Genomic DNA, 72,089 nt, shown 5'->3' with positions numbered 1-72,089 from the left:
TCACATGTATGAAAAGATAATCTGGTATGTATTAATACTGACATAAAAATTACAAATGACTTGATATAAAAATGTTTAAGACAGAATCAAGTTTCAGTTAATTATCGGAGAAATATACGAAACCTCGGGCATTTTCTGCAACCTGGTATATCGCTCTAACCAGTACACTTTATATTACCTTTTAACAGTAATAAATCTTCATTTCATTGTCAATTACAAATAAATCTGAATGAAGAAACATCACTAGACTTTAAAAAAAAATAAATCTTTTTTTAACCTTTCCAAAAGGGTGATTTTGTTGGTTTTTTTTATAGAGAAAACGACAATTTTTATATTTTTTTTTATCAGAGGTATTTATTCTATATTCTATTTTTTTAATTTTCAGATACTTTTATTTGGGTTTCAGTTTCATTATCATTAGTTATATGATTACATATTGGTCAGAATCGAATAATTGCATAACATATCTAATGACTAATGATATTGTGGTGACACCATTATTATCATACACGAAAAATAATATGAACTGGCATTATCAGTTCGTTTTTAACTTATGAGTTTGACTACCACTTCGGCATTTTCTGCATCTCTTTTAACAGTTCATGTCGTTTGAAAACTCAGTGTATAGTCTTGTTTCAACATTATGTCCTCATCTTTATGGCCAGTAATAATAATTGACAGTTCGAGGGCTGTATAGCCAGTCAACTTAAGGTAGTTAAACACACTCATCATAATCAAATGTGAATCAATTCAAACGAGAAAAGACAAACCAAATATGACAGACAACCAACGACAAAAAACAGAAGTACACGGACTCCTGGCTTGAAACAGGCAAATAAAGAATGTGGTTTGTTTGATCATATTTGTAAGCACGCTACCCATACATCCCATAACCTAGGACAGTGGTGTAAGAGCACCAGATAGGAACAAACGGTAAACACTCACCAAAGATATCAGGTTTTTAATTTGGTAAGCAATATGGTCTACAAAAGAAAAATTCAGGTGCGCCAAATCAAATACGAATTTAAAAAAAAAATGAATAAAACATTTGTCCAAATACGACTAAGGCAATGTATGCCTAGGGTAGAACAATCATATGGTTTAAAATAATTCAACATTTATAAACAGTAAATTGTCAGAAAATGAACATACAATGCCACTGTGCTTAAACAGCTGTGGGTAACTTAACTTAAGTTACCCACAGCCCAAGATGGCGGACTCTATTAAAACTCGTTGATATATAATTGATACAAAATCTACTTTTTGTGACGTTTTTCGTGCACTGTGTAAATATTCATAGGATTCTTGAATAAAGAAAACACTTACCATTACCAAAAAATTGTTAATTTTGAGTTCACTTTAGCGCAAGGCCAACTTTAAAAAATGCATAAGAGGTCCGTAACTTTTTGTTCAAAACTTTATTTTCGGATGTGGGTAACTTTTGTTTTTTAAAATTGTAGGATTGATAATTTCAACAATTAAGGGACAATAAACACTATCAAACCCCTTATTACCTAGTTTTATACATTTACGATATGCGTCAAAATAACCAAGAGAAAAGAGAACATATAAAAAATCAGACCAGATTCTTACGGATTTACCGTTACTGTGACTTGACTTAGTGTTGCTCTCCACCTATTGCAACTTATTCAAAATTCTGACCAAATGGCAATTTGTTTTATAAAACCAAACTGTTCAACTGGTCAGAAATTTGAACAAACTGTTGTAGAAAACCAGTCAAGTCGTGAAAGTGCAAGGTGATAAAATAAAGCATTCTTAAAATCCTATGAGACTTTAATTCCACTTCAATGTTATTATGAAATATCAGTCTAACAGTTTGTATAGAAATTTTATTGTTATTGTGATAGGTAGTAATTTTGAATTGCTATAAAAATGTCCAAACTAAGCTTTCATACAATTTTTCTTTCGAAAAGTCTTCTATATTCATAAGAATCAGACATCATTTGAATTTTAAAATACATCTTATATTCAGTAAAATATATATGAAATTACAATACGTTGTTAATAAGTTTCCATTGGAGATAACCTATTAAAAACATTATTCTTTTGAATATAGAAGACTTTTCGAAAGAAAAAATGATTATCTCCCTTGGAAACTTCCTAAAAACGTATTGTAATTTCACACATATTTTACTGAATATAAAAATTTAGCCTTTGGTTAGCTTATCCAGTGGCATACTATCCGTTGGCTATTTTTCCATTGCTCAAAAGCAAAATTGAAGTATGGTTAGTAACAGCTATTTTATCGGCAATCAAAGCCGGGTTCCAAAGTTATTGTGAAACTTCCTATTCTAGAGGTGGCGTGAATCAGATGTGGATACTAAAAAATTCCAAAGATCTTTTAGAGTACATACAATCTAAGACTCTCTCATCTTGCAATAGTATTAAAACATTTGACTTTTCTACGCTTTACACAAGTATTCCCAATTCCAAACTAAAAGACAAATTGAAAGAGGGATAAATCCTACTTTGTAAAGAATCACTCTGATTCAAACAAAAAATTCTCTGAAACTGACCTTATCAAGATGCTTGATTTCTTGATTGACAACATATTTACAATCCACTCAAAGCATCCTCTACATCCTTCCCGGTCATCGGTAGAGCAATGTTGTTTTTTCTTCCCACACCCTTGCTGACTATGGGCTTCAATCCACGAAGGTGAGCAAACACTACTCCAAAATCCCGACATGCTATGAGATCTTCTCGTCTCTCAGAATCTTCCGACGAACTAGATGTGTTTGTTGTCTCGTCGGCAATGTCTTCTTCTGATGAGACCGATATATTGTCTTCAAATGTATCGGAGAGACGGTCGTCCTCCATCTTTTCGTCTTGTGTCGCGGAATCTCCTTTACCGATATGCAAGACCTCTGTGCGCAATCTGGATGCTTCCGGGGTTCTAGCTTTCAGGTCAACAAGAAGGTACCCGAAAGGTGTCCTCGTTGCCTCTTCGAATTTCCGGATAAAGAAGTCCGCTCGAGAAGGATACATCTGTCGGCCAAGCATTATTCAGCAATGGATATTCAACACGTTGATTGATCGGTCGAAGGAGTTTGAGAGCTTTGTTTGCTCAGTTGCATTACCTGGTAAGCGTTAGAATAGAAAAAATAAATTTTCAAACCAATCTTTTACATTCTGACTTATCTAAAAAAATTAAAGAAAACCGAAGTGGAAATCAGAAACCTAACAATATACAAACCCGGGAAACAAAGAACAAATGATTATAACTTACAAAACAAACAAAAAGACATGCACACAAACAACTCAATCTCCTATTGCATAGGGAGTGAACCAATTAAGGTGCTCCGGAAGAGTAAGCAGTTCCTGCCTTTTTGCAATACACCCATCCTTTTTAAAGAAAAACAACCTTAGGATAGGTATTTTTTAGGTCTAACTTCATAGTCTGAGGACTGTGGTTTAAAATATCAAAAATGATTTTCTGTACTTGTATATATATAAATAAGAAGATGTGGTACATGTAGTATTGAGTGCCAATGAGACAACTCTCCATGCAGGTTGAAGTCACAATGTATTTAAAGTTAACAATTATAGGTCAAAGTACGGCCTTCAACACGGAGCCTTAGCTCACACCAAACAGCAAGCTATAAAGGGCCTCAAAATGACCAGTGTAACACAATTCAAACAGGAAACCAACGGTCTAATCTATTTACAAAACGAGAAACGAGAAACATCTATGAAACATACCAACAAACAACAACCACTGAAGAACAGGTTCCTGACTTATGACAGGTGCATATAATATATGCAGCGGGTTTGACTGTTTTAACAGGCGCCAACCTTCACCCTAACCTGATACAGCAGTATAACATTACAACATGAAAAGACGCACTATAAAATATTAATTGAAAATGGCTTAACTCTATCAACAATACACGAATTACACAAAAACAACTATACCTTCAAGGCTTGTATGACTTTAAAGTATGATTGTACCTAAAGTAAGACAGTTGTTTGTTTATTAAAGTATGATGGTATAACACACTAAAGTGTGATGGTGTAACAGGCTGATGTTTAATTTACCCGTTCTCTTGCAACAGAAAAAATATAGAAGAAGACTCTGCAAATATACTATAAATCTGATTGATTGATTGATTGGTGTTTGCTTTACGCCGCCTTAGCGCAAAAAGGCTATATCGCGGCGAGAGCTAATTCAAATATTTTTACAATTTAAATTATTTTTTTAAATCAGACAAAAGGTCCTTCAATATACTTAAACTCAAGTCTAAAGCGAAATTGCTTATTTACAAATAAAATTCAACACTAAGATAACGTGATAAAAATTAAAATCATTTTAAATTTATACAACATTTTTATATTTTATAATATATTCCAACTTCTTTTAAGAATGAAACAATATTTGTAATCGGAACACTATTAAATAAATCATACATATTATTGACATTGAAATGCTTCCTACGAATATCAGCAAAGTCAATACAATTAATTAAAACATGTTTAATAGTATACTTGCAGTTGCAAGGTATACATTGTGGTTCATCTTCGTTTTTTAGAAGATACTCATGTGTTATTCTAGTAAGACCAATACGGCATCTAGAAATAACACACTGATCTTTTCTGCAAATAAAATTATTAAAAGGTTTACCTAATTAAGGTTTAATTTCATGTAATTTATTATCATCTTTTTTACTCCATTCATTTTTTAATATATTAAAAACATATTCTCTAATATCAGATCTAAAATCGGTATATGGTATATCACAGTTGGATAAAGGGTCATCCAGTGCATTTTTTGCTTCCTGGTCTACAACCGTTTTCATGGATTCCAACATGACTCGGTACCCATAAAAAAATTATTTCTTTATGAAGAATTTTTAAATTCCTCATTACGTATAAACTCTTGAGAATTATCGGGTTTTTAATTTTAGTATGTTGTACAGCTTGTAAGCATGAAAGTGAATCAGAACATATAATAAATTTTGATTTGTCTGAAGAAGCAATAAATTTCAAAGCCAACATTATTGCCTTTGCTTTAGCAGTAAATATGGATGCGGCAGCTGGCAAACGGAGAGTCGCAGCTCTGTCTCCAAAAACAGCAGCAGATGCAACTCGGTTACCATCCTTCGATCCATCTGTATAGACAGTTAAAAAATCTAAAAATAATTTGCCTTAATTTCAGCATAATGTTGTTGAATTAAAAGAGGGTTTGTTTCAGTTTTATTGTATTTACGGAGATCAAATATCATTTTTGGTTTGGGAAGTTCCCATGGAGGGCATTTGCAAGTTTCAACTTGAGCAACAGATTTTAAATCAAAAGTGGTTAAATGTGGTTTTAAACGAATTCCTAATGGAGGAATTTTATTTTCATGTTTTGCAAATATATCTTCATAATGGGATTAAAAACACAGTTGTAGGCAGGATTTTCTGGATATGCTTTTAGCTTGACAGCGTATTGAAGTCCAAGCTTGAAACGTCTGTTGGAGTGAGTGCTCATCAGCCTCTACATACAGACTCTCAACTGGTGAGGTTTTAAAGGCGCCAAGACAGAGACGCAAACTCTGGTGATGCACAGCATCAAGAATCTGTATGTAGGACTTCCTTGCAGAGCCATACACTAATGAGCCATAATCTAGTTTAGATCTAACTAGAGATCTATATAAATTAAGTAAAATGTTGCGATCAGCAACCCAGTCAGTGCTGCTGACAACTTTTAAAATATCTAGATTTTAACATTTTGATATGGGGTAGAAAGGTTAACTTTTTATCAAAAACTAACCCAGGAAATTTGGTTTCATCAACCATTTTAATTGGGTTTCCGTATAAGGTGAGTTCTGGATCAAGATCCAATTTCCTTTTGTTACACAAATGCATCCCTACCATTTTTTATGTAGAAAATGTAAAACCATTTTCCGAGGCCCATTTTTCAATTCTTCAAAGACACAGTTGTTATTGTCGTTCTATGTTATTCATATTTTTGCCTCTGTAACATATTAAAAAATCATCAACGTACAATGAACCTTTTTATCAAAAACTAACACAAGAAATTTGGTTTCATCAACCATTTTAATTGGGTTTCCGTATAAGGTGAGTTCTGGATCAAGATCCAATTTCCTTTTGTTACACAAATGCATCCCTACCGTTTTTTATGTAGAAAATGTAAAACCATTTTCCGAGGCCCATTTTTCAATTCTTCCAAGACACAGTTGTTATTGTCGTTCTATGTTATTCATATTTTTGCCTCTGTAACATATTAAAAAATCATCAACGTACAATGAACCTTCAATATTACTTTTCAAAACTTCAACAAGGCTGTTTATTTTTAGACTAAACAATGTAACAGATAAAATACACCCCTGCGGCACACCTATCTCTTGATCATACAAATCAGACATGGTTGAATTTACTCTAACATTAAATTGTCTGTTAGACAGAAAATTCGAAATAAAATTTGGCATATAGCCTTTCAACCCCATATCAAAAAGATCTTTTAGAATACCATACTTCCATGTAGTGTCATAGGCCTTTTCAAGATCGAAAAAGAAAGACACCACGTGTTCATTTTTCGCAAAACCATTACGGACAAATGATTCGAACCGAACTAGATGATCAAGAGTACTGCGGCCTTGTCGGAATCCACACTGGATATTAGCTAATAGCCCATTTGATTCTAGGAACCAATCAAGGCGATCATTGACCATCCGTTCTAGTGTTTTACAGACACAACTGGTAAGAGCAATTGGTCGATAGTTAATAGGATCCGTGTGATCTTTACTTGGTTTTGGAATAGGCACGACGGTTGCAAGCTTCCAGATTGATGGTAAATCACCAGATTCCCAGATGTTGTTCATGAGCTGCAAAAGAGCTTCCAGCGAGGAATCTGGCAAGTGTTTTAAAAGTTGGTAGTGGATATTATCAGGTCCACAGGCTGTATCATGGGCCTTTTACAGAGATGTTTTAAGTTCTTCCAGAGAAAAGAGTTTATTTTAATTTTCACCATTTTTCGATTTAAAGTTCAACTTAATTTGTTCTTTTGTTTTTTTAACTTTTTTTAAATCTTTCCTGTAGTTGTTAGAAGAAGAAGATTTCGCAAAAGTTTCGCCAAGCTTGTTGGCAATATCTTTTTCAGATGTTAGTAAAATATTGCCATCTTTCAAATGTTTAACCGTGGCTTTAGAATTTTTATCTTGTATCTTTTGTATCATGTACCATATTATAAATCTGTATCTGTGCTGTATATATAAATGGTCGAATGTAAATAAGCCTAAATGTAAATGATGCTTAATCCTTAATTTAATTTTTTGGCAGGTTCATTTTTGTTTGTTTTAACCTCATATTCCATTTACGTTGCTTACATTTTAACTTTCGCAGACCATTGGACTTTATGTAGGCATGGCACTTATAAAGTGTTCACAAATAAAACGCAAGTAAAGCCATCATCAATTTATTCCTATCAATTTTATGAAATTATCAAACATGGGTTTCAGTTTCATGAAATTTGCCTGACTCTCACAAAGACTTACACCAGTTTGCACTGAATCAACATCTTGTAATCTCATTTAAGGTCTCTTCATTTAAATTCTTCTTCTACTCAACGTTTATTTACCAAGCAATATCATTTTTTTTTTTGACCTAGAACTAAGATGTTTGGTAAGTTGAAAGATCACCATGCTATATTTGTAGTGTACAATCATGACCTGGCTGTGACCTTGATATTTGACCTCTATGGTCAAATTGATTTTTTAATGGATTTTCAATACTAATGTATAACCTTTTTGTGTTTGGTTTTTTAAGCTACACATCATTTTATATAGATAATATATTTTCAATTATTAATGTTAATTCTGAACACTATTTGTCTTGTTCATTCATTTGTTATTGTTCTTCTACTCAACGTTTTTACCAAGAATAACATTTTGTTTTTCTTTTCACCTAGAACTTAGATGTTTGGTAAGCTGAAAGATCACCATGATATATTTGTAGTGTACCATCATGACCTTGCTGTGACCTTGAGATTTGACCTCTATGGTCAAATTGATTTTTTAACGGATGTTCATTACTAATGTTTAACTTTTTTGTGTTTGTTGTGTTTTTAAGCTACACATCATTTTATATAGATAATATATTTTCAATTATTAATGTTAATTCTAAAAACTATTTGTTTTGTTCATTCATTTGTTATTGTAATTGCTTTTTTTTTTAGTCTGACAGTTGTCTTCTTGTATAAATTGGCAATTAAAAAACGTTCTAAATTGTTATTTCTTATTTGTTGTGAATTGGAAAATACTGAGATGAAGAATAAATGTTTATGAGATAACAATCCGATAAAACAAAAAAATTGTAAACCTTACTAGAATTCAAAACTGTGAAGTAAATTGAAATAGCCTATGAGAACAAGAGCTAATGAAATTGTTAGAATTGTTAAAATTTGTGATTAGGTCTTCATTTCTAGGTCAGTGATATTTGGTATATATGTTGTTGCGTTAAGATAAGCACAACTCGTTGTGAAATTAAAAAGTTGGCTCCATTCTCCAATTGGTCTATGAACACTGAAACATTTGACAGGTAACATGTTAGAGTTTGTGATTAGGTATGTTGATGGGAAACCACCATTGATAATTCATTGATATTGGTATGCAGTGTGCACATCTCATTTTTAAAGAGATTATTATAATGTGACTTGGTGCGTCTGTCAGTATCTTACCAATAATTAACTAAGAGACTGGTTAAGTTTAATTTTTATGTCTAAATTTCAAGCAAAAAGAGTGAAAACTCATACAGCATACAAGACCAACTTTGTAATAGATTATCCTATATTTATTTCTATTGTCATTTATTTTCAAATTGAAAGATAGTCTACAATTATACGCCTCTTCGACTCTGTAGTATCAGAAGGATTATGTACCTCAAAAAAGTTATTTATTTCTTCCATCTCCCTTACCCCCTCTTCAATGTACTCATTCATGTCATCATTTTGTAAGAGGCATAGCTCATGTAGCACGCAACAGCTCATAGCTACTTTAACTGCTTTATTCAGGTCTAGCATATCAATAAATTTGAGACGGTGGAATCTTCCTTTAGGGCTCCAAATGCATGTTCAATCATCATCCTAGTGCTGCTGTGGACAAAGTTGTAACGTTTTTGATTTCTGTTGAGGTTGCCATAATCCTTAAACGTTGTCATCAACTATGTAGTTAGGCCATAAGCGGAATCACCAAGTAAATGTGTATTACCTGGGAACATCTCTTCAGTGTTGTTTTCAACAATTCCATGAATTGGTGAGTTTTTGAATACTCGAGAGTCGTGAACGGAGCCAGGCCACCCACAAAATACATCTAAGAAATGCATATTGCTATCACATATCCCCTGTAGATTTATTGAATGGTAAGATTTGCGATTAATGTAGTTCTCGTGGAACTCTCTAGGTGCGCGAATAGGAATATATTAGCTGAAAGATAATTTATATAGATTTCTGGAATAACTTTACAGTAATATTTTACAAACTATCATAATTATGATTATTTACTATAACATATATTATGTATATTTTGTTTGGTTTGGTTTTGTTTTTCCATTTCCATTTTTAATTTTTTCATTTTAATAATATTATAGTACTTAAACATGTTCCCATATTCAACTCGGCAAAAGTATCGCTTAATTCCTCTGACAGTCTTATATAAATAACACATAGTAGAGGGTGATAGAGCTGATTGTTATCTCGCGAAAACATTGTCAACCGAGGCGATAACAGTTTGCTCTCTCACCTCTTTTGAGCATGGATTTTACTGTTGGATAGGTCTTGTAAAGGTGCCACGGTAGTATTTCCTGGCCCATAGGGATAATGATAGCCTTTTTAGAACTTTCACCACTATCTAACACTGCCAAAAATTCTACATACACAGTTAACTGAAGAACTTTCATTATGATATTCAGAAATTAATTTGAATATGTATGATGACCGTTTACTTTTTTTGCTATCTTTATAAAACTAAGGCCATTAGTGCTTTTAGGTCTTTTATCATGCAGTGAATACAAAATTAAAAAAAAATCTCAAAAATTCATTTTCACCTGTATGTAAAATTATTTCATATTTTTCTACACCTGATTCATCCCTCAGTTTGGGAAAGTATGTTCAGTAGATACTATATTTTTTGTCCAATCATACTGTTCAGATACATTGACTTAAGTAGGGTACACAAAAAAACAACCTAAATTCCGGAATGTAAATACTACCGTGCCACCTTAACAAAGACATCACAAACTTGAAACCAGCCATGACATAGACTTCTTACTAGGAAACATATTACAATAAAGAATACTACTCTGCACTTATTTCTTACCAAAAAAAAGATAAAAGATTATACCCCTACCCCAGTTGGCAGATTTTTATTTTTTTTTCATCTTACCACTTTTACTTAAGGAGTGAACAAAAACCAAATATATAATGTTTCAAATCAGCGCAGAAGTAAAACATGGTGATTCAGGAGGAATTATTGGATTGCCAACTCTATTTTCTAGTTAATCATACTGAAAGAAACAGTGTAAGTACCAAATCATGAAAAAAAGATAGTAAAGTCCATTCCACATTTTACAGCATGCCTTACATTCCTTTAATCATTTCCAGATTATGTAGGCAACATAACAAGATTCTTTAGATGACAGTTAACTATTATTCTAAAATCTGTTTGACAATACATGTACTAGAATATATCTCTAAGTTGGCTGTTTGTCTCTTTCTCATGTATGCATTAAGTTAAATTATGTCCCCTCACATATTCAATTTACCTTTTTGTGCTTTTCAGGGTAAGAAAATAAAAACAATTCATGACATTTGCATAGAAAATAAATAAACTATCTAATCTATATGACATACACTGATAATCACATTCTTTGTCCAAAAAAATGGTCTTATCAATGTAAAGAAACCCTTAATGCTAACTCTATTTCAGCTAAATATGGGGGCTAATTGAATAAGTAAGGACCCCTTAACCACTTACTAGTCCCAAAAAAGCTCATACCTGGTGTTATGTTACCACAGAACTACAAATTAAACCTGAAGAAAACTAGTATAGCTGCACTTGTGTGGAAAAAAATAAAAAATTATGCACTTTATTTATTTCGATGAAAATTATAGGATGTACAGGCAACTAAAATATGTCGCGTCTCAAATTCCAGTGGTTGCACATGTGTCAGACACTGCAAAAAGTTTAAGCGAGCATTTATAATTAAAAATCTATTGCAAGTTACATTAAAATTATAAAGTTCTACTTTCTAGGTAAATTTTGACATTATTACCCACAGATCAGGTAAAATTTGCTGAATCAGCAATTTTGACTCCCAGGGGTTGAATTTAAGGGCTGTTCTTATTCTAGTTGCCCTTAATCAACTTTTTATTGATAAACTTTCAAATTGAATAGGTAAAAAAAATACCTTAATTAATTTAGTGTACATCATATATATACCAGTTAAGGTGGCACGGTAGTATTTCCTGGCCCATAGGGATAATGATAGCCTTTTTAGAATTTTCACCACTTTCTAACAGTGCCCAAAATTCTACATACACAGTTAACTGAAGTACTTTCATTATAATATTCAGAAATTAATTTGAATATGTATGATGACCGTTTACTTTTTTTGCTATCTTTATAAACCTAAGGCCACTAGTGTTTTTAGGTCTTTTATCATGCAGTGAATACATAATTTTTAAAAAATCTCAAAGTTTCATTTTCACCTGTATGTAAAATTATTTCATATTTTTCTACACCTGATTCATCCCTCAGTTTGGGAAAGTATGTTCAGTAGGTACTATATTTTTTGTCAAATCATACTGTTCAGATACATTGACTTAAGGTAGGGTACACAAACGAGCTACCTAAATTCCGGAATGTAAATACTACCGTGCCACCTAATACATAACGATACATCCTGCAACACCAAACCAACACCCCCTTTCGACCTTGGCTTCTCTGCTGCACGGGAGAATTTGAGGTGACCATATATCTTTATCCCAGTCCTATTGGCATACAGGATGAACATATTTTAGCAATATATACTATTATTCATGATCATGAAAAATTACATTTTTCCAATCTTATAAAAAATTTATTTGACAATGAGGTTTTGTCATACCTATACAAAAAATTTCAACTACTTTGTATTTATAATTGAAATCATTATATGCTTTAAATGTTTGAATTTACAGAGCTGCGATATTTTTTTACACTCTTTGTTTTTATGGGGTGGGGTGCTCATGATAGGCCATACACTGTAACAAAGTTCTTGTTGATGAAAAATCCAGATTTGTGGAATTTTATGGTAAGTATAAGAATTTTCCAATGCAAGTTAAATCAATACATTTGAATGAAACTGCGGGTAAAGATTTTTATGCTAAGTATTGAAATTAGGATCCTGATCAAAACAAAAATAGATGACAGAATCATGAACTCCTCTAAAATGCGTTTGTACACCTTCGATGTTAAGAATTTTAATTTCACTATGTCTTGTAACTTTATATGTTTAGAGAGCTAGGGGGTACCAAGATCCATTATTATAATACAAGGAAAATGGAAAAGAAGCGCAATGGTTCCAATGGTTCTTCTGAAAACCACGCCCACGAAAATGTAACAAATTATATAACAAGAGTGCACACACTGAACTATCTCGCCTGCTTTACTTATGATTGAATTTATGTTGAAAGTCTGTACTATGAAGATTTTACTACAAGTATCACATAAACTTAACATTGTCAATGATCCATGAAAATGAAGTCAAGGTCAGATGAACCATGCCAGACAGACAATGTACACCTTACAACCATTCATACACCAAACATAGTTGACCTATTGCGTATAGTAGCTGATTAACTGACATAACCACAAAAACCTATCATTGACCAATTAACCATGAAAATGAGGTCAAGGTCATATGAAACCTGCCAGAGAGACATGTACACATTACAATTATTCCATACATCAAATAAACTTGACCCGCTTATAGTATGTGAGAAATAGACCAAACCACAAAAACAAAACATTGTCCAATGAACCATGAAAATGAGGTCAATGTCAGATGAAACCTGCTAGTCGGACATGTACACCTTACAATTATTCTATACACCAAATATAGTTGACCTACTGCTTATAGTATCTGAGATACGGACTTGACCACGTAACTTCAACCTTGATCATTGATCCATGGAATGAGGTCGAGGTCAGCTGGACCCTACCTGACGGACATGTAAACCTTGCGAGGAACCCATATACCAAATATTGTTATCCTCCTACTCATAATAAGTGAGCATTTCACTTTTCAAAAAAACTGATTTTTTTTTTCAAGCAGTCGCTGAACCATGAAAATGAGATGAAGGACAATAGACATATGACAGACGGAAATTTCGTAACATAAGGTATTTGCAAACAAGGTGTGAAGCATCCATTTCTTCTAGCTTCTGAAATATAAAGCTTAAAACAAATAGTTTACGCCATCGCCGCCGCCAGATTGTAATCCCTATGTCTCGCATGATGCGACTTTCGTCGCAGGCAAGACAAAAAGCAGTTGGACTTTTTGGAAAGTTAGTTAAAACTCGGATGCACATCTCATCATATTAACAGATTTTGTCAGAATACGTTTGTAAATTATATCAAGTGATATTAGGCAATAACAGATTTATAATTGTCTTTTATCTAACCTTTAAGCATCACCAATCTGTAAACCATCTGTCATGAATATTTTCTAACACTGACTGATTCCAGTATAACAACACAGACCTTGAAAAATTAATTATCACAGAGAACAACATTTGAAACTAAACCAAAGGTAACACATAGCATTTAAAACGAATCGACTGGTGATCTCAGGGGCTTCAGAAGGGTAAACAGGTCCTGCTCCACATTTGGCACCCATCATGTTGAAATTTTGAACTGCAATAAACATGATGAATGCATTATCCAAATCTATCATGATTTTCAAAGGAATATTAGTCAGACCAATTTCAACCAAAGAAAACATTATCTGGACGGTGTTTTTAGCAAATTAACCAATAGAAATTAATAAAATTACATAAAATACAGATTAATACTTTATTATGATTATTTTTTCTGACACTTATTTTATAAACAAAATATATGTATATATTAGAATGGAAACAATATATAATTATGACAATAAAAATGTTATTACTTAAAGATAATTCTAAAATAAAAAATCACAATAATTCTAGATTGAGTATGTTATAACTTTACAAGAAATTTAACTATAGACTTTATTTCGTATTGTTTATATTACACCTAAAACAATAAAAGCTGTGATGTTGAAAATTAGGGGGGTGGGGTGTTGCCCGGGTACCCCTTTATGGAGATACATTTATGGTTAATTCAGACTTTTTTTCACTCCAAACTTTGACCCCCCCCCCCCCTCCCCCCATTTCAAAATCCTGGATTCGCATCTGGCTGTCCTGTTTTAAACGCTTATAATTGGGTTACTGCAAAATGGCTTCCATTTTAAAAGGTTCTCAACCTACAAGACATTCATCATCAAGAGGTTCCTAAGAGCCTGAATCAGTCACTTGTCAAAAATTGAAATAATAGTCATAAACTCCAAGAATCTTTATTTTAGGGCAATAACTCATAAATTGAGTCATCCAATGGATTTGGTCATATTGTTATTCTTGTATATCTTGTATGCTGATCATTTTTGTTCTCTTCAGGTTTTACATAGCTATTATAGTTTTAGAGATAACAGACGAAACCTGGTCAAGGCCGCCATCTTAAAAAAAACAACACAATTATAAATTATCTAGGTCATATTCAATCAAAGCAGGGTGGTAATACACAGCGATCAGTTCATTACTTTCATTACTTTCAGGAGAGATAAAAGAAACTTACAAGATTGCACAATCTTAAATGTCTTTCCGGCTTTTCTGAGTATTTTAGTGCACTTTTGTGCAAGGTCCTTATTAGGAATGTCAATCATGTTTAATATATAGCTGGTCATCAGATGTGAATTTTTGTCAGTACTATTTCACCAATATGTCTCAGTTAATTTAGAATTTTTTTTCTCGAAATTGTTAACATCAATCTTGATGAAAATGTTTTCATATAGATATAAAGCTATCAGTTACAAGGGTTCAGACATGTATCAATAGATAATATACTCAAAACAGAAGTTTTATTCTATGTTATTTATAGTAAATGGTGGCCATATTGGCTTTTTTTGGGGCTGGTTTGGTCAACAAACCTAATTTTGAAGGTTTGACTGAAGGAATAATTAATGCCAAGTTGAGTTAAAACAGACTTCAAGGTTTCAAATCAGACAATCTTTCAAAGCTGAAAAGTAAAGGACAGATAGACGAATAGCACAGACCCAACGTGTTGACATTTCTCACATGGCCTTACATTCCTGCAATAATGTAATGTTAATTCTGTAGTTTGATTAGAATTTGTAACCAAACAAATAAAATATTATATGTCACGGTCACATTTTCCCTGTTAAGACTTGATACAGAAATTGTATTTTCATTGAATGTATGGTGATTTCATAGCAATATAATCAGCTCTTTTAAATATTCCTCCCAATATAAATCTAAGATACAAAAACAGAAACATCTATAACTTACACAAACACAGGGACAACAAATCAAAGTAAACACAAAAGTAAACAATATATGTCCATTAAACCATTAAAAGTAAATTTATCAAAAAAAATATTTGTTTTAGCATTACATCACGATATTCGCGAAATAAAGGTTTTTGAACCTACACAATTTCAAGTTATCAATATAAAATCTGAATATATAAATATATAGCTCTTCGTTCCTAATGAAATAAATAAAAATTGAAACTGAAGCTGCCACAGCCAAGTTAGCATCCCTATGTCTTGCATTCTGCAGCATTTGTATAGAGTGATACAAAATCCATGCAGTTAATCATTGTTCTACTACTGATTAAGATAAAATCCTCCTAGGTTGAGAACAAGTTGTAGTCTATTCTCGTTTATGTGCTCGCATTGGTCAAAGAATGTTGACATGGTATTGTGTCATCAGTGTTCCATTTATTCACATCTCCTAAGAACCCTGGTGCTGTGAAGGTTTGGTACAAATAGGCTTGTTGGATAATATTGAACACAGTAATGACGAGTCTTGAAGCCTAATTTTGACAATTTCTTGCTTATTTTCTGTTTTAAACTGACCTGAAGTAAATACCTAAGTATATTCAGGTTTAGTTTTACTAAAGGAAATTGTAGTATGTTGTTTATAACAGTAGGTATGAAGTGAAAATTCTGTAGATTTAATTATATGAGTAAGACGTTAGAAGTGTAGAAAAGAAAAACAGAAATAAACAAAAAAAAATATAACATGACTCTATATGAAACAAGACCAATACCGGATCTGGGTCTGCGTCGCTGCATGTTATTTATAGAGGTAATATGTATAATGAAACATAACTGAGCATTCCCTTTCATTAAAAGACAAAAAATGTAACGAAGATTTTTTCTATTACAATGAGTATTGTAAAATTTCAAAATAGCGGCAAACAGGAAGTTCCTGCATGGCGGATGTGAATTAATGACGTGTTACAATTGAAATTACTCCAGCTGCATGTGCAGACAAAAAAATAAAATTTCGTCGTTTTTCGTTTTTTACCATGGCATTGTTAGTTTTCGACTTATGAGTTTGAATGTCCCTTTGGTATCTTTCGCCTCTCTTTTACTGTTTGCCGATGGTTTGAAAGTTTACAAGGTCAAATTATTATACGACAAAAACTGATCTGACTGGTAGATAAGAAACAAATATGACTTATGAAATCTATGAAGTACTTGATAACTACTACGATGACTTAGTAATGATAGAATTACTATGTTGATTAAGTCTGGTACAGTTATATTCTGTTCTAGGTGACAAAATCAAGAAGTGTTCATGTTATGTGAAACTAAGCTGTATGCGTCTTACAAAATCAAAGACAAAGTAATGGAATGAATAGCAGTCGATATCAAACATATTGAACAGATACTAAAGAAACGGCTTTGTTATATGCCTTGCATGTGTTTCACATGGCATAACCCTACGAAAAAGAGTTAGGAAGAAAGTTTATCTTCTTTTCTCTTGTGTTCTGTTACAATCATTACTATAAATTTATGACCATTATCTTTTGCAATTATCAAAGGGGACTTTCCATCAAGCCTATATATCTTTGTATCTGCTCCTTCATCTAACAATAAACACACAAGACCCTCGTGTCCTACTTCACATGCATAAAATAACGGTGTTGTTCCATCTTCTTTTGTCATGTTGATGTTAGCATTGTGGTCAAGAAGACAACGGACAACATCTATGCTACCCCTAAAACATGCATAGTGTAATGGAGAACAACCAGCCACCACATCAAAGGCATAATCTAGAGACTTCTTTCTGACATAATCTGTTACATATGATAATGTATGCTTTGTGAGAATATCAAAACAGTTCTGTTTTACCTTATCTAATGTTTTGGTTTGGCAGCCTTTAATTGTATCAGTTATAAACTGTTTACTATGGGCACATACATTACAGTCAGCATTGTTCTTGAACAGTAACTGTATTATTTCTATGTTTTCATTCAATGCACTAAAAACTAAAGCATTACTACCATCATATGTCTGGGCATTAGTGTCTGGTTTATGCTCCATTAACAACTGGACTATGCTGGTGTTGTTATTTGCACATGCTGTGATTAGTGGTGTAAATCCTTTATTACTACATAGATCAACATTAGGATTCTTCTCTAACAACAACCTAACTATATTAGTATGTCCTTTCTGACTTGCTAATAACAGCGGACTACAGCCATCATTGTTACCTAGATCAACGTTAGGATTCTTCTGTAACAGCAACCTCACTATTTTAGTATGGCCTTTTTGACTTGCCATATACAGCGGACTACAGCCGTCCTTGTTACATAGATCAACGTTAGGATTCTTCCCTAATAGCAACCTTGCTATCTCAATATGTCCATTCTGGCTTGCCATGTAAAGAGGACTACAGCCATCATTGTTACATATATCAACGTTAGGATTCATTTCCAACAGCAACCTAACTATATTAGTATGACCATTCTGACTTGACTTATACAGAGGACTATCTCCATCATTGTTACACAGATCAACATTAGGATTCATCTTTAACAGCAAACTTACGATATCAGTATATCCTTTATAACTTGCCTTGTACAAAGGACTAACACCCTCATTGTTACATAGATCAACATTAGGATTATTCGCTAACAGCATCCTAACTAAATCAGTATGTCCATTCTGACTTGCTAACAATAGAGGACTACGACCATCTTTGTCACATAGATCAACATTAGGATTCTTCTCTAAAAGTAACCTTGTTATATCAGTATATCCTTGCTGACTTGCTAATAACAGAGGACTAATGTCATTATTGTCGCATAGATCAACATTAGGATTCTTCTCCAATAATAACTCTACTATATCAGTATTTCCTTTATAACTTGCCCTGTACAGAGGACTTTCACCATCGTTGCTACATAGATCAAAGTTAGGATTCATTGCTAACAGTAACCTTACTATATCAGTATGTCCATTTTGACTTGCTAATAACAGAGGACTTGTGTCATACTTGTCACATAGATCAACATTAGGGTTCTTCTCTAACAGTATCTTTACTATATCAGTATGTCCATTCTGACTTGCTAGTAACAGAGGACTGCAGCCGGCATTGTCGCATAGATCAACATTAAGATTCTTTTCTAACAGTAACCTTACTATATCAGTATGTCCTTGCTGACTTGCGATGTACAAAGGACTAACACCCTCATTGTTACATAGATCAACATTAGGATTATTCTCTAACAGCATCCTAACTGAATTAGTATGTCCATTCTGACTTGCTAATAATAGAGGACTACGGCCATCTTTGTCACATAGATCAACATTAGGATTCTTCTCTAACAGTAACAATGATATATCAGTATGTCCTTGCTGACTTGCTAATAACAGAGCAGAAATGTTATTGTTGTCACATAAATCAACATTAGGATTCTTTTCTAACAGTAACTTCACTATATCAGTATGTCCATTCTGACTTGCCGTATACAGAGGACAACATCCAACATTGTTACACAGATCAACATTAGCATTCATCTTTAACAGCAACCTTACTATATCAGTATGTCCTTTATTGCTTGCCCAGTACAGAGGACTTATACCATCTTTGTCACATAGATCAATGCTAGGATCTTTCTCTCACAGTAACTTAACTATATCAGTATGTCCATTCTGACTTGCCCTGTACATAGGACTACAGCCATCATTGTCACATAGATCAACATTAGAATTTTTCTCTAACAGTAATCTTACTATCTCAATATGTCTATTCTGATTTGCCTGGTACAGAGGACTACATCCATCATTGTTAGATAAATCAACGTTAGGATTTTTCTCCAACAGCAACCTTACAATATCAGTATGTCCTCTATTACTTGCCCAGCATAGAGGACTATAACCATCATTGTCACATAGATCAATGTTAGGTTTCTTCGATAACAGCAACCTAACTATATCAGTATATCCATCCGTACTTGCTAATAACAGGGCACTACAACCTTCCTTGTCACACAGGTCAAGATTAGGGTTCTTCTCTAACAGTAACTTTACTATATCAGAATGTCCTTTAGAACTTGCCTTACTCACAGGACTAATACCTTCTTTGTGACATAGATCAACGTTAGCATTCATTGCCAACAGTAACATTACTATATCAGTATGTCCATTCTGACTTGCCAATAACAGAGGACTTACACCATCGTTGCTACATAGATCAACATTAGGATTTTTCTCTAACAGTAACCTTACCATATCGGTATGTCCTAGCATACTTGCCTCGTAAAGAGGACTATTACCATCCTTGTTACATAGATCAATATTAGGATTCCTCTCCAACAGCAACCTTACTACATCAATATGTCCTAGCAGACTTGCACATAACAGAGGACTACAGCCATCATTGTCACAAAGATCTACATTAGGATTCTTTTCTAACAACAACCTCAATATCTCGGTATGTCCATTTTGACTTGCTAATATCAGAGGACTACAGCCAACATTGTCACATAGATCAACATTAGGATTCCTCTCTAACAGTAGCCTTACTATATCAGCATGTCCATTCGTACTTGCTGCTAACAGAGGACTACAGCCATCATTGTTACAAATATCAATATTAGGATTCCTCTCCAGTCCAGCAACCCCATTATTTCTATACTGATCAACATCCACATCAGTATGTAACTTCCACTGTACCATATCAGTATAACCATAATGACAATTCAATACAAGTGGAGTATTACCTGATCCACGGTTCTCTTTTGGTATCTCTGTATCCTTGGTATTGGCTAATATAACTTGTTTTGATTTATTTAGTTTTTTTAAGTACTGTAATAACTTTTGTCTGAATGATGATACTTTCATATTATTGTTATTGAATACAGCTGTAACGTTTCCTGCTGACCAGTCTTTTATAAACCTTTCTAAATATGATCCTAAATAATCATCTTGTATTTGAATAATGAAGTCTATGTTACTTTTCTTGTCATCTGGTGACTTCTGCCAAACAAAACGTTCATGTATCAAATGAAAATCCCCATGATCTATCAAACATTCAATCATTTTCTGACCAAAGTAATGAGCAAGGAAGTCAAACAGTTTATCATGTACAGTACTATAAATGCCCTCCTGTTTACATATAAAAGTACCATCTACGGTGTCTAGTGCTTTCTTCAGTTTTGTCTTTGATGTACTTCTGTTGATTTCACAAGCATCACATGTGTCTTCAATGATATGTCTTTGTTCATCTGTAACTTCACCTTGGAACCATTTTTCTTTCATATGATTATTGAAGAGAACACATAACACAAGACCGCATATTTTATAGTTCCCTTCATCACCATGCATACTTAAATAGTCTAGTTCATTTTGATAGACATTAAATGGATTTTTGAAAAATTCGTTTATATCTCCATTTCCCCCCCTATCATATAAAGAGCATAAAAGTGGAAAGAACTCACTATTTTGTGATGATTCATCAAGATCGTCCACTCTTGTACCAATATAGGTTTTTGCCATAATATTTTTTTCTACAGATGTAAGACATAAGTTATTTGATATTAAGTTACATACAAAGGATTTAAAAGGTAATAACAAATTAAACTTAGCATCTTTATAGACTTGTAACCTACACGATACAATAATCCTACAATATTTGTCTTCAATAATTGTGTAAATTACAGGTAACAGTTGTTTCCAGCTCTCAATCTGTTGTTGGTTGGCAGTAAAATTTCCACAAATATCATCTACAATAAAGACTGTCCGTTTATTAAGTTGATAATAATCTCTTATATCATATGGTTTTCTCACAGGTATTATTTGGTATCCTTCCTTCTTTAAAACTAGTGCTATGTGTCTTGCAATAAATGATTTTCCAACTCCCGATGGGCCAGTTAAAGTCAAACAACTGTTGTCCTGTAAACATTTCAGAACATAATCACTGGCTCTTGTAGACACAAACATCTTATCTTTCTGTTCCCAGTCCTCTATTTGTTTTGTTATCTGATCTAAAATTAAAAAAATACTATCTACATGACTTAAGCATTATCATTTAAAACAAAAGAGTGGATTGAATCAATGGTGTAAGTTGTTTCACATTTTGTCATGACAGGACCTGTAATGCGCTACTTTACAGTATCGGTTTTATTCATTGTTGAAGACCTGTAAATATTTAAGTGCTTGTTCTCTGGTGGATAGTTGTCAACTTGTCTCATTGGCCATTATACCACATCTGTTTGCTTCATACAAATCTTAATTACAAATACCTCAAAATATATACTGTAAATTCAGAAATTATTGCGAGGTATTTATTAATGCGAATAGTGCGACTGGATTAGTATCTCAATAATTAGAACTCGCATTCTGATATCTAATATACGCATTTGTATGCAGAATTTCCTTAAATCGAAATAATTAATCTCGCATTATTGTCCATTTTTAATAAATCGCAATAATAAATGCACGCAATAATTTCTGAATTTACAGTACATCATATCAATACAATAACAGATTATCTAGGTTTATAGCCATATAACATTTCTATAAAAATATAATTAATTGTAAAAGAGAGGCGAAAGATACCAAAGGGACATTCAAACTCATTAGTCGAAAATAAACTGACAAACGCCATGGCTTAAAAAAAGAAAAAGACAAACAGACAAACAACAGTACACAAAACACAACATAGAAAACTTAAAAGACTGGAGTGTTAACACGAACCCCACCAAAAACTGAGGGTGATCTCAGGTGCTCCCAAAGGGTAAGCAGATTCTGCTCCAAATGTGGCACCCATCGTGTTGCTCATGCAAGTACATATCCATTGATAAATTCAGGAGGTCACATTTGGAGGAAAGGGGACGGGATTGCAGTTTTATTGCAAATAATAAAAAAAAATAACATGAAAATATACGATTTTAGGTTCCTTAAACATGTTAAATGAATTGTTTGACCTAGAGTTGAACCAGGCAAGGTCAAAGGGCATCTTTCATAGTATTTGAAACATTGTCTTGAAGTAGTGAACCCCTATCCTAAACATGAAAAGCCGAAAAAAATATAAGAAATAAACTTATTCGACACTTATGTTAATGGTCCAGTTCACATAAAGGACACGCTGTCATATATTAAAACGCCTTCATAACAAGTATTGTAAGTCATTATGAAAAGAAAAAGTTTTGGTCGTAACAAGGTTGTATTATTGGTCCTTGGAAAAAAAACATAAAATATAAAGTGTGCATTTACAAAATTATGCAAATACTTCTGTGAATGCAAATAGGTAGTTAACTAAGGCTGTGCATGCACAAGGTTAGTTGACTATTGATGTGCATGCACAGGGTTAGTTAATTAAGGGTGTGTGCACAGGTATCCTGTCATGACTGCATGGTGCACATATAGACCCCACCCCTCCCCCATAATGTTTAAATTAAGTTCAACTTTTTCACCAAGGCTTTGATACAACCCAAGGATGGAGAGTGTAGCAATCTATTATGGTTTGTTGGAACTTGGACATAATATATTGACCGTATACTATTCCAAGATTGGAAGAAAGAATATTTCCGGTAATCACTTGATGATGCTGGAATTTGGAAGCTTCTGTCATGCATTATAATCTTTATTATCACAAGGCATATCAAAGAAATTGACAAAATCTCAGATTAATGATAATCAATCGTTGTTTTCCACACCTTGCAAATTTCTGCAAAATGTAAACAGTGCAAATATCAATCATTATCATCGCAGTTAAGTATCGTTTGCTTTGAGCGAAACGTTTAAATGACTTCAAAATGCTTACATGACTTGGAACGGAAGTGCGTCATCAATCATAATTAGGCGCTTAAAATACAAAAGGAAAGTTTGATGTACTGTATCCAGTTGTCACCAAATGCATATTTATTATCAGATAAGTATATTAGAAACATGTTTGAACTTTTTTTGTATCACACAATAGTTTGTTGAGGAATTATAAAATGGCCTTAAAATTTTCAGCAAATCAACATCATAAAGTGGCCTTTAGTCTGACACTGTCAGGATATTTACATATGTTGCTTTAAATTTCTAAACAGGAATATCTGATATAACTGAACTAATTGAAAAGTGTGAAAATTATTTTATTTTGATGTAAAAATAATTCATAAGGCATCAGCCATTCTTCTTTTGTGTGCTAGAAAAAGGGGGAGCATTTTAAAATTCCAAATGGCTTATAATAAACTATCAATGTTAATGTTTCTACTAAAATTTTGTAAAATAAAATAATTACATAACATGTATGTTTCATCAGAATCTGTAATTTTGATTGTCTCACAACAATCGCGAGGGAGGCATTCCAATATCATATTTTATTTCAGTTTCAAATACAACAGCTATAACTGCACGTGCTATCCGTGACAATGTTAAAATAATGCATTGAAAAACAAACTCTTAATTTCAGGTACATGAAAATGTAATTATAAGAATTGAATGCTCAATCTTTTTATGACCCTTTAGAACATACTCACCCCTTCTCGTCCAATGAAAAGTCATTTTTTTCCCTTCTAATTTTCATAGTACATGGCTTTCCATGCACTATAAAATGCTATACATGAATGACTTTTCATTGTAGATTAATTATGAAAGTGAACTCTTAATAACTTCACTAACGAAGTGTACAATCCCCTGAGGCATTTTCCTTGGGAAAATAGCCTACTGATTAAAGATGAAAGAGAAAAGAATTATAAAAAAACATTTTGAACATTGCAGATCTTTATATTAATGGTACATATATATAACAAACAAAAAATAAAATAAAATGGGGGCAAAGATGTACTAGGTAAAATTATCTTTTATACAATTTTTATACCAGACATTCAAGTCGATTCTTTTTTTTTTTCAAGAAAACAATGTCAGACTGCTGATATATGAAGCAAAGGATTTTTTTGAGAGAAAAAACCCACAATGCATGTACATTTATCAATAAAAAGTAAGCATCTGATGTTGAATGGTCGTAATTCAAATATTTATAGAGTAAGTTTTATATTTATCAAAAATATTCAAATTTCAGAAAGCGGATTGATATAACATTGTGTGCTAATTAAAATCAAGAAATTTAAGGTATATACCGGTAAGTATTAAATTTTTACCTGATGCAGAAGAAAAACTCAAATGTTTGAACAACTTATCCTTTTTGTCCTCACAAACTATGTCAGTGCTATTTCATTCCATTCATTGTAATGGTCATTACCTATGTTATATACTCACTTCATTATAAAAAGTGAATTCTTATTTAGTTTTGAGTATTACAATGGGAAAGGATAATTTTGTAAGGTCACTCGAAAGTGTGAATATGTTCTAAATTGGTCAGACAATACTTGGTCATGTTTTATGAAGATTTAAAGCCCTCGGCTACGCCTTGGGCTTTAAATCTTCATAAAACATGACGAAGTATTGTCTAACCTATAATTAGGGGTGTATTTGAAAAGCGTTGATTGTGAGCACATTTTTATGAAAAAGACAAAATGTACGTCGGTCAACACTTTTACACCCTAATAAAATTGTTAAAAGGAATTCAATTCAACATTGACAAAATAAAATAAAATTTATTTATTCTTAAGTCTATTTATTTTTACAAAATATCAGAAACTATTGATTTTGAAAGTTGTTAGCAAAATGATTATTAAAAACATATTGTACTGCATTGAAAAGTATAGCTATTTAGAAAATATACGAATGCACTTCGATAAAATGTAGTCCTGTAAGATCTCAAGGAAGAAAGATGTATACGGACAATAGAACATTCAATGGAATTCTACGGGTGGACCAACATAATTTCCACTGGTATCCCAGAGGAATTCTAGTGAAAATCTCGGCCAAATTTCCCAGTGGAAAACCTGTCTTGTTCCACTGGTGGGTCAACCAAATTTTCAAATGAGTCCACTGGTATTGCAGAAATTTCTATGAAAGTCCAGTGAAAAAAATATAATAAAAGAACAGAGTTCCAATGTCCCCCGCATTGCACATATTTTATCTATCTAAGGTACAAGTGCAATAACTAGAAAACCTTTTTTTTTTTTTGGTTCTTTAAAACAATTTATAATATACTATAAGTTTTTTAAAAATCTGACAAGAATTGTACCCGTGAGAGCACTAACAAGGCCATTTTCCATAAATTTAATATTTCCAAGGGGCATAACTCTTTTAAAAAAAGTCGATCGGCCACCATTATAAAAATTGTCCGAGGTATTGCTGATATTAACCTATAGTATAAGTTTTATAAAAATCTGGCAAGAATTGTCCCCGTGAGAGCGCTAACGAGGCCATTTTCCATAAATTTAATATTTCCAAGGGGCATAACTCTTTTAAAAAAAGTCGATCGGCTACCATTATAAAACTTGTCCGAGATATTGCTGATATTAACCTATAGTATAAGTTTTATAAAAATCTGGCAAAAATTGTTCCCGTGGGAGCGCTAACGAGGCCATTTTCCATAAGTTTAATATTTTCAAGGGGCATATCTCTTTTTAAAAAAATCGATCGGCCACAATTATAGAACTTGTCCGAGATATTGCTGATATTAACCTCTAGTATAAGTTTTATATAAATCTGGCAAGAATTGTACCCGTGAGAGCGCTAACGAGACCATTTTCCATAAATTTTATATTTCCAAGGGCATAACTCTTTTAAAATAAAAATGGATCGGCCACCATTATAGAACTTGTCCGAGATATTGCTGATATTAACCTATAGTATAAGTTTTATAAAAATCTGGCAAGAATTGTACCCGTGAGAGCGCTAACGAGGCCATTTTCCATAAATTTAATATTTCCAAGGGGCATAACTCTTTTAAAATAAGTCGATCGACCACCATTATAGAACTTGTCCGAGATATTGCTGATATTAACCTATAGTATAAGTTTTATAAAAATCTGGTAAGAATTATACCTGTGACAGTGCTTAAACAGGATCGGACGGACAAGTCAATTGAAAGCAATGTTGGATAGTTGTGAATAGAAAAGTGTATTTATATACTGCTACTATTTAAATTTACATTTTAAGGCTTGACTACTTTATTTATTACTTGGGGAGTGTACATCATTTTTTCATAATCCTATTGCAAATCCCAGTTTCTGCAAACCGGATGTCTAATGAAAATTGCACAAATCAATTGCGATATAAATTTAAGCACTCAGTTTGCTTTATAATCTGGATGCATTGATTTTATCTATCATATCTTCATATTTTGTTTCCTGGATGACTTCAATTATTCTTATACCTGTTATTGAAGCTGTCTGTACTCATGGTTGATTTTGTATAGATAAATTTAAAGTCGAATTTCCTTGTGAAGTGAAACCCTGTGGCATGCAACGTGTAAGAAGGTTTCGTATATTTTTCTTGTAACTAAGTCCTTTTTATCTCCAAAAATTTACCTGTAATTGGTTGTTTTAGGGGGTATTTAAATTTATATGCTTAAACATGTATACTTATGTTCTCACTTCTATGGATGGGATATTGATTTTAATAAAAAAAAAATATATATGTATATGACACTGAACATGCATGGTTGTCACGTGTGGCAAAGGGTAATTTTCACATCAATAATGTAATATGATGTTTTTATTCTACTGCCCAAAGATGGAGAATTTTAACTGTTGATGCAAATACTTTTTATCAAATATTTTAATTATAAAGGTTCACTGATGATACGTCCTGTCTTCAACAGGCATTTAAAAAGTTTATGACATGGCTTGGTAATTACAAAAGTGCAAATGCTGAAATGTCTCGCCTACTTTATTAACCATTGATTTTTATGTAAGATTAAGGTTTAAATACAAGTATCACATATACACTTTACATTTTTAAAGATCTATGACAATGAGGTCAAGGTCAGATAAAAAATGTCATACAGACATGTACACCTTAAAATTATTCCATACACCAAATATAGTTGACCTATTGCTATTCATATTTGAAAAACAGACCATAACACAAAAATTAAACATTGACCAATGAACCATGAAAATGAGATCAAGGTTATATGATATCGGCTAGACAGACATGTACACCTTACAATCACTCCAAACAACAAATATAGTTTACCTTTTGCTTACTGCCAAAAACCAAAAATTTAACATTGACCAATGAACCAGGAAAATGTGGTCAAGGTCAGATGAAACCTGCCAGACTGACATGTACCCATTACAATCATTCCATACACCACATAAAATTGACCTACTTATTAATAGTATCTAAGGAACAGACCTAATCATGTAACCTTAACCTTGATCACTGATCCATGAAAGGAGGTTGAGGTCAGGTAAACCCTGTCTGACACACATGTAGACTTTGCAAGGGACTCATATACCAAATATAGTTATCTTATTACTCATAAGTGAGATATTAACATGACAAAAAAACTGGTTTTTTATTCAAGCAGTTGCTGAACAATGAAAATGAGGTCAGGGACAATGGACATATGAAAGACCAAAACTTTGTAACATAAGGTATCTGCATGCATACAGTCAGGGGTAATACTTTTATTTACTGGTGCAGGTAAATTATTTTGGAGGTAGAGTTATATCCCTTAGACATTCAGATATTTTTTACTTATATAAGTAAAAAAAGTCTTATTTTCTTCTTTTCTTGAATTTCTCTTGACTACATTGCTCTCCTGGAGTGATTAATTGTCTGTCATTATTAGTTGTCTTTACTATTTATAAAAGCATAATTTCATGGACAATGAAAATCTCATTTGTCTGTAATCTTCAAAATACTGCTAATTTACAAGCCTCCAGGGAGCAATTTTTGGAGGCCTTGCACAGTTACTTAACATCTGTGCGCAATAGACTTCTTTGTTTAGTTCTTGAAATAAAAGGTTGAACTCTAATTAATTAGCAAACCAGGAAAATATTGTAAAGGCATGTTTTGACCTCCCAAAGCTTGAGAATTTAAGGGGTAGTAAAAAAAATTTACTTGTATAAGTAATTTTTTGTAGAAGATTAAGGGGAAATTATTCAAATATTGAAATTAAGATAAAAATCATACAAATTTACTTAAACAAGTAAATATTACTTACATCTTCAAGTAAATAAAATTGACTTGTACAAGTATTGCCCCTGACTGGCATACAAGGTATGAAGTATCCAAGTCTTCTACATACTGAAATATAAAGCTAAATAGAAAGTTTCCACCACCGCCTCTGGATAATAATCCCTATGTCCCGCATACTGCGACTTTCTTCGCAGGGGAGACAAAAAATCGGATTTCTTAATAAAATGAAGGAGAAGATGTTCCCCAGGTCCCCTCCAACAGTTTACCTCTAATATTCCAAGGTACAGGATCCTTCTGAGCAATCTTTATTTCTTCCATTTCTTTTGTCATGACTGCATGGTTTTCTTGTAGTAATTCATGAGATTTTATGATTTCAGTATGTGACAGCTTTAGACTTTCAAATGAATCTTTCAGCTCCCGTATTTCTTTATCAGAATGCTTGATGTCCATCATTATTTCTTGTTTGGTTTGATCTAAAGGTTTGGTTTTCATATCATCACACTCCTGCTTCATTTGCTGTCCACCTAATCTTTCAATAGCCTGTAAAATATAGGATGATACTTTCACTTTAAACTCAAGTTGCACACAATATACATTATAATTGCAGTGTATGAAGTATTCTCCTTTTTGCATTCAAAACGGAGTTTGCATATATATCTCTAACAATACCTGGATAAAAGAACAATAAATGTCTAACATCTCAAGATAGTTGCAATCCCTATATGTGTACCTATTTTTAACTATGGATGTATTATTATTAATCTCATGGATTTCAAAGGAAGGGAGAAACCATTAATTTAAATACCTGAAAAATACAAATGTTTATAGATAAGGCTATTCCAGATTAAAACACACAAGGGGGGTAGTTAAAATTTCCATTCACAAAATTCTACGATAAATGCAAACATCCATATTAAACTAAATTGAGTGCATCCCCCCTCCCCCTCCATTATATAAATTTTAAAACAGCCTTACTTAGATACAAGAAATTAAACTAGAGGCTCTCAAGAGCCTGTGTCGCTCACCTGTATTTACTGATGCTTTGGAAATCATGTAAAATAAGGTTAAAATCATAATTAATAGTATTAGATATTAGATATTATAATGATATCTAAGATAATAACAAAAAACTGCAAAATTTTTGTAAAATTACTAACTCAGGGGCAGCAACCCAACAACGGGTTGTCGGATTCGTCTGAAAATTTCAGGGCAGATAAATCTAAATCTGATGAACTTTTTTGCCACCAGTCAGATTTGCTCTAAATGCTTTAGTTTCAGAGATATAAACCAAAAACTGCATTTTACCCCAATGTTCTATTTTTAACCAAGTCGGCCATGATGGTTAGAAGGCGGGGTCATCGGACAAATTTTTCAAAGTAGATACCCTAATAATGATTATGGCCAAGTATGGTTATATTTGTCTCAGTAGTTTCAGAGAAGAAGATTTTTGTAAAAGATTACAAAAATTTACAAAAAATTGTTAAAAATTGACTATTAAGGGCAATAACTCCTAAAGGGGTCGACTGACAATTTTGGTCATGACAACTTATTTGTAGATCTTACTTTGCTGAACATTATTGCTGTTTACAGTTTATCTCTAACTATAATAATATTCAAGATAATAACCAAAAACTGCAAAATTTCCTTAAAATTACCAATTCAGGGGCAGCAACCCAACAACCGGTTGTCAGATTTGTCTGAAAATTTCAGAGCATATAGATCTTGACCTGATAATCAGTTTTATCCTATGTCAGATTTACTCTAAATGCTTTGGTTTCAGAGATATAAGCCAAAATCTACATTTTACCCCTATGTTCTATTTTTAGCCATGGCGGCCATCTTGGTTGGTTGGTGGGGTCATCGGACACATTTTTTAAACTAGATACCCTAACAATGATTGTGGCCAAGTTTGGTTAAATTTGGCCAAGTGGTTTCAGAGGAGAAAATTTTTGTAAAAAGCTAACGACGACGGAGACGACACCGACGACGACAACGACGGACGACGGACGCCAAGTGATGAGAAAAGCTCACTTGGCCCTTCGGGCCAGGTGAGCTAAAAACAGCAAAATTACCTTAAAATTACCAATTCAGGGGCAGCAACCCAACAACGGGTTGTCCGATTCATCTGAAAATTTCAGGGCAGATAGATCTTGACCTGATAAACAATTTTACTTCATGTCAGATTTGCTTTAAATGCTTTGGTTTTTGAGTTAAAAGCCAAAAACTGAATTTTACCCCTATGTTCTATTTTTAGCCGTGGCGGCCATCTTGGTTGGTTGACCAGGTCACGCCACACATTTTTAAAACAAGATAACCAAATGATGATTGTGGCCAAGTTTGGTTTAATTTGGCCACGTAGTTTCAGAGGAGAAGATTTTTGTAAAAGATTACTAAGATTTACGAAAAATTGTTAAAAATTGACTATAAAGGGCAATAACTCCTAAAGGGGTCAACTGACCATTTCAGTCATGTTGACTTATTTGTTAATCTTACTTTGCTGAACATTATTGCTGTTTACAGTTTATCTCTATCTATAATAATATTCAAGATAATAACCAAAAACAGCAAAATTTCCTTAAAATTACCAATTCACGGGCAGCAACCCAACAACAGGTTGTTCGATTCATCTGAAAATTTCAGGGCAGATAGATCTTGACCTAATAAACAATTTTACTTCATGTCAGATTTGCTCTAAATGCTTTGGTTTTTGAGTTATAAGCCAAAAACTGCATTTTACCCCTATGTTTTATTTTTAGCTGTGGCCGCCATCTTGGTTGGTTGGCCGGGTCACGCCACACATTTTTTAAACTAGATACCCCAATGATGATTGTGGCCAAGTTTGGTTTAGTTTGGCCCAGCTGTTTCAGAGGAGAAGATTTTTGTAAAAGATAACTAAGATTTACGAAAAATGGTTAAAAATTGACTATAAAGGGCAATTACTCCTAAAGGGGTCAACTGACCATTTCGGTTATATTGACTTATTTGTAAATCTTACTTTGCTGAACATTATTGCTGTTTACAGTTTATCTCTATCTATAATAATATTCAAGATAATAACCAAAAACAGCAAAATTTCCTTAAAATTACCAATTCAGGGGCAGCAACCCAATAACGGGTTGTCCGATTCATCTGAAAATTTCAGGGCAGATAGATCTTGACCTGATGAACAATTTTACCCTATGTCAGATTTGCTCTTAATGCTTTGGTTTTTGAGTTATAAGCTAAAAACTGCATTTTACCCCTATGTTCTATTTTTAGCCGTGGCAGCCATCTTGGTTGGTTGACCGGGTCACGCCACACATTTTTAAAACTAGATACCCCAATGATGATTGTGGCCAAGTTTGGTTAAATTTGGCCCAGTAGTTTCAGAGGAGAAGATTTTTGTAAAAGTTTACGGACGACGGACGACGGACGCAGGACGACGGACGCAAAGTGATGAGAAAAGCTCACTTGACCTTTCAGGTCAGGTGAGCTAAAAAGGTAAGGAAAAAATGTAGCAAAATCTTACGCAATCATGAGAATTGTTACCTTAAAACATTGTATTTTATATTAACAACATATGCATCTAAAAGGAAATAACTCTATTAAGGAATCTGCTGACAATTTTGATGGATTGACAGTCAAAATTGACATTCTAAGCATTTGCATCCGTTTCCTAAATTTTAGTGATATTGCAGAACAATTTGCATTTACATTTATGTCCTATTTTTAGTTATGGTGGCCATGTTGATCGAAAGATGGTAATATAATTTGTAAATAAAAAACTTGGACACATTAACATGATTAAGGATCATTCAAATTCAATTCAATTTAGTTTCAATTAGTAAAAGATATTTGAAACAAAAATGCAAATTTTAAAGATAAAATACTCCTTGAAGGACAACAACTATAAACAGTAAATTTTTTTGGTCAGGTTTATTGTTTTGTAAATAAATCAGGACTTTTGGTCATAGTGTCTGAATTGTTTTACATTTCGTCATGACATGGCCTTTTATATCTTGATCCTGTTGCAATGAGGTATGGGTTTTACTGGTTGTTGAATGCCATACACAGACCTGAAGTAGCTAACATCCAAGCCATTTGGACTCTTGCAGATAGTTTCCTCATTGACAAGCATCAATGGTATCTTTGATGTGTTTTTGTACTTATATTGAGTGGTCAGTGGTATCTTTGATGCGTTTTTTTACTTTTAATAGTGAATGGTCAGTATTATCTATGATGCGTTCTAGTACTTATAGTATGGAGTGGTCAATGATATCTTTGATGTGTTTTTCTACTTTTAATAGTGAGTGGTCAATGTTATCTATGATGCGTTCTAGTACTAATAATATGGAGTGGTCAATGTTATCTATGAAGCAATCTAGTACTAATAATAGTGAGTGGTCAATGTTATCTATGATGCTTCTAGTACTAATAATATGGAGTGGTCAATGGTATCTTTGGTGTGTTTTTGTATACTTATAGGTTGCACTTTGTAAATACAGCGGTTTGACCTTTGAAATCAAAGTAGTGCATATGAACTTTCCATTTTAGGATATAATTTTTTATGAAACTTCATAGTAAAAGTGGCACAGTCTTAGCCATAAAAGGAGTTCCTATGGGAAATTGCATTGTTTATATTTACAGAAGTGCAATCTATATTGGGTGAAAAAAGAGATCATGTAGAATTTCACCAAATCTTGAAATAACAAAAATTAAAGAATTGTTTCCAATAACTTCCTGTAATGGTTAATCGATCGGCTATATCTGGGACATAATATATCCATTTTGACTAATCATCTCCCTAGACTAAGCATGTGAAATATCAGAATTTTATATTTATTTTACGAACTTACTATTCATGTCCTTGACTTGTGTAAATAAAATAAAATATTAGAAATTTGTTTCATTGTCCTTGTTTAATGACTTATCTTTTTTTCCTTCCAAATGCAGTTGTCCACTATTGGCGTATTATAGGACTTTTCAATAAAAAAAACCTAGAGTTTTAAAAGGGAGGGAGAGTAATAAGAAATGTCAACAAAAACAAGGTTCGTCTACAACACATGGTTTTAAAAATATCATAAGTAATCAGCATACTATGTTAACATTGCCTTTTTACTTGATTTTTTCAATTCCTGACAGACCGACGAACGGCGTTCTTGAGAGTGAAATAAGAAATTATAACTTTGTAAATGTTTACCTCTTGAAATAAATTTTAATATATTGAATATAGATACAGGAAACAAATTTGAACTTAAATATTTTATTTACATATATGATGTATTAAACATCGTTGTATTAAAGAAATGTATGAATTGGCCGATCTTCTTGAAAATATGCTATTTTGACAGTTATGAATTCAGTCTCACTGAGAAAAAAAAAATTTAGTATTTCAACAAATTCAAGTAATAGTTGCAATCGTTTTAAGACTGAATATTGGGACTGTCTCAAGTATTGTTTTATAATTTGTTTAAAAGAAAAAGTGTTTTGCGCTTTACGCATTTCATATGGTAGTCCGTTCCATAAGACTGATCCAGAATAAGCAAAAATTTTTTAAACAGTTCAGTTTTTGGCTTAGGAACTATCAAATTACCTTGAGTAACACCCCTTAAAGCATAAGGATTATTAACAGATATAAGTTGAAACTTTTGAAGTAGATACTGTGGTGTTTCTTTCCGCATACATTTATATAGCAGTAAATATTTGTGGTATTTGATTCTGTTTTCTACTGTCATCCATCCAAGTTCTTTAAATAAGGGGGCTGATGGGGATAAAGGGTCTGCATCAAGAATTAATCTTGCTGCTCTTTTTTGAAGTTTTAATATTCTTACTATCCCTTCATTTTTACATTCTCCCCAAACAATACAGCAGTAATCAATGAGTGACAGAATATACCCATTATAGTATGCTTTCCTGGCATTAATATCTAAAAATTTCTTTAATTTAGAAAGAAGGTATATTCTTGATGAAATGCTAGCACAAATTTGATCAATTTGATTTGTCCAGCTAAGTGTGCTGTCAATTTTAACAGCTAATAATTTTTCACATGATGAATTTTGTAGTGTTTCTGAATTTATTAGTAAATTTGGTTGAAAAGATTGAGTTGATAACTTCTGACTTGTTCCAGTAACCAAACATTTTGTTTTTTTTGTATTGATGAACATATTATTCATTTTGCACCATTCTTCAACTCTTCATAAATCTTCTGGTACATCATCATGTAAATTTTCTATGTTTTTCCCGGATTTATGAAGAGTAGTATCATCAGCATACAAGTCTGTTTTACAATTTTTAATGCAAAGGGGAAGGTCATTTATAAATAAGACAATTAATAGAGAACCTAGTATAGATCCTTGGGGGACACCAAATTTCCAATCTATTTTTATCAGAATTAACATTGCAAATGTTTACTTGCTGTGTTCTATTACTTAGGTATGACCTGAAATAACCTACTGCAGACTCACTGAATCCGTAAATAGCAAGCTTTAAGCAAAGAATGTCATGATCTACAAGATCAAATGCTTTTTTGAAGTCCAACAGTAATTGCTAGGTTTAAATTACCATCATTCATTTCTTTCAGCCATTTGTCAATGATATCAATAAGTGCAGTTTGACAAGAATGATGTGGCCTGAAACCTGATTGTGTAGGATGTTAAAGTTTAAATTTAGACAAGTACTTGTACATGTTATTTGAGACATGCCTTTCTAATACTTTTGATAGAGATGGAAGAACAGATATGGGTCTGTAATTTGTTGCTATGGAATGGAAAGTTCACATGCACTACTTTCTTTTGCATAGGTCAAAACATAGGGCTGTGCGGCATATTTTAAACATTTATGTGCCTCAAACTTCTAAGAGTTTAAACTTATACTAAAATTCTGTATTACCCCTCTCTTTACCTGGAGTCTTCCTGACAATTCAATTTGACTGCTACCCAACTGTCTTTATACTGGTAAAATTCCAAAGTTGTGTCTCTATGAGATGAAACATGGAGATCACATGTGGGAACCAGTTAAGTAAACAAAACAAAATATCTATGAATATTAAGTATTTCCCCAAAAGAGGCATTGTTTGTGAATCAGCTATATTTACAAAGTGCGACATATAAGAAGTTTATTTATGGTTTCAGTAATACATGTATTGGGGTTTTTTTGATGATCTTTTATTGCTGAAAGTTTATAGGCAGAAATGCTAATTGATGATAACTCCCATTGGTGGATGCTCAAACTATTTTAAATACAGAAGGAATAAAATGCTCCGCTGGGCGCAGCTTGATACAACCGCAGACGTCGAACCCTGAACAGTTGGGGCAAGTATGGACACAACATTCAAGCTTGATACAGCTCTGAATTTGGATTGTGATTAAATATTTGACACAGCATAGGTTTCTGACACAGAATAAATGTGGTCTAAGAATTTAAATTTTTTTAATTTACCTATTATGGTCCAATATCCAAAATTTAAATACATACACCGTTAGATTCAGCATATCAAAGAACCCCAAGAATTCAATTTTTGTTAAAATCAAACTTAGTTTAATTTTGGACCCTTTGGACCTTAATGTCGACCAATTTGGAAACGGGACCAAAAATTAAGAATCTAAATACACGGTTAGATTCAGCATATCAAAGAACCCCAATATTTCAATTTTTGATGAAATCAAACCATATCATTATTATTTGCTTTTATATATAAATCAGAAATAACCAACTTAAAATGGAAAATTTTAAAGAAAAAAAAAAAAGGAAAAAAAGGAAATAAAATAAAAAAAGGGAAAAAAAATCCCCCCCCCCCCAATTTTTTGAACCCCCTTATGATTCATCACCCCCAAACTCAATCCCAGCCTTCCCTTTGTGGTATGGTACCTTGCAGTACAATTTCAGAGAGATCCATACACTTGAACACAAGTTATTGTCTGGAAACTGTAAAAATGCTTGTTTTTTGGCCCCGAATTCCTAAACGTTTAGAACAATTACCCCCAAACTCAAACCCAACTTTCACTTTGTAATATGGAATCCATACACTTACACACAAGTTATTGTCCTGAAACTAGAAAAATGCTTGTTTTTTGCCCCTAATTCCTAAAATTTTGAGGCAATTACCCCCAAAATCAATCCCAGCCTTCCCTTTGTGGTATGGTACCTTGCAGTACAATTTCAGAGAGATCCATACACTTGAACACAAGTTATTGTCTGGAAACTAGAAAAATGCTTATTTTTGGCCCCTTATTCCTAAGCGTTTTGGGCAATTACCCCCAAACTCAATTCCAGCTTTCTCTTTGTGATATGGAACCTTGTAGTACAATTTCAGAAAGATCCAAACACTTACACACAAGTTATTGTCATGAAACTAGAAAAATGCTTGTTTTTTGCCCCTTTTTTGGCCACTAATCCCTAAAATTTTGAGGCAATTACACCCAAAATCAATCCCAGCATTCCCTTTGTGATATGGAACCTTGTGGTACAATGTCAGAGAGATCCATACACTAACACACAAGTTATTGTCTGGAAGTTACAAAAATGCTTATTTTTGGCCCCTTTTTGACCCCTAATTCCTTAACTGTTGGTACCATAACCCCCAAAATCAATCCCAACCTTTCTTTTGTGGTATTGAACCTTATGGTAAAATTTCATAGAGATCCATTCTCTTAAATCAAAGTTATTGTGCGAAAACCAATGTGTCTTCGGACGACGACAACGACGCCAACGTCATACCAATATACGACTGCAAAATTTGTTTGCAGTCGTATAAAAATTCTATCAGTTTAAAAAACTTTTCAAGGAATTGTTTATAAGTTGTACATTTGGTGGTAAAATTTCTTGGACACAAATCTAAGGTAATTTTAGTTCAAATTTCAATTTCAAATATTTATTGTCATATAAACTTTAAACAATAAGAGTTTGTGACAGATACAAAATAAGTAGACAATATAACTGAAATTCACATATATATATATACACAATCATTTAATAACAGTAAATAGTCCAGTGTCTGCTGTCCTCAGTTCTAAAGACTTTTTGATGTAGGACCCCAATTTATTTACTTGTGATGGTGTTGATGGATTGAGAATAAAAATCACCTTTTCTTCATCAGACAAATTTTTAACAGAAAAATTTAATTCCAAATTATAAAAAAAAATGGTTCTCAGTTCCCTATTTAATTCACAATCTAATAAAAAATGTTTTTCATCTTCTACCGAATATGTTACATTTAACATGTTTAAGGCATAATCTCTGCTCTCTAGGAATATTAGAATGTCTTCCTTTTTCTATAAATTAAGTTATGGTCACTAATTCTTAGTTTTGTTATTAATTTTCTTTATGTAAAGTTTGGTGTTCTTAGTCTTCAAAAAATAGATTTGGTTTAACATGTTTAAGGTTCTTATATAAGTAAAGTTTACTTTTTTCATCAATTTTTGGCATCTTATTATGAATTAAATTTTCAAAGTAGTTTTTATTAGAGCTTGTTTTTATATAACCTTTAAATAAATTATTTATTTTGAGGTCTGAACTAGTATCTTGTTGTATTTGTGTTATATCTAAATTAAGTTCACATAAAATATTTTTTACATAGGTAAACCAGGAGTATACTCGTTCTGTGTCTAAATTTTTACTAAACATGTAAGCTTCTTTCAAAAGAGGATTTAACTTACAACACTCAAGTCTCTTTAAATATAATAAAGTTTGTGTTTAAATATCAAATTCTATAGAAAGTCTCCCCAATTCAGCTCTAGTTTCAAGATTAGATGCATTCTTTCTAGTTCCCAGTAAAAATTTACAAAACTCCAAATGTAATTTTTCAATTGGACTTTTTTCATCAAAACTTAAAATGTCTACTTCTTTTCCAGAATTTAAAGCTGTATTTTCTGCTCTAAAAAGAGATATATGTGTGTCTAAATATGTTACTTCAGAGTTGTATATCAAGTATAAATTTACATTCAAATAGTTTAAAATTTTTCAAAATTTAATATTATGGCAGATATATATGCTGATATTACAAAATGTGTCTGGCAGTGACCTTATCATAATTATGTATGGCTGTTCATGTTTGATGGCAGTAAAAATATTAAATAGTTCTTATAGAGTATCAAAGTACCATTTCCCAAAAGATTAGTAGCAATCCTTAACATAATTTCTTTTTTAATTTTCCCCTTGATTAATTTGGCAATATGTTCTATTCTTAGAGATGATGTCAGTTGTGTTATATCATGGTTGTTGACCAGAATTTCTGAAGAAACTATGTTTTCAACTATGTCAATAGCACTAGATGCTTAGCAGGGTTATCACATTAAACTTTTAGATTCTTTTGGCTGAAATTTGTGGACTTTGAAAAAAGTCTTTGATGGATAACATGTTCACTTGCTGTTTATGTCTTTATCTACAATGAATATAGATCATAGACATATATGTAGTATGTATAATTTGCAAAAGGGTGGAAGAAATTCACTGTTTAAGAATCTAAAGGACTATTGGTTATTTTATTGTTCTTTCCCCAAAATGAAAATAACTTCAAGTAATAGGTTGAACAACGTTTTGGTGTACACACAATTCATCAGATTCCAAAATGGTGATTTAGCCATTTTGTTTTTTTTTTACAACATATTCTATCAAACATTAAAGACAAAATTTCTTAACAAACCAATAACTGCTTTTTTATTAATGTGTTTATATGCAATTTTGTTCTTTATGCCTTTGACCAAGTTTCCCAAAGATCAATGAAAGAAAAATTGATATATACATACACTAGTTATATCATTCCATGCCATTGTAAAGAATGTAATGCCTATTTTGCCATCATTCACATGAGCCAGGTAATTCCTGTAGTGTTTAAGTCTTGCTAAATCTGCAGCTGGTGTGGTTTCCATGCCACCTGGTAAACAATCAAATCCAAAAAGTGGAGGAGTCATTGGAGTCAACTTCCTCAGTAATGTTGTCATCAGAGTCACATCAAAATTTTTAGAATCTGGATAAAAAATAAGATAATAAAAGTACCGGTAATAAGAGTAGAAACATAAGAAAAACTTGTTTATACAAATCATAAAATTACATTACTTTATTATAGATTTTTCTATAGGAATTGTACTGTTATTTATTGATTTAATTCTTGAACATGATACACAGTCAGGTGTATTACCCAATTTAATTAAAATTAAATCTCTGCACTCCATGCACTCACTCATATGATAGGTCGCTGCGCAAAAAAAAAATGTGGTAAAAATCATCTTTCAGGGGCAATAACTCCTATAAGGTATCAATTTACAATTTCGGTAATTGTACTTTTTTGTAGGTCTTACTTTGCTGAATATTTTTGCCATTCAAATCTGTCAATCTGTCAGATTACTGATTACTGATTACTTTCAATGTAATTGATTAAATTACAATTACTTTGTCAATTGTAGGATTAAATTAAATTAATGATTACACCATTTCTCAAAGTAACTAAATAAATTAATGATTACATTGGCAAGTAATCATGATTACATCTGATTGCAATGAATTTCAAAATAACCCATTTGAATGATGTTAATTAAATAAAGGATATAACTGTCATAACTGTAGCACTTTTTGAGAAAGGATTTTATGTGATATGTTATCAAATAATAACCTCAAACTTCATCAATTTAATAAACCACAAAGATTCACAACATATACACATGAACAATTTGTCACTGGTTATGGTCCAGAACACAGGTAAAAACTGCTGATATGAAATCACTATGCATATGGCCAGTCTTGAGCAGATTTTTGTGCAGGACTTTTGGAATGAGGGAAAATAAATTTCTATACCAGTGAGTTTTACTAATAATACACAAGTCATTTCTACCTTTCACCATGTAATGATGTCCTAACAAATTACATGTATATCCATATTTTCCATCTTTTATAATATATACATTTATTAATTATGAATAATTAAAAAAAAGTCTATTTAAGACATGATATATTGACCATAAACACAATCTGAATTTTTTTTCACTTTAATCAGAATGTAACCAAAAAGTAATCAGAATTACCATGATTACAAGGTATTTTAAAAAGTAATTGATTAAATTTAAATTACATGTAATCAGATTTTTGGCTGATTAATGATTACATGATTACTTGAAAAATTGTAATAGATTACAGCTGATTAATGATTACATGATTACTTGAAAAATTGTAATCCATTACAGCTGATTAATGATTACAATTACATTTACCCCAAGCCTGCTATCTATCATAGTTTCTGCAAAAAAAATAAAAACATGAAAAGTATTGTCTTTCAAAGGTACGTACTAACTGCTATCTCCTATAAGGGTTGTATTGACAACTTCAGTCTAGTTGATTAAATTGTAGGTTTTACTTTGCTGAACAATTTTGCCATTCAAATCTGTCTATCTATCGTAGTTTCTGAAAAAACAGAGTTCCAATGTCCCCTGCATTGCACATATTTTATCTATCCAAGGTATAAGGGCAATAACTAAAAAAAAATCTTTTTTTCTTTCTTTTTTAAAACAATTTATAAATATCTTAGAGAAATGAAGGCTATTTCAGAGCAAATGCAATGCAATTTCCATTATAATTAAATTTTCCTAATATTTAATCGGCACTCAGATTTTTCTAACTTGTCAAAGACATTGATGATATAAACCTATAATATAAATTTTATTAAAATCTGGAAATAATTGTACACATTAGAGCACTCATATTAAAGGCAATTTTCCATTTAATTAATGTTTCCAAGGGGCATAACTCTTTTAAAAACTATTGATCAGCACTGATTTTCGAACTCGTCAAAGACATTGCAGCATTTGCTGATATAAAACTATGATATAAGTTTCATAAAATTCTGGCAAGAATTGTACACATGAAAGCGCTAATATTGCAATTTTCAATATAATCAATATTTCCAACGGGAATAACTCTTTTAAATATGATTGATCGGCACTGATTTTCAAACTTGTCTAAGACATTGCTTATATAAACCTATGAGTATGATATAAGTTTCATAAAAATCTGACAAGAATTGTACACATGAGAGGGCTAACAATGCAATTTTCCATATAATTATTGTTTCTTAGGGGCATCACTCTTTTAAAAATATTTAATCGGCACTGATTTTCGAACTCGTCCAAGACATTGCTAATATAAAACTATGATATAAGTTTCATAAAAATCTGGCAAGAATTGAACACATGAGAGCGCTAACGATGCAATTTTCCATATAATTAATGTTTCCAAGGGGCATAACTCTTTTAAAAAAAATTTATCGGCACTGATTTTCGAACTTGTCCAAGACATTGCTAATATAAAACTATGATATAAGTTTCATAAAAATCTGGCAAGAATTGTACATAAGAGAGCGCTAACGTAGCAATTTTCCATATAATTAATGTTTCCAAGGGGCATAACTCTTTTAAAAATAATTGATCAGCACTGATTTTCGAACTCATCCAAGACATTGCTGATATAAACCTATGATATAAGTTTTATAAAAATCAAGCAAGAACAGTACATGTGAGAGCGCTAACAAGACCAGACGGACGGACGCCCGGTATTTCTTATTTTCAAGATAATAACAACAAGAGTGCACACGCTGAAATGTCTCACCTTCTTTACTAATCATTGATATTATGTTGATAGTCTTAAATATAAAGCTTTATTACAACTGTCACATAAACTTAAAATTAACCAAGTAAAATAAACATTGACCAATGAACCATGAAAATGAGGTCAAGGTCAGATGAACCATGCTAGGCAGTCATTTACAGCTAACAATTCTTCCATACAACAAATATAGTTGCCCTATTGCTTATTGTTTAAGAAAAACAGACCAAAACACAAAAAACTTAACACTGAGCAATGAACCTTGAAAATGAGGTCAAGGTCAAATAAAACCTGCGTGAATGACATATAGATCATGAAATATTTCCATACACCAAATATAGTTGAACTATTGCATATAGTATTAGAAAAAAAGACCAAAACTCAAAAACTTAACTTTGACCACTGAACCATGAAAATGAGGTCAAGGCCAGATGACACCTGCCAGCTAGACATGTACACCTTACAATCATTCCATACACCAAATATAGTAGACCTATTGCATACAGTATAAGAAAAACAGACCAAAACACAAAAACTTAACTATAACCACTGAACCATGAAAATGAGGTCAAGGTCAGATGACACCTACCAGTTGGACATGTACACCTTACAGTCCTTCCATACACCGAATATACAAGACCTATTGCTTTATATAGTATCCGAGATATGGACTTGACCACCAAAACTTAACCTTGTTCACTGATCTATGAAATGAGGTCGAGGTCAAGTGAAAACTGTCTGACGGGCATGAGGACCTTGCAAGGTACGCACATACCAAATATAGTTATCCTATTACTTATAATAAGAGAGAATTTAACATTACAAAAAATCTTGACTTTTTTGTAGTCACTGAACCATGAAAATGAGGTCAAGGACATTGGACATGTGACTGACGGAAACTTCGTAGCATGAGGCATCCATATACAAAGTATGAAGCATCCAGATCTTCTACCTTCTAAATTATAAGGCTTTTAAGAAGTTAGCTAACGCCGCCACCGCCGGATCACTATCCCTATGTCGAGCTTTCTGCGACAAAAGTCGCAGGCTCGACAAAAAACTGAGACATTTCATAAAAAATTATTGTTTCAGGGTCAATAACTCCTAAAAGGGTCGTCTGAGAACTGAAACAAAAAAATTGTACTTGATCCTTACTGAGTTTTGTGGTAATGAATATTGTGTATAGGTTTCATAATGTTTGGCTGGGGAAAACTTCAGTTACAGAATGGAAACTAAAAAATTTTGCAATCTTTCTATTTATAAAGGGGCATAACTCAATAATGGTTAAAGTGACACTACCCAAATTCAACTTGATCTGTGTTTTATCAGTGGAAGTCATAATTAAACATTGCATTGTATAAAGCAATGATTGTAGTTGATTCAACTATAATCATGGTCAAAGGAAGATAACTCCAATTTTAAAAATATATTATATAAACTTGATATTAAGAAGAAAATAAAAATTTTGCATTTTTCCTTTTATAAAGGGGCATAACTCTAGATCGGTTAAAGTGACACCACCAAAATTCAAACTTGATCTGTGTTTTGTGGTAATAAGCATTGTGTATAAGTTTCATAACATTTGGTTGAGGCAAACTTAAGTTAGAGAACGGAAACTACAAATTTTGCAATATTTCCTTTTATAAAGGGGCATAACTCTAGATCGGTTTAAGTGACACCACCAAAATTCAAACTTGATCTGTGTTTTGTGGTAATAAGCATTGTGTATAAGTTTCATAACATTTGGTTGAGGCAAACTGAAGTTAGAGAACGGAAACCAATTTCGGGACGGACGTACGTACGTACGTACGTACAGACGGACAAGGGTAAAACTTAATGCCCCCTCCGCTACGGCGGGGGCATAAAAAGCAAAATGAGGATGTTAAATTTGATGTATGCCTTTTTGTGCTTCTTTGTTACATTTGTTTGTTTTTATAGTGATTAAGATGATAACACAATGTTGACTGCTGTACCCCTATTTTTGACATTTTTACCTATTGTGTCTGTTTGTCTTGTTCACTCATCATTGTCAATATAATGGAATTTGATGCGACTGTCATACAAGTGAGAGGTTTAGCTAGCAGGTTCAATCCACCATTTTTTACATAAGAAAATGCCTGTACCAAGTCAGGAATATGACAGTTGTTATCCATTCGTTTGATGTGTTTGAGCTTTTGATTTTGCCATTTGATTAGGGACTTTCCTTTTTGAATTTTCCTCGGAGTTTAGTATTTTTGTGATTTTACTGTTTACCAAATATTATTACTGTAAATTCAGAAATTATTGCGAGGTTTTTATTATTGCGACAAATGCGACAGAGTTGTAAACGCAATAATTTAAACTCGCATTTTGAAATATTTTATATGAACTACACAGGATTTTTCTCAAAATCGTAAAAATTAAAATCGCATTTAAGTCTAAAATGACAAAATCGCAATAATAAATGCACGCAATAATTTCTGAATTTACAGTATCCTATTACTCATAATAAGTGAGAAATTCACATGACAAAAAAAACTTCCTTTTTTTTCAAGCAGTTGCTGAACCATCACTACAAAAGTCAAAAAGTCTGAAAAGACCAGTTTTTGTCTGAATTTGCATGAATTTTTACTCGACATTCTTAATTTGTCTGAATAATTTTTAAAAATTCTTGACATAGTATGAATTTGTCTAATAAGGTTCTTGATTTTTCTTGACAAGTGCCTTGACAGTATGAACATTGTCTTAAAATTTCTCGACACTTCCTGTATCATCTGATAAGAGTCTGGATTAGTCTCGACCAATTCTTGACTGTCTTAAATTTGTCTCGATCTGTCTTGACATATTCTTGACATTCTTAATAATGTCTGAATATGTCTCGACATATTCTTGACATTCTAAATAATGTCTCGACACATTCTTGACAGTCTTAAATATGTCTTGACACTATCTCAACAGTATAAATTTCGCCTGAAATGTGAACAGACTTATTCTGCACTGTTTATGACATTCAATTGCTGTTATATACTCCTTTTTATTATGGCTAAACTAAACTTTGAAGAATCAAGGATTAATTTGGTATAGTAAGATACCCTTTTGGTGCAACTAAGTTGGAATACCCTGAATAATCCCCCATGTAGTTTAATTTTGATTTATTTTTATTAAACATTTAAGTAATTGTTTTCACTTGGAATATAAGTCGAAGGTATTGACAAACAGCATTTAGATTTTTGCCATTCGCAAAACTGCCCGTCAAATTTGCTTTACTAAAATAGGTGTCTTGTATCTCTTTTGGACCCCACAATTCATCTTTTGGGTTTGTGTGGCTAAAAAAAAGGGGGGGGGGGGGGCTTTCGTTTAGGTCAAAGAATTTGTTCCCATCTTGATTCAAAAACCTTATTCATTTTTTAGAACAACCCAAAAACATTTTTTATTCAAATTTGAGTGTTGAATTATATAATTTTTTATCAAAAATAAATATTTGTGATAACTCCTTCCTGAAAAGAAAAAAATGTTTAGATCTATATTATGCATGTCTGTTTGAGAACCATTTCATAAGACCGATGATTTCTATAGAAATCATTGATGGGACCCATTATAAATACATTTTTTTTATTATTCCTGGAGTAGATAATAATTTTCTTTTAATCTTTGGGAATTATTCAATTTGTTTTTTTGTTAAAATAATTAACTTCATAATTTTGATGAAGAAAATCCATTTCAATTCAATTTTTTTTCATCAAAATGTTGATTTTCATTTTCATCTATCAACAAACTTTTTAAATTGTAGTGGCATGGTCGGTCAACTGATAAGTTGTATGGCTGATTACAGGTAAAGCAATAACTTCTATTTGACAGTTGCGTGTACTCTGGGGTGTGGAATACCTTAATTTTATGGGGAACATCCTGTCCATGTGTAATACTTAATATATTCCAACAGATGACATTACACAAATTTTTCTTCTGTTAAATGAATGATTTGTATATCATCATAATTTGCTATTTATATAAACCACATTTTGGTATAATAATTATTTACCATATCAACATTGAATATTATGAATGTAGAATGAAATATGTCTACAGTATGATTGGTTTGAATCATTTAATTTATAAGATTTAGGAATCAAAATTTGTAATTATTTAAAAACCCACATTGAAATTCTTAATTGTTTAATATCAACACACCCACATTTGAATTATTTTATACTTTAGATTTCATAGCCATATTTGCATTTGTAAAAATATTTATATACCCAAATTTTCAATTATTTTACATGCCCAACTTTTATTTTTGTTGTAAAGAAGTGTAACTTGAAACAACAGTATATCATATAAAAAGAAATAAAGATTAAAGTTATATCATGAATATTGGTCATGATTTGTAAAACTCAGAACTGTCAAGTAAATTTAAGACAAAATTCAAAATGTTCAGAATATGTCAAGCCATACTGAGAAAAATTAAGAATGTCGAGAATATGTCGAGAAATTTCAAGACAGTATTCAAATGTCAAGAATTTGTCAAGAAATTTTAAGACCATATTCAGAATGTCGAGTAAATTTCATACAAATTTAATATAAATGAGAATTTGTCAAGAAAAATTAAGACACAAGTCATACTTTTGGAGAATGTCGAGTAAAAGTTCATGCAAATTAAGACAAAAACTGGTCTTTTCAGACTTTTAGACTTTTGTAATGCATGAAACTGAGGTCAAGGACAATAATGGAAATGTGACAGATGGAAACTTCGTAACATAAGGTATCTGTATACAAAGTATGAAGCATCCAGGTCTTCTACCTTCTGAAATATAAAGCTTTAAACAAGGAATTATATATTTGATTCTGGAAAATTGATAAGAAATGTATGATGAAAACTAACTCAACTACAATATAAATAGGGTTGGCCATGCACACATGGCTAAGGGGGTTAGTTAGTTCATACTGAAATATTAGTGAAAGTAAAATTAACCTTTAAGTAGCCATGCGCGCATGGCTATCCCTATTTAGTTGGATTAGTTTTCATCATATATTTCTCATCAATTTTCCAGAATTCAAAATTATTCCAGATTTAAATAATTCCTTGTTTTTATACAAATAGTTTACATCGCCGCCGCCGCTGGAACTGCAACTTTCGTCACAGGTGAGACAAAAATAAGGAGATGTGGTAGGATTGCCAATGAGACAACTATCAACCAAATTCAAATGAAGTGAATGTAAGTAACTATAGGCAACAGTACGGCCTTCAACAATGAGAAAAACCCATGCTGTATAGTTGTCTATAAAAGGCCTAGACATGAAAATTATGAAACATTCGAATTGAGAAAACTTAACAGTCTAATTTATAACAATACAATTTGCAAAAACCAAATATGACAGACATGAACTATAACGACAACCACTGAACTACAACATTTACAAGCTCCTGACTTGTGAAGGCACATAAAGATGTGGCGGGGTTAAACATGTTTGCTGGCGCCAAACCCTCCCCCTAACCTTGGACAGTGGTGTAATGTTCACTTTCTGCACAAGGATATTGTACAACAGAAAAAAAGTATGACAATGAAAAGTATATATATATGCAGCAGGGTTATGTGTATATTTACAGCGAATCCTTATATACATGATATTATAAAATTTTATTTCGGTATTTACCAGGAAATCTTTGAAACAGGAGGTTCCACTGCGATTGGTTGATTTTACCTTCTTTTTTCAACTCAAACAGTTTGTCATGTTCTTTCTTCAGAGAGGTATTTAAATGTGCTGGAGCAAACTCACAATCAAAAAGGGTTCTTACAGCACGTGGAGAAATTCCTGTCAGTAACAAACTCATTCGAACATAGTTTTCTTCATCTACAGAAAAAGATGCCATTGTAAAGTCTTCTTTATTCCTTGTACAAAATTAGGCAGAATATTATCACTGAAATGGTCGAAACCTATACATCATATTCATGGCTTTTAAGATGACATAGATCATGATCCCTGTCCTGTCTCTCTTATTGAGATTACCATTATCAAATCTAGTATATATTTCCTGAAAAAAATTAATCGTAAGTTAGCAAGCTCACATACATATATAAATTACGACTTTGCCTGTATCATATACATGATATATATGTACATGTAACCACCATTTCTCATAGATTTGATTTCAAGGAGTTTAATGGTGAAATAAATTTCTTCTTGATGTCTCACTGGTAACAATCTGCATTCATTTGCTACAAAAAATTGCAAAAACGGGTGTGAAGATGTAACATATTTCCCAAAAATTTGGCCAAAAGTAGAATTTCAATCCCTAAGAGTGATAACTTTTCTAGAACCAGTTACATGTATCCATCAATAGATCAAGTAAAAATCAAAACTCTCTCTTCTCATTTTTTTGTAAAATTGCATCAAAAAAGTTTGATTAGAAAACAAGTGTTTGTTAACACTACAAAAGAGAGGCAAAAGATACCAAAGGGACATTCAAACTCATAAGTCGAAAATAAACTGACAACGCCATGGCAAAAAAAAACAACCCAAAAGATCAAAATACAAACAAAACAGTACACAAAACACAACATAGAAAACTAAAGATTGCATGAGCAACATGAACCCCACCGAAAACCGTGGATGATCTCAGGTGCTCCGAAAGGGTAAGCAGATCCTGCTCCACATGTGGCAACCGTCGTGTTGCTCATGTAATTACAAACCCTGTGATAAGTCTAATTTGGTAGGTCAAGTTCGGGGGGAAGAGGAAGAGATTGTGGTAACGACAATTGGAACATTTCCGTCGTCATCTGTGAAATAGATATTCCATAACAGTCAACCAACTCGTGATGGTGCCTGTTAAATTTACGAAAAGATGATTTCAACTTCACCACTTGGAAATCTTTGTTTAATAGCATCCTTGTTACAAGATCTTCTGGACCTATGGCCAGTATTGATAGGTAAATACTGTCTTTTAAACAGAAAATAGTCAATAAAGCATAAAAAAAGACAATATTGATGTTCATATAAATCCACATTGAAGGATATATTATTCTTCAGCTATTCAAAAAAGAATTTTATTTCACAATACCTTTCGTATTTGAAAAATCCACCTTGTCAGAAATGCAAAACCACCAAACTAGTTATTGCTACCTCAGACGTATAAGGCATGACTGTGTGACCCAATTGCAGATAGAAACTCAGTTTGGCACAGACTTATAAAAATTAAATGGTAGCTCCCTTATAGTGTTAAATTTTGAAAAAAAATAATTTGATTGATAGCATCGAAAAACTTTTAAAAAATGTTTGCGCTTTGCGCGAAAAAAATTTCTGACTCAGACAAAAAACCATAACCCTCCCCTTGAAGTTAAATGGTTGCTCCCTTATCTGTTGGCTGTCAGTTGAAATATACAATAGGTTGTATCCATTTTTACCCATCAAAATACTTTTAAAAAGCTTTGTAGATGCATTTTAAATCAATTACTGATGATTGGAAAATTCTCACAAAATTGAGATTCAGTAATCATAAATTAAGAATTGAAACTGGCCTTCATGAACCCAAGTTCAACTCTTCAGGTAAATTGGAATATATCCCAAGATGCCAAAGACTTTGTAAATATTACAATTTGAACGTGATTGAGGATGAGCTCCATTTTGTATTGGAATGTCCTTTATAGAACATATGCCCCCGAAGCATTTATGAACCTCAGATACTCTATACAACGGGTTAATTCTCGCCATCTCATGTACTTAAGCTACATCCTACTACTATTGTCATCAGACACAGAACTTAACCCAGGTCCACCTAAATACCCATGCCAAATCTGTAGTAAAGCTGTCACCTGGAAACAGCGAGCAGTATACGTAGCATGTGACAACTGTAACTTGTGGTACCATGCCAAATGTATGGATATGAACACTATTGTTTATAAAGCTCTAGAGTCATCAAACTCATCTTGGACATGCTGTAACAATATTAATAATGCATATTAGGTTTCATCTTATAGATTATGTAATAAAATTATACTGTTCGCGATGAAAATTTCACTGTTCGGGGGTGTTGAAATTAGTGGGGGTTATTAAAATAATGATACTTAAAGAAGTGATTTTTTGGAAGGAAATTGAGGTATGATACTTAAACAAGTGATTTTTATGTAATTATCCTAGATTTAGTACAAGGTCATCACCTGACATGACCCGGTCATCCTATCAACACAGATGTTGGTTCTGATAATTTTAGAAACATAATTAGTCCCTGGATCATTAGTATTCTATATTTAAAGCTACAATAAAATTAAATCACTTAATCTAGTGATTAGTTTGTACTACTTAAATAGGTGATTATTAAAGAAAGACGACTCTTACTTCCAACCTTTATAGACATAATGTTACTTGAATCAGTGATTTAGAAAATCGCTCATTTAAGTAAGTCCCCTGACTGCTAGTAAGCATGGATGATAGTTGTTTAATTGGCAATCATACCATATCTCCTTATTTGTATAATGATCTGTATTCAACGACCTCAGGTACAAAAAAATAAATGTGAATAGTGTCCACATGTGGACACAGATGATGCCCCCGCTTGCATATCATATAGTTATTCAGGGACATAACTGAAGAACGGTAAAAGTGACGCTACCCAAATTTGAACTTGATCTGAGTTTTGTGGTAATAAGCATTGTGTGTAAGTCTCATAACATTTGGTTGAGGCTAACTTAAGTAGAGAACAGAAACTAAAAAAACTAAAGTCAGAAAACGGAAACAAAAAATTTGTACTTGATCTTAGTCTTGTGGTAATGAATATTGTGTATAGGTTTCATAATGTTTGGTTGGGGCAAACTTAAGTTACAGAATGGAAACTAAAAATTTTGCAATCTTTCAATTTATAAAGGGGCATAACTCAATAATGGTTAAAGTGACACTACCCAAATTCAACTTGATCTGTGTTTTATCAGTGGAAGTCAAAATTAAACATTGCATTGTATTAAGCATTGATTGTAGTTGATTCAACTATAATCATGGACAAAGGAAGATAACTCCAATTTTAATAAAATGCTCCGCAGGGCGCAGCTTGATACGACCGCAGAGGTCGAACCCTGAACAGTTGGGGCAAGTATGGACACAACATTCAAGCTTGATACAGCTTTGCATTTGGATTGTGATTAAATATTTGACACAGCATAGGTTTCTGACACAGAATGAATGTGGTCTAAGAACTTAAAAATTTTAAATTGGACATTCACCTATTATTGTCCAATATCCAAAATCTAAATACATGGTTAGATTCAGCATATCAAAGAACCCCAAGAATTCAATTTTTGATGAAATCAAACAAAGTTTAATTTTGGACCCTTTTGACCTCAATGTGGACAAAGTTGATAACGGGGCCCAAAAATCCAAAATCTAAATACATGGTTAGATTCAGCATATCAAAGAACCCCATATATTCAATTTTTGTTGAAAATCAAATAAAGTTTAATTTTGGACCCCGATTTGGACCAACTTGAAAACTGGGCCCATAATCAAAAATCTAAATACATGTTTAGATTCAGCATATCAAAGAACCCTAAGAATTCAATTTTTGTTAAAATCAAACTAAGTTTAATTTTGGACCCTTTGGACCTTAATGTAGACCAATTTGAAAACGGAACCAAAAATTAAGAATCTAAATACACTGTTAGATTCGGCATATCAAAGAACCCCAATAATTCAATTTTTGATGAAATCAAACAAAGTTTAATTTTGGACCCTTTGGACCTCAATGTGGACCAATTTAAAAACGGGGCCCAAAATCCAAAAACTAAATACACGGTTAGATACAGCATATTAAAGAACCCTAAGAATTCAAGAATAAAACCCCATTGAAATTGGTCAAGAAATAAGCAATTTATACGAAGACTCTTCTTTTGCACAATACTGTGCAATTAAATATTTCTTGCTATTGCGCAATACTGTACAATTGACAATTTCTTGCTATTGCGCAATATTGTGCTATTGGATATTTCTTGCTATTGCGCAATACTGTGCAATTGAAGATTTCTTGCTATTGCGCAATACTGTGCAATTGAAGATTTCTTGCTATTGTGCAATACTGTGCAATTGAAAATTTCTTGCTATTGCACAATACTTATTATATAATAATTTACACATCCTGTTTGGTGTGTATCTCCTACCATATCATTATTATTTGCTTTTAAATATAAATCAGAAATAACCAACTTGAAATGGAAAATTTTAAAAGAAAAAAAATAAAATGCTTCGCTGGGCGCAGCTTGATACGACCGCAGAGGTCGAACCCTGAACAGTTGGGGAAAGTATGGACACATCATTCAAGCTTGATACAGCTCTGAATTTGGATTGTGATTAAATATTTGACACAGCATATAGGTTTCTGACACAGAAAGAATGTGGTCTAAGAACTTCAATTTTTTTAATTTACCTATTATGGTCCAATGTCAAAAATCAAAATACATGGTTAGATTCAGCATATCAAAGAACCCCATATATTCAATTTTTGTTGAAATCAAACAAAGTTTAATTTTGGACCCCAACTTGGACAAACTTGAAAACTGGTCCCATAATCAAAAATCTAAACACATGTTTAGATTCAGCATATCAAAGTACCCCAAGAATTTAATTTTTGTTAAAATCAAACTAAGTTTAATTTTGGACCATTTTGACCTTAATGTAGACCAATTTAAAAAACGGGACCCAAAATTAAAAATCTAAAAACCCAGTTAGATTTGGCATATCAAAGAACCCCAATAATTCAATTTTTGATGAAATCAAACAAAGTTTAATTTTGGACCCTTTTGACCTCAATATGAACCAATCTGATAGCGGGCCCACAAATAAAAAATCTAAATACATGGTAAGATTCAGCATATCAAAGAACCCCATATATTCAATTTTTGTTGAAATCAAACAAATTTTAATTTTGGACCCCAATTAGGACCAACTTGAAAACTGGGCCAAACATCTATATCTAAATACATGTTTAAATTCAGCATATCAAAGAACCCCATATATTCAATTTTTGTTGAAATCAAACAAAGTTTAATTTTGGACCCCAACTTGGACAAACTTGAAAACTGGGCCCATAATCAAAAATCTAAACACATGTTTAGATTCAGCATATCAAAGAACCCCAAAAATTCAATATTTGTTAAAATCAAACTAAGTTTAATTTTGGACCCTTTGGACCTTAATGTAGACCAATTTAAAAAACGGGACCCAAAATTAAAAATCTAAATACACGGTTAGATTTGGCATATCAAAGAACCCCAATAATTAAATTTTTGATGAAATCAAACAAAGTTTAATTTTGGACCCTTTTGACCTCAATATGAACCAATTTGATAGCGGGCCCACAAATAAAAAATCTAAATACATGGTAAGATTCAGCATATCAAAGAACCCCATATATTCAATTTTTGTTGAAATCAAACAAAGTTTAATTTTGGACCCCAATTTGGACCAACTTGAAAACTGGGCCAAAAATCTATATCTAAATACATGTTTAGATTCAGCATATCAAAGAACCCCATATATTCAATTTTTGTTGAAATCAAACAGTTTAATTTTGGACCCCCACTTAGGCCAACTTGAAAACTGGGCCCATAATCAAAAATCTAAACACATGTTTAGATTCAGCATATCAAAGAACCCCAAAAATTCAATATTTGTTAAAATCAAACTAAGTTTAATTTTGGACCCTTTGGACCATAATGTAGACCAATTTAAAAAACGGGACCCAAAATTAAAAATCTAAATACACGGTTAGATTTGGCATATCAAAGAACCCCAATAATTAAATTTTTGATGAAATCAAACAAAGTTTAATTTTGGACCCTTTTGACCTCAATATGAACCAATTTGATAGCGGGCCCACAAATAAAAAATCTAAATACATGGTAAGATTCAGCATATCAAAGAACCCCATATATTCAATTTTTGTTGAAATCAAACAAAGTTTAATTTTGGACCCCAATTTGGACCAACTTGAAAACTGGGCCAAAAATCAAAAATCTAAATACATGTTTAGATTCAGCATATCAAAGAACCCCATATATTCAATTTTTGTTGAAATCAAACAAAGTTTAATTTTGGACCCCAACTTGGACCAACTTGAAAACTGGGCCCATAATAAAAAATCTAAACACATGTTTAGATTCAGCATATCAAAGAACCCCAAAAATTCAATTTTTGTTAAAATCAAACTAAGTTTAATTTTGGACCCTTTGGACCTTAAAGTAAACCAATTTAAAAAACGGGACCCAAAATTAAAAATCTAAATACACGGTTAGATTTGGCATATCAAAGAACCCCAATAATTCAATTTTTGATGAAATCAAACAAAGTTTAATTTTGGACCCTTTTGACCTCAATATGAACCAATTTGATAGCGGGTCCACAAATAAAAAATCTAAATACATGGTTAGATTCAGCATATCAAAGAACCCCATATATTCAATTTTTGTTGAAATCAAACAAAGTTTAATTTTGGACCCCAATTTGGACCAACTTGAAAACTGGGCCAAAAATCAAAAATCTAAATACATGTTTAGATTCAGCATATCAAAGAACCCCATATATTCATTTTTTGTTAAAATCAAACAAAGTTTAATTTTGGACCCTTTGGACCTTAATGTAGACCAATTTGAAAACTGGACCCAAAATTAAAAATCTAAATACACGGTTAGATTCGGCATAACAAATAAATAAATGTGGTCAAAGATTTTACAAATCTAATGCGCCATACTGGTTTTCCTTTATAAATATGCATTTCTTTAAACATAATTTAAAAGCAGTGTAAGGGAAGTAACCAAAACATTGTATTTGGATTACCTCCCTTACACTGTTTTAAATTATCTTAATTGTTCATTAACCATTACTTTATACATAATTTAAAAGCAGTGTAAGGGAGATAATTTCAATGATGTATTTGATTTATCTCCCTTACACTGCTTTAAATTATGTTTTGTACTAAAGTATTTGTCCATTAACCAGGACAACCTTGTTTTTCCCCCTTTTTTGCCCCTAATTCTTAAACGGTTTGAGCCATAACCCCCCAAAGAAAATCCTAACCATCCCTTTGTGGTATGGAAACTTGTAGTATAATTTCAGAGAGATCCATACACCGTTCCACAGTTATTGTCTGGAAACTAGAAAATGCTTATTTTTGGCCCCTAATTCATTAACTGTTTGTACCATAACCCCCAAAATCAATCCCCACCTTCCTTTTGTGGTATTGAACCTTATGGTAAAATTTCACAGAGATCCATTTACTTAAAGTAAAGTTAGAGTGCGAAAACTAATGCGTATTCGGACGACGACGCCGACGACGCCAACGTCATACCAATATACGACCACAAAATTTTTTTGCGGTCGTATAAAAAGGAAAAAAAGAAAAAAAAAGAAAAAAAAAAAAATCCCCCCCCACAAATTTTTTGAACCCCCTTATGATTCATCACCCCAAAACTCAATCCCAGCCTTCCCTTTGTGGTATGGTACCTTGCAGTACAATTTCAGAGAGATCCATACACTTGAACACAAGTTATTGTCTGGAAACTAGAAAAATGCTTATTTTTTGCCCCTTTTTGGCCCCCAATTCCTAAACGTTTCGGGCAATTACCCCCAAACTCAATTCCAGCTTTCCCTTTGTGATATGGAACCTTGTAGGACAATTTCAGAAATATCCAAACACTTACACACAAGTTATTGTCATGAAACTAGAAAAATGCTTGTTTTTTGCCCCTTAATTCCTAAAATTTTGAGGCAATTACCCCCAAAATCAATTACAGCCTTCCCTGTGTGATATGGAACCTTGTGGTACAATGTCAGAGAGATCCATACACTTACACACAAGTTATTGTCTGGAAGTTACAAAAATGCTTATTTTTGGCCCCTAATTCCTTAACTGTTGGTACCAAAACCCCAAAAATCAATCCCAACCTTCCTTTCATGGTATTGAACCTTATGGTAAAATTTCATGGAGATCCATTCACTTAAACTAAAGTTAGAGTGCGAAAACCAATGTGTCTTCGGACGACGACGATGACGCCAACGTCATACCAATATACGACCAAAAAATTTTTAATTTTTGCGGTCGTATAAAAATTACTAGTTTAATTAGAAGAAAATAAAAATTTTGCAATTTTTCCATTTCTAAAGGGGCATAACTCTACAATGGTTAAAGTGACGCCACCAAAATTCAAACTTGATCTATGTTTTGTGGTAATAAGCATTGTGTATAAGTTTCATAACATTTGGTTGAGGCAAACTAAAGTTAGAGAACGGAAACGAAAAATTCAGCAATTTTTCCATTTATAAAGGGATAACTCAAGAATGGTTTAAGTGAGGCCACCAAAATTCAAACCTGATCTGTGTTTTGTGGTAATAAGCATTGTGTATAATTTTCATAACATTTGGTTGAGGCAAACTTAAGTTAGAGAACAGAAACAATAAATTCAGCAATTTTCCATTTGTAAAGGGCATAACTCTAGAACGGTAAAAGTGATGCCACCAAAATTCAAACTTGATCTGTGTTTTGTGGTAATTAGCATTGTGTATAAGTTTCATAACATTTGGTTGAAGCAAACTAAAGTTACAGAACAGAAACCAATTTTGGGACGTACGTATGTACAGACGGACAAGGGTAAAACTTAATGCCCCCTCCACTACGGCGGGGGCATAAAAATATATGTAACCAACCTATGAAGGGAAACCTTTGACTTCTTTCTTTTATATAAACTTTTGATTTGGTAGCATAGAACTATGTAGAATACTCCTGTTGAACTTATCGTGCATAGATGACGTTGTCTATCTATCATTTTATATATGTATGATGGTATTTACCTGCTATCCTTGGATTCAACAGCTTTAAGAATATGGTGAACACTTGTTTATATGCCATGTATATGTAACACAGCTCATGGTAAAGTATGCCAACAAGAATGCTGGTATTAAATCTCAGTACATTTAATGATTTTGATGTTTAAGGGCAATTTGTATGACTGTTACTTTGATATAATTAACTTGCACATAGTATATGTGTGTATCTGTGAAATTACATATTGGATATACCAAGCATATATTTTGGCAATAGTTATTGTGGAATAATTATAAAATACACTTTATATGGATAATATGTTATATTAATTTTATTTGTAAACTATGGTAACATACAGTCAATCTCTATTTTAATCTTAAATGCAATGTAAATTTAACAATGGGGTACACATTGTCTTCCTTTACTTCAGAAAATAAATTTGAACCATGGTGATAATCACCGTATACATTGCATATATATGTTTTTCTGTACCTCACCATGGTACGCATTTTTCATGCTTTGAAGACATAAAAGAACTTTTCCTTATAAATATAAATGGACTTTTCTTTATTATTGATTATACTAGCATATTCAATGACTTCTATCCTATGAAGTAGTTCATAATGATTGCTTAGTCACTGTATTGTGTGTATTGCAAGAACATCAAGTCGCATTTTTGCGCCTGTCCCAAGTCAGGAGCCTCTGGCCTTTGTTAGTATTGTACATGTATGTTTTTGAATTTTAGTTCATTTATATGTTTTGGAGTTTAGTATGACGTCCATTTTCACTGAACTAGTACACATTTTAATTAGGGGCCAGCTGAGGACCACCTCTAGGTGCGGGATTTTCTCGCTGCCTTGACGACTCATTGGTGGCCTTTGGCTGTTGTCTGCTCTTTGGTCGGGTTGTTGTCTCTTTGACATATTCCCCATTTCCATTCTCAATTTTATCAAGTAACATAGTATTAAATGTACATTGCAACATGTCAACTCTTTCATGACAATACTTTTTCTAGAAACTATAACTCCAAGCAAAATTATTTTCAAGTAGAAAGTAATTTATGAACGAAAAAGGAGTTCTTAATTAAGAAAAAAATGACATCTCAAAGACTTGTTGTTTGGTCACTGTCATAATAATTGTCTCATTAGCATTTTAACCACCTCTCCATATCTGTAAGACAATAGAAGAAAATGATTCAACCCAAAAACAAAACTTAATTGTAAGATCTCTGAAATTCCCTACACGGTACGAGTTTTTCTCATTGTTGGAGATTGTACGGTTACATTAACACCTGTAACTGCTTAAACCCATTTCTTATGCTCTTTGGTTTGATAAACTCACTGAATATCATACCACATCTCCTTATTTTTATATGCATTACAATTTACATGTACATGTAATTGTTATATTAAATATATATCAGAACAAAATGCATTGCGTCACTTTTCCTGCTTTCATTTATGCATCCTTTGGCACAATTGAAGTTCTAATTTTCTATGTTTTGCCAAGTCCAATAATTCGCTCTATATGCACGCTTTTATTGGAGACTTTTCTATTCCGTAAAAGAGTTTTCAAACTAATTCTGTTTCACTTTTTGAAAAAAGTTGGAATATTGATGGCAACATCCATTTTAGCAAACAAATCTTCCACATTAAAACCTTTATCTGCCATCACACTGTCACCTGGATCACATAATTGAACTATTCTACATCATTCAACTATTTGACGGTCACTGGTACAACCAACATATGCATTAGAGACATATTGTTGACTAAACCACCAGGTGTCGAACATACAAAGAAGTGTTTTCAGTGTTTCTGTTTTTATATGATGAAAAGGATGCTCTAGGAGCTAATAGCCTATAGGTTTTTTCAAGGGACATTCTGTGCTGTCAATAATAATCCTAGTTGTACGAAACTTTAATTTGAAGTCAAATGGCAAAAAATACCCGACTAAACCACTAGATGGCCAAGTGTTAGCCTCTCGCCACTATTTAGACATAAAAACAATCCATGGATACACAATATTCCTACATATGTAACACTAGGTTCAGATATTGAAAACAATCTAGACAGTTCAAAGTTGGTTGTATAATGCCTCAATTTCATCAAAGTCGTAAAAAAACTGATTTTCAACCGACACGCTATCAATTTGAAAATATATGTATCTCAAACAATGTGCTGCTGGACCAACCGTGGTTAAAACAAATAAAAATTTAGTATATGACTCTAAACCGGTATAAAAATGCATGGCTGTGTCATCATTTGCGAAAATCCTCTGCTGAAAACATAGGCATTGATGGTGTTTCCATAATTCCATCCGTGAAGCTCAACATTAGCTCGGCAGTTGGTGGTGGACAGTCATAAATCCATTCTGCAGTATGAATGACTTCTTCAGAAAAACCAACTTCACAATCAAAACTTTCCTCTAGATTTCTACTACAATATTCATCGAGTTTAGTTATTTTGTTTTCACGGGAAACTGCCCTGATTTTTCTTTTTGCAGACAATTCAGTCTCTTGCTTAGTCTAGGAAAATAGGCTGGGAATGGCAGTAGACATAAGTCTCTGTATGGTGGGTTTGCGCCCTGAAAAAAGTTATAAAACATTATTTTTTTGAAAATAAAATGAACTTCCATTAGCAATGTATACTTTGTACTACCTGGCAAAATATTAACTAGATTTATTCATTACAATGTGGATAAAACTATGTTTGCCTGATTCAATGTATGTTATGTAAATCCAAAGGACAAACAATGAGAGACTTATGCAACAAAATTACCTAAATAACTAAAATATAGATGAGAGCATGTCATGTTTTGTTCCTGTTAACATTGTCATTGATATTTTTCAAGAAAACCTACGAGGCATAGCTTATGCATTCCTGTCATTACTACGTTAGCATAATTACTGCTAAAATAATTCTCAGTATGATATACCTCTTGTAAGAAATCATAATATTTGTAGCATTCACCAAAAAATCTTAAACAGATCACATTGAAACGTTATCTAAAAAAATATGACGTCTTGAATTAACCACCCTCTTAAAACGATAATTGAAGTTGTAAACAGACTTTGGTTTATTCGCATGGCGATTATATATATAACTGGGGTGCCTATAAAGTGCGAAAAGAAATAGAAACGAAAAGAAACGAAAAGAAACAAAACGAAAAGAAACGAAACGAAACAAAACGAAATGAAATCAACATAAAACGAAACGAAACAAAACGAAAAGAAACAAAACGAAAAGAAACGAAACGAAAAGAAACAAAACGAAATCAACATAAAACGAAACGAAACGAAATAGGAACCAACGAAAAGAAAAGAAATGAAACGAAATAAAATTTAAATCAGTCAAATTGAATAGTAAGCCGATTATATTTATAAATAGTATTGTCTAGTTCAAGAAATTGTCACGTGATCAACACCCTTCTGTGGGAATATGGAACTTCAAAGGAACTTCAAAGTGATTTGGAAAGCAAGGTCATAAATCAAACTGACATGATCAGTTTTTTGATTGATTTATGTTCGAAGCAAAGAGGCTGGGTCTGGATTAGTATATTAAGTTTTGAAGTGCCGGTAACAATCAAAGTAAATCAGTATAATTTCAATCAACGAAGTATTTTTAAAATCAATAGCAAATAATTTCAAAAGTTTTAAGATATATATATATAAAGACAATAAGGCACATACACTAGTAATACAATATTGTATTTGTCTAAGTATTTTATGATCTTTTTTAAGTTTTGTTTTTAAATAGATTAAATAAAATGCTCCGCAGGGCGCAGCTTGATACGACCGCAGAGGTCGAACCCTGAACAGTTGGGGCAAGTATGGACACAACATTCAAGCTTGATTCAGCTTTGCATTTGGATTGTGATTAAATATTTGACACAGCATAGGTTTCTGACACAGAATGAATGTGGTCTAAGAACTTAAAAATTTTAAATTGGACATTCACCTATTATTGTCCAATATCCAAAATCTAAATACATGGTTAGATTCAGCATATCAAAGAACCCCAAGAATTCAATTTTTGATGAAATCAAACAAAGTTTAATTTTGGACCCTTTTGACCTCAATGTGGACAAGGTTTGTTAACGGGGCCCAAAAATCAAAAATCTAAATACATGGTTAGATTCAGCATATCAAAGAACCCCATACATTGTATATTCAATTTTTGTTGAAATCAAACAAAGTTTAATTTTGGACCCCGATTTGGACCAACTTGAAAACTGGGCCCATAATCAAAAATCTAAATACATGTTTAGATTCAGCATATCAAAGAACCCTCAGAATTCAATTTTTGTTAAAATCAAACTAAGTTTAATTTTGGACCCTTTGGACCTTAATGTAGACCAATTTGAAAACGGAACCAAAAATTAAGAATCTAAATACACGGTTAGATTCGGCATATCAAAGAACCCCAATAATTCAATTTTTGATGAAATCAAACAAAGTTTAATTTTTTTGACCCTTTGGACCTCAATGTGGACCAATCTAAAAACGGGGCCCAAAATCCAAAAACTAAATACAAGGTTAGATTCAGCATATTAAAGAACCCCAAGAATTCAAGAATAAAACCCCATTGAAATTGGTCAAGAAATAAGCAATTTATACGAAGTATCTTCTTTTGCACAATACTGTGCAATTAAATATTTCTTGCTATTGCGCAATACTGTACAATTGACAATTTCTTGCTATTGCGCAATATTGTGCTATTGGATATTTCTTGCTATTGCGCAATACTGTGCAATTGAAGATTTCTTGCTATTGTGCAATACTGTGCAATTGAAGATTTCTTGCTATTGTGCAATACTGTGCAATTGAAAATTTCTTGCTATTGCACAATACTTATTATATAATAATTTACACATCCTGTTTGGTGTGTATCTCCTACCATATCATTATTATTTGCTTTTTAATATAAATCAGAAATAACCAACTTAAAATGGAAAATTTTAAAAGAAAAAAAAAAGGAAAAAAATAAAAAAAAGGAAAAAAAAAAAATCCCCCCCCCCCCAAATTTTTTGAACCCCCTTATGATTCATCACCCCCAAACTCAATCCCAGCCTTCCCTTTGTGGTATGGTACCTTGCAGTACAATTTCAGAGAGATCCATACACTTGAACACAAGTTATTGTCTGGAAACTAGAAAAATCTGTTTTTTGGCCCCTTTTTGGCCCCAAATTCCTAAACGTTTAGGGCAATTACCCCAAAACTCAAACCCAGCTTTCCCTTTGTGATATGGAACCTTGTAGTACAATTTCAGAAAGATCCATACACTTACACACAAGTTATTGTCCTGAAACTAGAAAAATGCTTGTTTTTTGCCCCTAATTCCTAAAATATTGAGGCAATTACCCCCATCATCAATCCCAGCCTTCCCTTTGTGGTATGGTACCTTGCAGTACAATTTCAGAGAGATCCATACACTTGAACACAAGTTATTGTCTGGAAACTAGAAAAATGTGTTTTTTGGCCCCTTTTTGGCCCCCAATTCCTAAACGTTTCAGCAATTACCCCCAAACTCAATCCCAGCTTTCCCTTTGTGATATGGAACCTTGTAGTACAATTTCAGAGAGATCCATGCACTTACACACAAGTTATTTTCATGAAACTAGAAAAATGCTTGTTTTTTGCCCCTTTTTTGGCCCCTAATTCCTAAAATTTTGAGGCAATTACCCCCAAAATCAATCCCAGCATTCCTATTGTGATATGGAACCTTGTGGTACAATGTCAGAGAGATCCATACACTTACACACAAGTTATGTCTGGAAGTTACAAAAATGCTTATTTTTGGCCCCTAATTCCTTTACTGTTGGTACCATAACCCCCAAAATCAATCCCAACCTTCCTTTTGTGGTATTGAACCTTGTGGTAAAATTTCATAGAGATACATTCACTTAAACTAAAGTTTGAGTGCGAAAACCAATGTGTCTTCGGACGACGCAGGACAACACCGGACGACGACGATGCCAACGTCATACCAATATACGACCACAAAAATTTTTTGCCGTCGTATAAAAAAATTAATTAAGGTGATCCGTAATTTGATGTCGTTTCGTTATTTGATTTCGTTTCGTTTCGTTTTGTTTCTTTTCTTTTCGTTTCTATTTCTTTTCGCACTTTATAGGCACCCATATAACTGTATGTATTTCAAAAAGAAAATAAAGTTTTACCATGAATATTTTCCTGCACGTAGTCGTTTTCAGTAAAATGCGCCTTGTAAACAACAGGCTAAACAGCTGATTGAGATTCGTGTTCTCGTCCAATCTGTGTATGGACCATGGCGTTGATCCAACTTTTCCTTCTTTTTAAATCATTTAGTATGCATGTCCTCCTCTTAAATGACATCCAGGTACACAACAACAAGTACTAGGCATCGTTAATTAAAAATTTGCACAATGCAGAAACCGGAAGTTAGGAAACAGGATCGGCTTCCACGGCGCCACCTACTCAGGAACGATAATTTGCTACTTTTTATATAACGATAACGTCATACGGCTTCACATGCATAAACAGAAATGTGCTTTAAATTTTATAATATGAAATATAATTCATGTTCAGTCGACCTTTAATTGTTATATCAACGACTGAAATGATTTAAAAACATCTAGATTGAAGATAACACTCGAAATTGACCCGACCTCTTTCCACACGGAATTCAAATAATTCTAGTTTGTCAATCGGTTGACTGCTAATAATGCAAAATACAATTATATCGAAAGTTTTTAAAATTAACAAAACACAATGATCGTTTCTTTATTTCCCAATGTAAATGATATGAAACAAAAAACATTTTATATCACAAAAAAAAGAGGAGAGAATTCAATATTTCCCGATCTACTTGTGGTCCCATAAATATGTCTGAAATCGCGGAAGGAAAGATTAACACGACAACCAGAAAGGCATTAAAGCACTGCCTTTAAAAATGTACCATCTAAATCTACACCTACAAGGATATCACAACCATGGATAACCAAGGAACTCCGCTCGATGTCTCGACGAAAAACAAAAGCTCCACAATAGGGCCAAGAAATCGGGTAAAACAAAGGATTGGAAAAAGTACAAGAACATCAAAAAACTACACCAGAGAAAATGTAGAGAGACATATAACCAATACATTAACAATATGATATGCAATGATGATTCCAGCCCAAAATTGTTCTGGAATTATATTAAGAACAAGAAGAATGACTGCTGTGGGGTGGCTCCACTAAAACGGAATGGACTCTGCTTTAGTGACAGTGAAATCAAAGCTAACATCTTGAACTCACAATTTTCTTCGGTCTTCACAACAGAGGACATGTCCAACCTACCAAACTTAGGACAAAGCTCAACCCAAGACATCAAATCCATCTATGTCAATCCTACCGGGGTCGTCAAACTCCTACAAAAGCTAAACCCACATAAAGCTACTGGCCCAGACAGTATTTCAGCACGCTTCTTGAAAGAGACCGCAAAAGAAATAGCGCCTGCCCTAACTCTGATATTCCAGGCCTCGATTAACCAGGGCAAAATTCCAACTGACTGGAAAACAGCTACAGTCGCTCCAGTATTCAAAAAAGGAGACAGAAGCCAAGCTTCCAACTATAGGCCTATCTCCTTAACTTCCATCTGTTGCAAAATTAACGAGCACATTATCCATGGTAGCATTCTTACTCACTTAGAACACTATAACATTCTGGCTGAAGAACAACATGGCTTCCGTAAACGAAGATCCTGTGAGACACAGCTTGCATTAACTATCCACGACCATGCTAAAGACCTCGATGCTGGCGAACAAATAGATGGGATACTTCTTGACTTTTCCAAAGCATTTGACAAGGTTCCTCACCAACGTCTTCTCCTAAAACTCAACCACTATGGTGTCGGAGGAAGTATCCTCAAATGGATTGAAGACTTCCTGTCGGATAGAACCCAGAAAGTTGTTCTAGAAGGTAAATCAGTAGACCCTGTCACATCCGGTGTTCCGCAAGGTACTGTCCTAGGGCCTCTTCTTTTTCTCGCCTACATCAATGACATGCCTAGTTGCGCAAAATCACAGACTAGACTCTTCGCAGACAACTGCCTCATGTACCGTAGGAGTAGATCTACTGACAACACATCACTCCTACAAAAAGACCTCGACTGCCTCATCGATTGGGAGCAAAAATGGCAGATGCTGTTTAACCCAGACAAATGCGAAGTAATCTCTGTCACAAAGAACCGGAACGCAATCCATCATGACTACCTTATCCATGGTCATACCCTTCTTCATGTCGACTCAGCAAAATATTTAGGCCTTAACATATCAAAAAAATTATCTTGGAACACCCACACAGATGCTGTCACTAAGAAGGCAAACAACACCCTGGCTTTCCTAAGAAGAAACATAGGACATTGCCCACCAAAAGCCAAAGAACGAGCATTTAACACTTTCGTCAGACCAACTGTAGAGTACGCCACAAGTGCATGGGACCCCCACACAAAACGGAACATCAACCAACTTGAAATGGTACAACGCAGAGGGGCCAGATTTGTTTCCAATGACTACCAACAAACAAGCAGTGTTAGTACCATGCTCAACAACCTTGGATGGGAAACCCTACAATCTCGAAGAGCCAAAGTTACCGTTACTGTTACCCAAGAAAAGATCATTATAGAGTTATCCAGGAGATGAGCAATACGGAAAAAGACGGAGGAAATGATTGGAAGAAATTTGGGCAAATATGGGTTATTTTGCTTACACTCAGTAGCGGCCTCGTCGCATCAGCATGGATTTATTTTCCTAACAACCGGGTTGTACAGAAGTCTCAGGAATACGTTATGACTGGACTAATAGTTATAATAGGACTATTAATTTGTACAATTGTTCTGAAATTAATATGGAATTTCGTTCTTAATGGTCAGGAAACAGACAACGCTCCAAATACATGGTCCGAGAAGAGACGAAGACCTGATGACATTCGTAGAAAGTATATTTATAGGACTCCGGCTCACACCATAATGGATGAAAGCGATACGCCCTATGATTCAGATGAAATGCCCTCTTACTCCTGTCCTAGTCCTAAAAGCCCTATTTTTAACTGGCAAAGGCACACGGAAATGGAGTTATCCGGGCAAGAATCGGAAAACATAGGCACATCGACAAAACAAATTCAATCGCCAGATTTTCATAATTGGGCAAATGAATTAACTACAGATATGCCGAAAACCAGGTGTTTTCGTGTGAGAAATGTTCGACCAGCAAACGAATACCCTGTCCGTAGAATGTTTTCCGGAGTTAGCGATGAGGTTTGGAATGAATTTATCCAATACTTTGAGAATATATCCGAGCTAAATGTTTGGAATAACGAAAAGGCATATAGGGTACTCCTTAGTACTTTAAGAGGACAAGCCGAGACCTTTGCATACGGGATGCCATTAATTATTCAAAGAGATTTTGAACGCCTGAAACAGAAGATGGAAGAGAGATTTGGACATACGGCGATGAAAGAAAGGTATGTGACAGAGGCAAAACTGAGAAAGAGAAAACCAGAAGAATCTTTGAGAGATTTCGGTCAAGCCATAGAGGATTTGTACCGTAGAGCGTATCCGGGCAATCCTGATATTGTAGAGGACAACTCTATTAAAGATTTCTTTGACAAGTGCGGACAATCAGAAGAATTTCGCCTTGCTGTCAAGCGAACCAGACCTAATACCCTGCAAGAGGCAGGAAGAATGCTTAAGAGTTGGAGAAAAGGACCTTGCTGGCAAGCATTTTAAACCGATTCAGCGGCCGATATTTGAAGTTGAAGACGGGGTTGAAGATGTAACTGTAGAGGCAGAAGGAACACAAAGAGAAAATGTCAACAGAAATAATGTTCCTGATAATTACCCACGGAATAACGGTATAGGATCCCAAGGGTGATTCTATAACCGTGATAGATGGCGTGGAAGATCCCTGATGTTTAAAAATCGTCCACCAGAATTTCCGGAACCGAGAAGGGGACCGTAGAGATTCTCGAGAGACAGATTTACGTAGAGGATATCGACACCAGAGGCCAGGTGTTGGTCACCCGGCAGAGACGGCCTAAAGAAAAAAAAAACCCACAATGAAACGACAGAAGCAGATAGTGAATAAACCAAGTGACTTTATGAACAATTGTTTATTTATTGTATAAACTATGTTGTTTTATACAGAAGTTTTTCTGTGACTATTTATAGTAGAAATTTAAACTTTATTTGGTGCTCAAGACCCTAAACACATTGTTATTGTGTTTCGAAGCCCTTTAAACAATGATTAAATACATTTTTTAAAGAACAGTAAATTCTATTGTTTTAAAAGTTTTAAATCTTAAATTTTTTTGTAGACTTAAAATATATCATTGTCAGCACTAGTTAACACATATATTTTTTTTGGTATTTTTGTTATATTTCTTATTTTGATAAGTGCTTATATTTTTCACATTGACTTCAATTTAGTTCGCAAAACTTATTTTAAAGTTGTTATGTAAATTTGGAACCTGTGACCCTACTATTTGCTTGGTGTCAATCGGAACAAATTTTATTTGTCTTTTATAAGTTACTCTTGGATCCCAAGTTTTTTTTTGGTGTTCCAGGACTAGTCAGGATATCACTATGAGATGAGTAATTTTTATAGTTTTATTAATTTTTTTTTAAGGTGAATAAACTGAACAGTGGAAGTTCAGGGCTAAGAGGGGGGCTGTGTAACATTTTCATTTATTGCATGCATCAGTGCATGGGTTTGATTATCATGGTATAATCAGATTACTTATTCTCATTAACCGTTATAAAGTAATTCCTTACAACCTATGTTTATCGCCTTCAATCAGATTGTACTTATTAAATGTCAAATCAATCATGTTAATCAGCTGGTGCCCCGTTGCTTTGTTTATACAGGTGCCTCGGTTGACCTCAGCTTCGGTTGACCTTAGCTCCGGGCTCCCGTAATATGGCTCCTGTAGAATATTTCTTTGTTCAGAGTCATTTAACCATATTGTAATCAGGTTACTAGAGTAGTATAAAAGAGAGAAATAGGTAGTGAGAGGGGAGACGATATAGGGAGACGATTTTGTGTATGAGAGGCGTGTACTTATGATTTACGATTATACCACCGTATTGTTGAGCCTGCAGTTTAGATGTTGTAAACTTGTATTACTGTAACATGTACTTTGGATTTTGAATAATACAGTATTGAACTTTTAATCGACTTTGTGTTTATGTTAACTTGCAAGACTTCGTTCAGACTACACCAGGATCAATTTATTTATTTATGTGACCAGGATTCCCTTAATCACGCTACCAGAGATTTTTAGGGTAACCCTGTTAAAGAGTATACTTGGCATTTGACGTCCGTGTACGAGTGAAACTTAAACACCTAACAACACAGCTCAAACACAAGAATACACACTTGAGTTCATGTTGCATCACGGCAAACTAACCAACTAGACTTTTTCGTTACAATAACTTGTTTAACCAGTGGAACATATTTCACAGACTAGGCACTTATTTCACCAGGTGGGGAACAAATCTCACAAACCCAGAACTTATTTCACCAGGTAAGGAACAAATCTCACAAACCCGGAACTTATTTCACTAGGTAAGGAACAAATTTCACCAATCCAGAACTTACTTTACCCGGTAAAGTGTGGAACTTTTTTTTATAGAGATGGAACAAATTATATAGAAATTGTCTGTGAAAAAAGTTCTCCCAGAACATATTTCCTGTGAAATTAGTTCCACTGGAACTTTTTTCACAGGAACAAATTTTGGCTCACATTTCCACTCGAGGACATAACACCAGATACCTCCAACCACACTGTTGAACCCTAGTATACCAACATTCCTTCTTCCTGAGTGCCATCAGAACTTGGAACTACCTGCCACAGCCACTAGTCAGTTTGCCAACCCTCGATGGGTTTAAACAGGCACTGGCTACCTCCACCGTCTCCTAAATTGTAATTATTGGTTTTTAACAGTAAATACTCTTTTTTAAACTGTATTTAGAGGAGGGCTGTACTGCTACGGTACGTATGCGTCAGTGTGAATATACTCAAAATGAGTCCTACACTTAACCAGAAGAAGATATGCATGTATCAAGAAAAGTTTTATTAAATATCCAAATTTGAGAATTCATAGAGAATTTATTCATTTGGATTATGTCAAATGACGAAAAAAGCTTTATAACAATTGTATGCAAATACCTGAACATAATTTTTGAAACTAGAAAACTAAAATTTGGAAAATAAATTTACCAAATTGACACACCTATAACTGCAGGTTTTTAGTGACATTATATAGATTATCTTTCTTTCACCCAGCTGGCTCTCTCACAAATTGTTTATCAATGTTTGATGAATGTTTTGTCTAAAATGAATGTATATATATGTTTGGTTTTTTTTTTACTTCCTGTTTGTAATTGATATGCCCTTAAGGGCCTAGTCCAAATAATTATGACCGTCTTGAAAGGCTATTATTTTTTTTGCTTTGACGCCTTACAGTGGCGTCAAAGCAAAAAAAATAATACTATTAATAGCCTTTCAAGACGTCATAATTATTTGGATTATTAAGGGCCCTTTAAATAGGAAATAAACTTGTATAACCTGCGGTTTACAGTTTAGGAACACCAAGAAATTTCTTGATCTCAATAATGTGGTGTTCGTCTCGGGAAAGATTATTTCCCCTGAAAGGACCCGACCTGGACTTATGATATATGACGAGGGAAGGCTCTATTACTGTAATTACCTCTTATATCGGGCGTTGATACTGTCTCTTCGTGTCTTCAATCTTTGTCGTGATGACAGGGTAATCCCTCTTGTAAATTATCCTCTCTTGTAAAATTTTAATCACTAATGTAGTTTCTCCTTTGTACTTAGATATTGTAGGTGGCGCTTTTTTAAAAAATATTAAAGAAAAAATGTACTCAAAAAAAGAAAAAAATTGGTTAATCAGATAATTGAAATGACATGAAAAATTAAAAAAAATTGTATTAAATTATCCACTAAAACGGTTTGTTTCCTCTATGTACTCCGCTAATATTTGAGTGATATTTTCTGAATTTGGCAAATTGATTGTTAATAAATTGTCTATATCGGTTGGAATATGTCCTGTTATGAAGTATATTTGATGAAATAATTTGTATCTAGCATCTGAATACAGATCACATTCAAAAAGGTAGTGTTGTATATTTTCTTTTTGTTTGCAGTGATCACAGGTTTCAGAGTTAATGTGCTGGTTTAATATAAATTGGTATGCATTTAATTTGGAATAACCTGTTCGTAAACTGTTAATTATGTTGTACATTTTTTTTGACGGGAAGTCTTTTTTTACTTTATTTTATACTTCAGGATGAAATCTGAAATAATGACGTCCAGCATTGCTGTTTTCCCATCTGCGCTGCCATTTTTTTGTAACGGAATTTCTAGCTGCCTTTTTTACATCTTGTTTTGTAAATACTATGTCATCAACTGCTATTGTCTCTTCACTTCGAAGGTCAGTCGCAAGAGGGCGCTGCAGGCGTGCGCAGACTCCGTCCTCAGCTGCATCCATCAAGAGGCCCACTGGTGTCAGTTGTCTGCTCCTAGCTTAGAGAACCCGGGGCTTAGGATAAAGATACAACACTCCCCTCCTTCCTAACAAAGGAGCAACTGTAAGTTCCGACAAAGGCCTAACAACTGAAGACGCCCCTATTTCATAAAAGGTCAAAATCCTTCATTATTAACATAACCTACGAATGGGTTATCTAACCCAGCAAATATCATAAAACTTGCTGTTTAAAATCCACCCCCCTTTTCCCTGGGTATGGGGTTTCTAATTAAACTTTAACCTTTCCCTAAAAACATGGCATATCAAAATCACTGTAGACAACTCGGCCTTGGACAACTAAAGAAAAAAAAATTAGTTTCACTCATCTTTCCTTTCCCTTAACCACTATAACTCTGAGCTACAATTCCGCACCGGCCATAGGTGCAAGCAAACCCTCAAGACCTAGTCCTGGAAACATCTCACCATGAGACGATAGCTCACTGTTCTTGCTAAGAACTGAGTCCAATACATAATGGATATAAATGGTGTTGTCCAACCCAGAATCGTCCTAATTATTGATTGCATATACAATTTTTCAAAAACACATAAAACAAAAGATACTTCCAATAATCAAAATATACATATATATCTATAATCGCCAGTTCATTAATCTCCCCTCGAATTTCCAATTAATCATAATTATATCAAAGCACCTGTTCCAGCATGGAACAAAAAAGGGAAAACCATGACCACAAAAAACGAAGTATACACCAATACCGTTCTTCAATATGGCGATAATATAAAAAATGTCCAACACTATTCTACTGTACTACAATTTGTACACTGGCCTCAGTGGCTTTCAAATCCTGTGGAGTACAGCTTCCAGACAGGAAGCGGAGGCTAAAGCCAACAAAAAAAAACAAAATCCTTTTACGGAGTCCTAAATACACTGATGCTGTTCACTCCTTCACAGAGACCACGAGTTCTGTCATGGCAGGCAGCAACTCCATCTTCACAGATCGTGTTAATTCCGCCCCTAGGTAGGTAAGCACTACCTCCTGCTCCTCCAGGTCAAAGAGATCCCTGGCCTGTGCCACCGCGTTTTCCATCGTGGTCACTGTGACCATCTTCTTGGTGTTCTGGTAAACCAGAACCACCAAGGATTCCCGGAAGGTAGGTGCTGCCACTGTCACTGGCTCCTCCACTGTTGGGGTTACCCTTCCTGCCGACTTCCTCTCATCCTCTTTGGGGGTAGGTTGTTCCTCTGGCACAGTAAGTGGTACCACTGGAGTGCTGGGTGGAACTGTGGACCACTGGAACATTGGCCTGAACGGTTGGCTGGACCACTGGAACACTGGCCTGAACAATTGGCTGGGCCACTGGAACACTAGGTATGGACTGAGCCACGACGGGCTCTGCCACACTAGGTGAACTGCGGAACCTCCAGTTCATCTGGCATATCACGTCATAAGACGGGCCGTTGTTCCCTCTATACTCCTCCACTGCCACGCAATCTCTGCAGGCAGGGCTCAGGTGACGCAGCACCGACAGGATCACTCTCCAATACAGGATAACGACAGGGCTATTCACTGGATGTAATGAATGTATGCTAACCTGTGGCCATTTCAT

The 72,089-nt window shown here is 33.3% G+C and overlaps 1 protein-coding gene across 1 annotated transcript; it reads right to left on the bottom strand.

Moving 5' to 3' along the window:
• Nucleotides 1-17,064: 17,064 nt before the first annotated feature.
• LOC127733371 (serine/threonine-protein phosphatase 6 regulatory ankyrin repeat subunit C-like) lies at nt 17,065-48,180 on the bottom strand. Its single transcript, XM_052242742.1, has 6 exons — nt 47,806-48,180; nt 39,333-39,553; nt 28,878-29,151; nt 21,537-21,602; nt 19,275-21,125; nt 17,065-19,229 (listed from the first exon to the last, which is right to left on the bottom strand). The coding sequence occupies exons 1-6, from the start codon at nt 48,020-48,022 to the stop codon at nt 17,065-17,067; spliced, it is 4,794 nt and encodes a 1,597-aa protein (XP_052098702.1). The 5' UTR covers nt 48,023-48,180.
• Nucleotides 48,181-72,089: the final 23,909 nt, after the last annotated feature.

Source organism: Mytilus californianus, unplaced genomic scaffold (genome assembly GCF_021869535.1).
Source record: "Mytilus californianus isolate M0D057914Y unplaced genomic scaffold, xbMytCali1.0.p SCAF_3, whole genome shotgun sequence".
Taxonomy (NCBI): domain Eukaryota; kingdom Metazoa; phylum Mollusca; class Bivalvia; order Mytilida; family Mytilidae; genus Mytilus; species Mytilus californianus.
The sequence above is the reverse complement of the archived record's forward strand: the minus strand, read 5'-3'. Positions and strand labels throughout refer to the sequence as shown.

Bases quoted from the DNA above. Each gene is read 5' to 3' on its own strand.
- LOC127733371 (XM_052242742.1), bottom strand. From the start codon at position 48,022: ATGGCATCTTTTTCTGTAGATGAAGAAAACTATGTTCGAATGAGTTTG. The intron at 39,554-47,805 runs GTAAATACCGAA...TTTTTTATCCAG, and splicing joins CCTGTTTCAAAGATTTCCTG to ATTCTAAAAATTTTGATGTG. The intron at 29,152-39,332 runs GTATGTATATAT...TATATTTTACAG, and splicing joins CATGGAATGATATAACTAGT to GCTATTGAAAGATTAGGTGG.